Here is a 71,614-nt window from a genome sequence, read left to right as displayed (position 1 = left end):
GAGCTTAGATTTCCTAACCAAAATAAAGATTAAGGTTAGAGGCTGAGTAAAAGGTTATGAGAACTTAAAAAGAACAAATACAGAAATGAACTAGAGTTTTGGGTTACCTTGAAGACTTGTAAGACCAATCTACACCTCGAACCGAAATACTATGAAACCTTACTTCCCAAAGTGTTTGATAAGCTTATGGTGATCAAGCTTATGATTCCCCAACCCAGGTGTTTACACTCTCACACTCACTTAGCACTTGCAGCCTCTGAACTTAGAGCAAAAGATGAATAATGGCTGGGTACTAGGTCCTATTTATAGAGTTTAGGAATGAAAATATCTAAATTTTACTTGAATAAAAATAATAGCTTTTTAGGTGAAAATAATTTGAATAATCGTTCAGCAGAGGTTGAAGACTCGTTCAAAAAGATGCTGGACTTATCAAGAGGTTGAATGGCTGAAAGGAAAAAGATTCAAAAACTTTTGAAATATGCAGAAGGAGGCGATATATCGCCCCCTGTAGGCGATATATCGCCTGAGCCAGTATGCCCGAGGCAGTTGTGCATCGTCTCGTGTTTTCCGTATCTATGTGCTGCGATATATCGCTCCCTATAGCTGCGATATATCGGCACATGCTAATTAATTAAACACGAAATTACACATTTTTAGCTAAGTTTGAATGGAGTAAACAGCCTTGACTAAGCCCTCAACGTATTCAAAGCTGCTGACTGACCTTATAGCATTCAAACTTTACTCCTTATTAAATTTAATCCTCAAAATACTTAATCCTTAATCACCCATTCATAACATGTGCTTAAAATCCTATTGGTCCTCATCTAAACCTTATAGTATAATAAATATTATCCTTAATATCAGTCATATAATCAAACCTTAGGTTAAAATTAATATTCTTAAACTATAGGTTAAACTTATAAAATCTATAAGTACTACTATGAGTGTCCAAATAATTCCCGGTATGAACAAAAAATCCACAGTTACAAAGATAATACTATAAATACTATAACACTACTATCTAACTAGCTAAGTAAAGTTCTTGGACTCTACACGGAGTACCGTGATTCGTATATTCTGAAGATGATGAGCCTTCATGAGAAGAACATCTCCGAACATGACGCAGCAATAAGTGACGTAAGAAGTCCAAGCTTCTCCTTCGAAGACGATTCCGCCATCTCTGAGAATCACAAGAATCTTCCTAGCCGGTAGATCGTTACCACCGCTAGCACCGGCTAAAACTCTGTCACCGACAGAAATAGTCTCTCTCTACGGAAGAGGAAGTCGTCATATATTACTTCCTAGACTTTTCGGCAGAACGAAGCGATTGATGTCAGGGACCAATTCTCCAAACAGGAAAATCCTCCATTTCTGTAAACTGTAAATAGTAAGAAATTATCGTGAGATACAGAAAACCTAACTGATGAATGAAATAGAGAAATAGAAAACCAATCAAACCTAGAAAGTTCTAAAGAAAATATTGGAAGCTGAAAATGATATAGACTATTTATAATGGCGCCAATTTTTAATTTTCATGGTTCCTAATCGAGAAGAGAGAGATATATATATGTATGGGAGTAGGAATGAGAGAGATATGGGAATCGTAGAGAGAGCAACACTCTCTGTGTAGTCTTGTTTAATTTGAACGTAAGGATGAGGAACTCTTAATCAAGCTCTTCAATAATAATTTCTATCATTTCAAGAAATTCAATAGATCACATTTATAGGGATTTACATGCTCTCCTTGAGATGTTTCACCCGTTAAAAGAACGTTGTTATCACTATTGGAAGATCGACTGAGAACAGCATTACGTCTCCGACTTGGAAGCCACGATCTCGGTTGAACCGCATCTAGTTCTACACTTTCAGAAAAACTCCATCACGTCTAAAAAGCCAATTTCGTGTTGAGTAGAAATTGAAGGCCAGGATTATGATCGCTCAGTTCAATCTCAAATATATCACGCTGATTTGGAAAGGCCAATGGAAGCTTCTGTACAATTTCTTGAGGCAGCTTAACTTAACGTTAAACGTCATATCTAGTCAGATTTTTTGGTAAGACTGTTGTTGGTGTGGCTTTGCTTGTTGCAGGGGAGGAATCTCAATCTCGAGGTTTTCGCCCAATCGGAGTAGTGTGATTCGTATTTTCTGAAGATGATGAGCCTTTATGAGAAGAACATCTCCGAACATGATGTAGCGATCAGTGACGTAAGAAGTCCAAGCTTCTCCTTCGAAGACGATTCCACCATCTCTGAGAATCACAACAATCTGCCTAGCAGGTAGATACCACCGCTAGCACCGGCCAAAACTCAGTTACTGACAGAAATAGTCTCTCTCTACGAAAGAGGAAGTCGTCTTATATTACTACCGAGACTTATCGGCAGAACGAAGCGATTGATGTCTGATAGACCCAAAACGGGTATGTTTTAAATATTTATAACTCGCAAGCGCACGAATATATGGAATATAGTGTTTGTGTAAGCACGAGATCGAACCCAAAGGAGTTGTCTAAAATCGAAAAGAAAACTATTTTAAACCAAAATTAATAAATTCTAACCTAGTTCCAAAGATTGATGAGATTTTTGTATAATAAAAACAAAATAAAAGACAATAATATAGAAATTGAAGACAATATATATTTCTAAATTAATAATTGTAAACAAGATGGTAAAATAAGATTATTAAGGATTAGAATCCACAAAATATAAGTTCAATAATATTTAAAAGTATATTGATTCCCAAGTTTTAGGGATAGTTAAAATAAATCAAACTATCATTTTCTAAAGAGATTTATAATTTTAAGCACAAATTACTTCTAAAAAGATAAGATTTTTCTTCACTTTTCAAAATTATAATTTCAAAACATTTAGTGTAAATCAATCTAATGAAATAACAAATAAATCAATGAACATTATTTATAAGGCAAAACATAATATTTTTGTTCTAAGCATGGATGTGTATAATTTAATGACACATCTTACACAAAGAATATTATGTTTTTGCACTAATGAAGAACAAAGTGTAAATATGTGCTAACAATCCAAAATACATGATATTTAAGATGAAAGAAGATATTTGAAGAAGAAAATTCCATAAACTTTGTTGCACAAAATGGGAAATCAACATACAACATAAATATCTAGTTACAAATTGTTTCATCATCACCTTAATAATCTTAAAAATGTTAGAAACTCATAACTAGAATAGCAAATACAAACTAAAAATTACAAACATAAATAGGAAAATTTGGAGGAGAAACCCCCAAATTTTTCCTTTAAAAATACATAGAAAGTAACCAAAAAGAAGAAAAAGATGATGAGAATTGAGAGGTTTTGAATGTGTATAAATTATAGTATAGTAACCTCTCCTCTAATGGACACCAAACTCCCTTATTTATAGCCAAAAAATGATGATTAAAATAATCAATTTAAATTAATTAAATTGATTAAATTAATTTAATTAATTATAATATGACAAATAGGGATAAATTATAGGGTGTAATTATGATGTTTTTGGGTAAAATGTGTAGAAAGTGGGGTAAAAATTGACATTTTTGAATATAGGGGACAGGAGTACAAATTGTGGGCTCAAGGAAAAAATAGTATGCAAATGGGTGGTTGTTGGAGGCTCATGGCAGTGGGCGTGGGTGCATCAAGTGGCAGCTGGAATGGGCTTCGTGGGCCTTGGTGGTTTGATTGCTGAAGGTGGCTTGGCTGAAGCAAGCTGCTGGAACGGAGGCAAGAGATGCATCAGGCGTGGCTGGCAAATGAGATGCCTGCTGGGCCGAATTTGGAGAGAAAGCTGAAGGAGCTAGTGGGCTTCGCGTGATGGGCCTGTGGGCAATGCTGAAGAGATTGGGCCTTGTGCCAATTTTTTGTTACTTCCTCTTCAAAAATACCATTTTCCTTTCTTTCTCTTGCTTTTCAATAGCCCAAAAATACAAAATATTTCCTATAAAAAAACATAAATTAAATTATAACTAAATATTTTCAATAATCAAATATAACATAAGTTTTATGAAAATATTAATTAAAACTTAATTTATATTTAATATTTAAGTTCAATAATACAACATTTTTTTACCTTAAATTAAACAACAATAATTCAAATAATTAACTACAACATTTTACAACAAAATAATTATAAAAACACACAAAAGTATATAAAATCATGATAAGACTAATAAATTCAAAATTACTTTAAAACTTAATAAATTATTTAAAAACTCAAGAATTAAGCAACAATTAGCACATAAAAAGTGGTAAAATAACACTATTTTGTAGAGTTATCAATGTCAGGGACCAATTCTCCAAACAGGAAAATCCTCCATTTTTGTCAACTGTAAATAGTAAGAAATTATCGTGAGATACAGAAAACCTAACTGATGAATGAAAGAGAGAGATAGAAAACCACTCGAACCTAGAAAGTTCTAAAGGAAATATTGGAATCTGAAAAAGATATGGACTATTTATAATGGCGCCAATTTTTAATTTTCATGGTTCCTAATCGAGAAGAGAGAGATATATATGTATGGGAGTAGGAATGAGAGAGATAAGGGAATCGGAGAGAGAGAAACACTCTCTGTGTAGTCTTGGTTAATTTGAACGTAAGGATGAGGCACTCTTAATCAAGCTCTTCAATAATAATTTCTATCATTTCAAGAAATTCAATAGATCACATTACTAGGGATTTACATGCTCTCCTTGAGATGTTTCACCCGTTAAAAGAACGTTGTTATCACTATTGGAAGATCGACTGAGAACAGCATTACGTCTCCGACTTGGAAGCCACGATCTCGGTTGAACCGCATCTAGTTCTACACTTTCAGAAAAACTCCATCACGTCTAAAAAGCCAATTTCGTGTTGAGTAGAAATTGAAAGCCACAACTATGATCGCTCAGTTCAATCTCAAAGATATCACGCTGATTTGGAAAGGCCAATGGAAGCTTCTGTACAATTTCTTGAGGCAGCTTAACTGCTAAACGTCATATCTAGTCAGATTTTTTGGTAAGACTGTTGTTGGTGTGGCTTTGCTTGTTGCAGGGGAGGAATCTCAATCTCGAGGTTTTCGCCCAATCGGAGTACCGTGATTCGTATATTCTGAAGATGATGAGCCTTCATGAGAAGAACATCTCCGAACATGATGCAGCGATCAGTGACGTAAGAAGTCCAAGCTTCTCCTTCGAAGACGATTCCGCCATCTCTGAGAATCACAAGAATCTTCCTAGCAGGTAGATCGTTACCACCGCTAGCACCGGCCAAAACTCTGTCACTGACAGAAATAGTCTCTCTCTACGGAAGACGAAGTCGTCGTATATTACTGCCTAGACTTTTCGGCAGAACGAAGTGATTGATGTCAGGTTCCAATTCTCCAAACAGAAAATACTCCATTTCTGTAAACTATAATATGGTAAGAAATTATCGTGAGCTACAAAAAACCTAACTGATGAATGAAAGAGAGAAATAGAAAACCACTCGAACCTAGAAAGTTCTAAAGGAAATATTGGAAGGAAATATTGGAAAATGAAAAAGATATAGACTATAAATAATGGCGCCAATTTTTAATTTTCATGGTTCCTAATCGAGAAGAGAGAGATATATATGTATGGGAGTAGGAATGAGAGAGATATGGGAATCGTAGAGAGAGCAACACTCTCTGTGTAGTCTTGTTTAATTTGAACGTAAGGATGAGGCACTCTTAATCAAGCTCTTCAATAATAATATCTATCATTTCAAGAAATTCAATAGATCACATTTCTAGGGATTTACATGCTTTCCTTGAGATGTTTCACCCGTTAAAAGAACGTTGTTATCACAATTGGAAGATCAACTGAGAACAGCATTACGTCTCCGACTTGGAAGCCACGATCTCGGTTGAACCGCTTCTAGTTCTACACTTTCAGAAAAACTCCATCACGTCTAAAAGGCCAATTTCGTCTTGAGTAGAAATTGAAATCTAGGACTATGATCGCTCTGTTCAATCTCAAAGATAGCACACTGATTTGGAAAGGCCAATGGAAGCTTTTGTACAATTTCTTGAGGCAGCTTAACTTAACATTAAACGTCATATCTAGTCAGATTTTTTGGTAAGACTGTTGCTGGTGTGGCTTTGCTTGTTTCAGGGGAGGAATCTCAATCTCAAGGTTGTCACCCAATCGGAATACCGTGATTCGTATATTCTGAAGATGATGAGCCTTCATGAGAAGAACATCTCCGAACATGATGCAGCAATCAGTGACGTAAGAAGTCCAAGCTTCTCCTTTGAAGACGATTCCACCATCTCTGAGAATCACAAGAATCTCCCTAGCAGGTAGATCGTTACCACCGCTAGCACCGGCCAAAACTCTGTCACTGACAGAAATAGTCTCTCTCTACGGAAGAGGAAGTCGTCGTATATTACTACCGAGACTTCTCAACAGAACGAAGCGATTGATGTCAGGAACCAATTCTCCAAAGAATAAATCCTCCATTTCTGTATATTGTAAATAGTAAAAAATTATCGTGAGATACAGAATACCTAACTGATGAAAGAAAGAGTGAGAGAGAAAACCACTCGAACCTGGAAAGTTCTAAAGGAAATATTGGAATCTAAAAACATATATGGACTATTCATAATGGCGCCAATTTTCAATTTTCATGGTTACTCATCGATAAGAGATATATATATATATATGTATGGGAGTAGTAATGAGAGAGTTAAGGGAATAGGAGAGAGAGCAATACTCTTTGTGTAGTCTTGTTTAATTTGAATGTTAGGATGAGGCTCTCTTAATCAAGCTCTTCAAGAATAATTTCTATCATTTCAAGAAATGTAATAGATCACATTACTAGGGATTTACATGCTCTCCTTGAGATGTTTCACCCGTTAAAAGAGCGGTGTTATCACTATTGGAAGATCAATTGAGATCTGCATTACGTCTCCGACTTGGAAACCACGATCATGGTTGAAGCACTTCTAGTTCTACACTTTCAGAAAATCTCCATCACGTCTAAAAAGCCAATTTCATGTTGAGTAGAAATTGAAAGACAGGACTATGATCGCTCAGTTCAATCTCAAAGATATCACGCTGATTTGGAAAGGCCAATGGAAGCTTCTGTACAATTTCCTGTGGCAGCTTAATTTAACGTTAAACATCATATCTAGTCAGATTTTTTGGTAAGGCTGTTGCTGGTGTGGCTTTGCTTGTTGCAGGGGAGGAATTTCACTCTCGAGGTTGTCGCCCAATCGGAGTACCGTGATTCGTATATTCTTAAGATGATGAGCCTTCATGAGAAGAACATCTCCGAACATGATGCAACAATCAGTGAAGTAAGAAGTCCAAGCTTCTCCTTCGAAGACGATTCCGCCATCTCTGAGAATCACAAGAATCTTCCTAGCAGGTAGATCGTTACCACCGCTAGCACCGGCGAAAACTCTGTCACTGACAGAAATAGTCTTTCTCTATGGAAGAGGAAGTCGTCGTATATTACTGCCGAGACTTTTCGGTAGAACGAAGCGATTGATGTCAGGGACCAATTATCCAAACAGGAAATCCTCCATTTCTGTATACTATAAATAGTAAGAAATTATGGTGAGATACAGAAAACCTAACTGATGAATGAAAGAGAGAAATAGAAAACCACTCGAACCTAGAAAGTTCTAAAGGAAATATTGGAAGCTGAAAAAGATATAGACTATTTATAATGGCACCAATTTTTAATTTTCATGGTTCCTAATCGAGAAGAGAGAAATATATATGTATGGGAGTAGGAATGAGAGAGATATGGGAATCGGAGAGTGAGCAACACTCTCTGTGTAGTCTTGTTTAATTTGAACGTAAGGATGAGGCACTCTTAATCAAGCTCTTCAATAATAATTTCTATCATTTCAAGAAATTCAATAGATCACATTACTAGGGATTTACATGCTCTCCTTGAGATTTTTCACCCGTTGAAAGAACGTTGTTATCACTATTGGAAGATCAACTGAGAACAACATTACGTCTCTGACTTGGAAGCCACGATCTCGGTTAAAGCGCATCTAGTTCTACACTTTCAGAAAAACTTCATCACGTCTAAAAAGCCAATTTCGTGTTGAGTAGAAATTGAAAGCCAGGACTATTATCGCTCAATTCAATCTCAAAGATATCACGCTGATTTGGAAATGCCAATGGAAGCTTCTGTACAATTTCCTGAGGCAGCTTAATTTAACGCTAAACGTCATATCTAGTCAGATTTTTTGGTAAGGCTGTTGCTGGTGTGGCTTTGCTTGTTGCAGGGGAGGAATCTCAGTCTCGAGGTTGTCGCCCAATCGGAGTACCGTGATTCGTATATTCTGAAGATGATGAGCCTTCATGAGAAGAACATCTCCGAACATGATGCCGCGATCAGTGACGTAAGAAGTCCAAGCTTCTCCTTCAAAGACGACTTCACCATCTCTTAGGATCACCAGAATCTGCCTAGTAGGTAGATCATTACCACCGTCACCACCGGCCAAAATCTGTCACTGGCAGACGTAGTCTCTCTCTACAGAAGGGGAACTTGTCGTATATCACTACCGAGACTTATCGACAGAACGAAGCGATCGATGTCAGGGACCAATTTTCCAAAGAGGAAATCCTCCATTTCTATAAACTGTAAATAGTAAGAAATTATCGTGTGATACAGAAAACCTAGCTGATGAAAGAAAGAGAGAGAGAGAGAAAACCACTCGAACTTGGAAAGTTCTAAAGGAAATATTGGAAGCCAAAAAAAGATGTGGACTATTCATAATGGCGCCAATTTTCAATTTTCATGGTTCCTCATCGAGAAGAGAGAGATATATATGATAGTAGGAATGTGAGAGATATGGTAATAGGAGAGAGAGCAACACTCTCTGTGTAGTCTTGTTTAATTTGAACGTTAGGATGAGGCACTCTTAATCAAGCTCTTCAAGAATAATTTCTATGATTTCATGAAATGCAATAGAACACATTACTAGGGTTTACATGCTCTCATTGAGATGTATCACCCATTAAAATAGCGTTGTTATCACTATTGGAAGATCAACTGAGAACTGCATTATGTCTCCGACTTGGTAGCCACGATCTCGGTTGAACCCCATCTAGTTCTACACTTTCAGAAAGATTCCATCACGTCTAAAAAGCCAATTTCATGTTGAGTAGAAATTGAATGCCAAGACTATGATCGCTCAGTTCAAACTCAAAGATGTCACGCTGATTTAGAAAGGCCAATGGAAGCTTTTGTTCAATTTTTTTGAGGCAGCTTAATTTAACGCTAAACGTTATATCTAGTCAGCTTTTTTGGTAAGGCTGTTGTTGGTGTGGCTTTGCTTGTTTCAGGGGAGGAATCTCAATCTCGAGGTTGTCGCCCAATCGGAATACCGTGATTCGTATATTCTAAAGATGATGAGCCTTCATGAGAAGAACATCTCCGAACATGATGCAGCGATCAGTGACGTAAGAAGTCCAAGCTTCTCCTTCGAAGACGATTCCACCATCTCTCAGGATCACAAGAATCTGCCTAGCAGGTAGATCGTTACCACCGCCACCACCGGCCAAAATTCTGTCACTGACAGAAATATTCTCTCTCTACGAAAGAGGAAGTTATCGTATATTACTACCGAGACTTCTCGGCAGAACGAAGCGACCGATGTCAGGGACCAATTCTCCAAAGAGGAAATCCTTCATTTCTATAAACTATAAATAGTAAGAAATTATCGTGAGATACAGAAAACCTAACTGATGAAAGAATGAGGGAGAGAGAGAGAAAACCACTCGAACCTGGAAAGTTCTATAGGAAATATTGGAAGCCGAAAAAGATATGGACTATTTATAATGGCGCCAATAATGGCACAAAGTTATGCTTGTTCAAAGTTTTGAAAACCGCACTTTATTAAGGAAAAAAATCACGGAGAAAACTCAATTTTGTAGTCGTGTCAATGTGGTAAATATGTTTATGCCATGCAACACAAGGGAAACGTTACAGTTTAATAACTTTGTAAACATGAGTAATAAAAAGCACTCAAAAGCAGCATCAGTACTCAATACTCAATAAGCAGTTGGAGAGCACTAAAAGATCCATTTACAAGTAGAGTTACAATTAAAGCATAGCCAGTTGAAGAAGTTTACTCTGCTAAGCTCTTCAAACTGTATTTATCTCTCTATGTAGTCTTGTTGACTTTGAACATCAGGATGATGCACTCTTAATCAAGCTCTTCAAGAATAATTTCTATCATTTCAAGAAATACAATTTTACTAGGGCTTTACATGCCCTGCTTGAGATGTTTCACCCGTTAATCTAAAAGCCTCAACAACAACCATAACTTTGTTATGGAACTGAGTGAAGAAAATCACTTCCTTGTATCCCCAAAAGTAAACTCATTTGCAATATCACCTTCGGATATTGCACTTCTTGATAGTGCATGCATTTTGTAATTGATCAAAATAAACAAAAGAAAACAATAATTATGTTGTCATTTATCTTCGTAAGTTTATTCTTCTCATATTGTTCTTAATTTCAAGAACTAGTCTTTTTTCCACCTAATATGAATTTAGTTCTATTTCCTCAATTTGGTGGGAAAGACTTCCAACAAATATCTTATTCTTGTGGAAAATAACATTATTGTTGATATTGGTTTCCTCTTCTACATTCTATATAGAATAAAAAGCAATAAACAATTAACACAAATAAAAAATAAAAATAATAAAAGAATAATAATAATAATAATAATAAGTGGAATTAACCTGTGGATAGGGGGAGTAGTTTGTTGAGAATCAGTGGACTGTGGAACACTATTGGAAACAGTAGAACTATTGGATGACATCTTTACTCTCTTCCAAATCAATTAAATTTCAACACTTGTGTAAAGAAGAAGAAGAAGAGTACTTAGTTTTGGAAACCTGTGAGATATGATGACAACTTTAATATTTAGAGTTAACTTTCGGTACTTATAATCTAAATAGAAATAGGACCATGATCAAATATTTAAATTTAAAGTTAAAAAATTTGAATTTTTTTTAAGTATTCGAGATTATGTGTATTTAGCTAAGAGATAATAATAATAATAATAATAAATCTCACTAAATTTTAAGTTTAAAATTTATTTTCAGTTACAAATAAAGAAAAAAAAATCACCGATATAATAATAAGTTAGATAAAATTGTAAGATTTTTCTCAAATTTAACTACAAAATAAAAGATATAATAAAAAAATTAGAAAAATATTCTTTTTTTTTTTCAGCATATAATATCACTACTACAAATATAGGCTTTCTCTGTGCTTTTTTTTCAATTTTAAATAAAAAGTGTAGAGAAAAGGTCCATATGATTCTGAAATACCATTTTATTGCGATTTTTTCAAAAAGGCAGTCTGAAGTTCGAAGATTGGGGAGGTAGAGACTTTTCTCCTCGATTTTATAGAAAAAACTGCAGAGAAAAGTTGACTACTTTTCTCTGCGGTTTTTTCTATATAACCGCAGAGAAAAGTACCACTAGCCCTACAAAATGAACCCGAGCCTCATTTCCCTCTTCATTTTTAATTTCAGAGAGGCGAAGAAAGGAACGACGCAACCTTCGTCCCCGGCCACAGTAATGACCATTTTTACTATTTTTCATTGTTTTTTTTTTCTTTATTTTATTGCATATTAATGCTTTAAATCATGTAAATATACATAATATTGATTTATTTTGAAGTTTTAGGGCAAAAATAAAGAAATATTGAGTGGGTTTAATGATATTTTAATGTATGTTTTCAAGCTTTTCTATAACGTTTTTGAACGTTTGTGGAAGATTAGAAGATATTTTTATTGTTCAAAATAAGTATTGATCACTAAAACTTGATTCTTTTTAATATTTCAGATTTTGGGTATTTTTTATATTATTTACCTAATTTATTTGTATTTTAATAATGTTAATATTAATTATTTATATCTTTAAAATGTATTGTATTTTACTTAATTTTTTATATTATAATATTATTTTTTATATAATTTTTTTATTATTTACATAATTATTTTTTTAATTAGATAATAATTTATTAAATTAGGTTATTATTATATAATATTTAAAATATATATAATCAGAATTGAATAATTGAAAATAATTGTATATAATCGGAATTGAATTATTGAAAAAAATTATATATAATTAGAATTGAATTATTGAAAAAATATATAATTAGTAATTGATTTTTTAAAAAAAAAAGACTTTCTCTGTAGTTTTTTCAACACAACTATAGTGAAAGATGTGGCTTTTCTCCGCAGTTTTCGCAGCACTTTTTTCTGTGGTCGAATACACTGCGCTTTACACTACTCCAAAAAACCGCAGAGAAAAACCTTTTTTGTAGTAGTGTATCTTCTTATTTGAATATAAAAAATTACGTATGTATTTTTTCTTTATTATTTCTAATTTAAACTAGGTTATTAGAGAGTAAAGACTGTTATGGTCCGTAACCTATAAAACTGAATTATCATTTGTTTATCTTATCTGTATATGAACAATATGTTGCGTATGTTTATTTTGGTAGAAGAGAAGAATGGAGGTGGGAAAGTATTGAAAGTGTTGAAGAAATATATCAATGTCTCTGTTATACCCAAAAAATAGGAGAATGCATCCTAGGAGACTAAGGAGAATGCATTCTAGGAGAGCTAAGGGGAGTGGTCCTAGGAGACCCCAAGGAGAATGTGGTCCTAGGAGACCCCAAGAGAGTGATCCTAGGAGAACCCAAGGATGAGGTCCGAGGAGAACTCAAGAAAGTGGTCTTAGGAGACCCCAAGGAGGATGTGGTCCTAGGAGACCCCAAGGGTGTGTTTGAGGTAAGCCTCCCAAGGTTTCCTAAGTGTTGGCTTGAACGTGTCCAAGGTAAGTAGCTAAGGAGGAGGAGTCCCATGCAAGCCAAGAATGGAGACTTAGATTTTGCCAAGGAGAGCCTACACAATGTCCGATCGGACATAGTTGGGAGATGCTAAAGGGGAGTGCCTCAGGCTTGTCCAAGGTGAGATGTCAAGGAGGATGCCTCGGACCACCTTGGTCCGAGGAGAAGGCCACAAGGTCCGATCGGATATTGATTGGAGAAGGTATGCTCGGACTTGTCCGAGGTGAGAAACAAGGGTGTTGGCTCGGACCACCTTGGTCCGAGGAGAGCCAAGCATGCATGACCTTTGGTCCGAGGAGAGCCATGCATATATCACCTTGGTTCAAGGAAGGCTTGAAGGAGTGACCAACATGCATGTGAGACTACGTCAAAATCCCAGGAACAACTTCAACAACATATGCGAGAATCTCTCATTTCTCACTCAAATTGAGGAATCAGTTGTATTTTAAACATTTATTGTAATATAAATATAAGATGAATAATAAAATATCCCTATCGTAAGGGGATATCAGTTGAGGATCCCAGGCCTATAAATAGAGAGCTTATGGGATGAGAGAGGGGTTGTTCTGCTGCTTCTTTCTAGAGAGAGAAAATTGGGACTGTGTATTCTAGAGAGAGAAAATTGGGTCTGAGTATTCTAGAGAGATAAAGTGCTGATATTTGAGAGAACTCTTGTATTTGTGCAATCTGTACTGAAGAAACTCAGTTGGCTCAGTCCATCTGATCTTGAGTACAGATCTATAAATCACAACTCTAAGTGGATTAGGCTATTACCGACAATCGGGGCTGAACCACTATAAAATCTCTTGTGTTGTTTATCTTTCTGTTCATAAACTGTCTGTTGTTGTTTACATTCTCTTGAAGGTTTGTCGTATTTGACGTTCTCACGTCGTTGGCTAAAAACACAGTCAACAGTCTCATATATATTTTATGGCTACTATAAATTTTTATAGACATTAATATTTTGAATATATAGCATTTTTGCCCCCTAAATTATTAGCAGTGTCTAATTATGCCCCCCAAATTATTTTTGATGTTATAAATACCCCCTAAACTATGTTCGTTAGTGAAAATGAACCTTTTGTTACCTTCCGTCTATTCAAACAATGATATGGCAAGCATAATTGGATGCTAATGCTTATTTGGCAATGTAATGGTTGATTTGGCAATATAATAGTTGATGTAGCTTGACACGTCCTAATTTTAGGTTTATCAATAAATTAAAATAAAAAAAGACCATGTTTTTAGGAGGGAAAATAAGTGTTTGGTCATTAGTCGGTCAAATTGGTTTTGGGGTAAAGTTAGGTCATTTATTCCTATTGCACTTGAGGGGGATTTTCATAGCAGCCATTGTTGTGGTTCAAAGGTACTGTAATTAATTATAATGGGAAGGAAGAGAAAAAATTCATCAAAGAACAAAGGGCACCCAAAAGAGACAAATGAGAATGACATTCCTTTTAATGGTAAGCATTTACTTTCATTTTGGTTTTTTGCTTTCTATCTTTTTTTTTTTCTCTCTCTCTCTCTCTAATGTCGTATTGGGTTAGCTGTTGGATTTTAAAGGATTAAGAAATAGATAAAAGCTAAAGAGAAGGGTTATATACTTTATATCCAACTGAAGAGTGTTTTTTATTATTTTTTTTATGCTCAATTTGGTCATAAGAATCTTAGTAAGTACTAGAGTTGTCAGATGGCACATGTAGTATTGTAAAAGTTGTTTGGAGTTTTCACTAGTTATTTGTGTAGCCTATGGGTGTTGTGGGGTCTGTGGGGTGTATTTTATATTAATGTGTCTGTGTTTTTTACTTTTGTGGAATTCCATGTATTAAAGGAAGTATATTTTGGGACCACTAATTGATTAGTTTATCACAAATATATTAACACATTAAATGTTGTTTCTATATTTTGCATAATTGATTGTGTAGGAACTGATGAACCGTGGCATGATTCAGGTGAGGGAATTGTGACACAACTGGATAAGTTTATGCATGGTTTGGATGTGCATATTTTTGGTGATGAAAATGGGACAGAGCCTAGTTGTTATCGACCCATTTTGGATGGGTCAGATGGGACACAGATAAGTAAGGATGGGCTTGGTTTTGGTGAGGAAATGTTGAACCAAATTTTTGAGAGTGGGAATGTTTTGCATGACAGAACTGTGTCAAAATTCAGGCCTGTTTTGGAGGATGACTCATGTATACAAAATGATCCTAGATTGGGGGCTTGTTTTAGTGAGGGAAATTTGACAGAAAATTTGGAAATATCACCTGCTTTGTATGTTGCATTTGGGGTTGATGATCTGGTTGAAAATGAAGAATCCAATGAAGATAGTAGTGAAGATGTTGATTATGAGGTTGATCCAGACTATGCCCAAAGTGAAGATGATTTGAATGTCGGGGATGCAGCTGAAAAACACTTGAAAGGATTAGGGAAAAAACATTTAGACATTGACATAGGGGATGTGGCTGCTAATGATTATGACAGTGACTTTATTGTACAAGATAGTTCTAGTGAGGATGAAGATGAGATTGTTAATGATAGTATGCAAAAGTTTAATAAACAAAGCAAGAGGTTTAGTTTAGAAAAACTAAGCTACTTGAGTTACTGGAGTTTAGGGCTGTCGTTGATATGGCAAAACCAGTTTTTAAACTTGGTTTATCATTTCCAAGTGGAGGAGTTTTTAAGCAAGCAATTAGAGAGTATGCTATTCAAAATGGAAAGGATATTTGGTTTAAAAAGAATGACCCACATAGGATTAGAGCACAATGCAAGGGTGTGAACTGTCCTTGGGTGTGTTTTGCATCTAAGATTGATGTCAGTTTGACATTTGTCATCAAAACATATGTTGGTGAGCACAAGTGCAGTAGAAAGAACACAAATAGGTTTGCAACTTCTAAGTGGTTGGGTCAAAAGTATCTGAATGAGTTCAAGATGAATGACGAATGGGCTATTTCATCATTCATTCACAAGGTGAGTAAGGACCATGTAATTGATATCTCAAGAGATAAAGCATACAGAGCTCGGCTGAAGGCAATAAGAACAATTGAAGGGAGTTATGAAGAACAATATGATGCTCTCTGGGATTATGCTGAGGAGATTAAATGGACCAACAAAGGTTCAACTATAGAATTTATGACAGAACTTGGAGATACTGGGAAGCCATGTTTCAAGCAAATGTATATATGTTATGCTGGATTGAAACAAGGTTTCAATAATGGATGTAGACTAGTGATTGGTTTGGATGGTTGTCATATTAAAGGTGTACATCCAGGACAACTCCTAACGACAGTGGGAATAGATGCAAACAACCAAATATATCCTATTGCCTTCGCTGTTGTGGAAATAGAGAATAAAGACTCTTGGAGTTGGTTTGTGAACTTGTTAAAGGTGGATCTCAACATTGAAAACTCAAACCACTAGAGCTCTATTATAGATAAGCAAAAGGGTTTAGAACAAGCCTTAAAGGGTATGTGGGATGAGGGAATACCTGAGGCCGAGCATAGACATTGTGCTAGGCATTTGGAGAAGAATTTTAACAAGGTATTCAAGGATAAAATATTGAAAGATCTTTTATGGAAGGCTGCAAGAGAGGTAAATGTCAGGAGATTTGAAGCTGCCATGTTAGAGATTAAAATTGTGAATAAGGACGCCTTCAATTGGTTAATGGCTGCAGGTCCACATCACTGGAGTAGATCACACTTTAGGACATCACTTAAGTGTGATATACTTGTGAATAACATGTGTGAGGGATTTAATGGTACAAAGACAATATTGGCTGTTAGAGATAGACCAATATTGTCAATGCTTGAGCGTATTAGAATGTACATGATGCAAAGGCTGACTGGAAATAGGCAATCTGTAGTAATGTGGGAGTCTATAGCAGCAATTCTTGAGAAGAACAAAGTGGAAGCTGGTAGTCTCATTCCCACTAAATCAGATGAGTTTATGTACCAGGTCATGAATATGTATGGAGGCATGTATTCAGTAGATTTGCAACATTGGGTCTGTTCATGTAGGAGATGGGATTTGACTGATATTCCTTGTAGTCATGCTGTTACTGCAATTTGGCATAAAAGATAGGACCCAGTCCTTTATGTCAGTAAGTGGTACACCAAGGAATACTACATGAAAGCCTAATCTCAACAGATTTTTCCAATTAGGATTCAAGATGAGTGGCCTAGAACTGGGAATGTAGGAATGATTAAGCCAATTAGCAAAATACAACCTGGTAGGCCTAAGAAAAACAAGAGAGTGGAACTTGACAAATTTGCTCCACCAACAGGAAAGAAACTAAAAAGGAGATATGTGATGATTAGATGCTCTGGCTGTGGTGCAGTGATAAATGAGTTTTAGACTCATTTATCTATGTGTTTTTCAGGTAAAGTATTAGGTGTTTGTTTTGTTTTGTTCTATTTTACGCTGGTTTTTGTATGTTTTCAGGTGTCGAAGGGCTTAGGTGACTCAGGTGTGGAAACATGGTGGAAAAATCGATAAATTGACAAAAATTGGTGGAAAACGGTGTTTCGGAGCACTTCCTGCGACTGCAGGAAGTGTGTCTTGCGGCCGCAACTCCAGAGAAGTTTTTGCATTTCTAGAGCATTCCTGCGACCACAGGAATGACATCCTGCAACTGCAGGATATGTCTACAAATGAGAAAAACGCAGATTTTTAATTAAGGGTGTTTTGGTCCTTTCATGTTTAAAAAATCGCTAATTAGGTTTAAATTACGATTAAGGAGAGAAAATGAGGCACTTTTTGATATCTGGACTGGGAGAGGAGGCGAAGGAGTGCTTTGGATGAAGATTGGATTGATCATCTAGAGTTCTTTTCTTTTCTTTTCTTTTTCTTTTAGTTTATGTTAATTTCATGTTTATGGATTTCTTAATGATAAACATGAACTAAATTTCTGTTTAGGTTTTCTAATTGACTCTCTTGAAACTCTATTATGATTTAATGCATTTATCTATTTCTTCTTCATCTGAAATCTATTCAGCTTGTGTTTATTGTGTATGTAATTGATTGATCAACTTTTACATACGATTTATGAATTTGAATCAAAATCTGAAAAGTGGGATTTGAATATGCTAAAATTGAATAGACATAGATTTCAATTTAGAACGAGAGTATCAAATTGGTTTATGTGATTTATGGCTGTATTCATTGCTTCCTATTGTTTGAATTGACCATAGAAATATAGAGAATTCACATTAGGTAGAGTTTTCTATCTCTTAACTCGAATAGTTAACACTTTTGCATGCCTATCATTTCAGTGAGAAGAGTTTTAGCAGTAATTGAATTAAAGATTAATAGAGTGGATAGTAGAGAAGATTAAGATTCCTAATTGTTTTACAGTGAATTTAATCCTTGTGTTTTTGTTATTATTTGATTTCTGCAATTTTCATTTATTTATGTTTTCTTGTTTTCAAAATTCACAAAATCCAGTTTTCATTAGTCAAATAGAAACTAAAAATTGATTATTTGGTAATTGATAAATCAATCTCTGTGGGAACGATATCGGTCTTACCGAAATAAACTACAAAAGCGATTACGTATACTTGCGTAGCTTTAAATTTCGCAACATGCAGTGGGTCACAACTTCCGAACTTGTGCTAGAAACAATACAAATTCAGTAAGTTTGACTACTTTTTCATTTTCAGAATAACTGAAAATTACATAATTAATGATATGTGGTTGAAAATGTTTGTATTTACAGGCAAATAGAACTTTACCTAAGGATCCTGAAACTTATGACAGAAATAGTAGTCAAACACAAAATGCTTCACTCAATTCTTCAACTAATCAAGGTGTTCTACATGGAACAATTCGAACAACCAATCTATGAACAACATGGTCAGGAAGAGCAACCAAATTGTAGCTGGGAACAAAGAAGCATGATCTTTTGGAATCAGTTTTTTTTTTTGGCTAATGTGCTTTTGGTTTTATCAGTCTGGAACTGAATGTCAGGGTTGTAATGCCAATTTTTTGTCTGTTATCTTTTATCATTTTCATGCTCAATGAATAGATTTGGATAAGTTATTGGATCTTTTTTTGTATATTTCGCTACCTATGTATTTGGTTGTATTCGTTGTCTATGAGTTTGGATAACTTATTGTATCATTTTTTGTTTGTTTAACATTTCACTACAAATCATGATGATCGTAAATTTGCATTTAGATAAATTACTCTATCCTTGTTTTTTTTGTTGCCTATATATATACCTTTATCTTATGAAATTGTATTTCAGCAGCTGTCCTCTTTGGATTCTTGTAAACATATTATGGAAATGAATGAAGTTTTTAGTTCAATCTGAGAGATATGACAAAGAAGAAGAAGATGATTCAATTGAGATTGAATATGGAATTACAATTCCACCTCCACAATCTCAAAAATCAAAGCCGAAACCACAAGCTGGTGTTATATTTGTCCTTGAGAGAGCTACTTTGGAAGTTGGCAAAGTTGGAAAGGTCTCTCTACTTTTATTTAATTCATCTTTATCTATATATATGACCAAATAATATGTTAGCCATGTTTATTTATATACATATTTATTTGCTAAATTATGACTAACCACTAAAATTCCTTAGCCCAACAAATTTTATCTCTAAATAAAATAAGTTTTTGACTAAATGTTATTTCTTAATCACAATCAATTTTTTGTTGTAACTTATGACATTTAGTTAAAAAAAAAATTATGTTGTGAGTAAAAGGTGCTCACTAAATGATAGACTACATGTGGGTATATATAGGGTACCACTATACTATTAATTATTTTTAATCACTAATTATATGTATTTTTTAGTATTTTTGATACATAAATAAGTTGTAATTCTGATTTTTTTTATATGACAGGACTTCTTACAAATTAATAAGAAATTCAGAATAATTTAGGATGTCAAAATCAAGATTCAAACAATTAGTTGTGCGCGTACTTGTTTCAATATTTATACGTGCATGAATCCTGATTTCAACATCTGAAATTTCCTCAAAATTTATGAGAATAATTTAGAATGTCAAAATCAAGATTCAAACAATTTGTTATGTGCGTACTTGTTTCAATATTTATACGTGCATGAATCCTAATTTCAGCATCTGAAATTTCCTGAAAATTCCCATGTAACTACATTATACACACTTATAAAAAAATAGTGTTAATCCATGTACCGAAAATACTATAAATACTACCCAATAAATTTCCATATATATATATATATTTACCTACAAAGCTACCTTCCCTATATATTGTACTTGGTGTTCTTCTTTAATTTCATTGTGTGCATATACCTTTTTCTTATTTATTCTCTTGAATATATTTTTGTTTTTCTATCTTTTCACAACAGACTTATCAGCTTTTAAACTCCGACAATCACTCAAACTTTTTAAGGAACAATGGAAAAAACGAAAGTGATTATCAACTCGATATTGTCCATCAGGTTTCTCTTCTTCTTTCATTTTTTTAATTAATCAAAAGTGTGAATTTGACTTGATTATACTAATTAATTAACATTATTATAATTGTCAAAATGTGCAGACCCTTTTGGCCATCTTAGATAGTCCACTTAACAAAGCTGGAAGGTTAAAAGGATTGTACGTAAGAACTGAGAAAGGGGCTTTAATTGAAGTGAAACCTCGAACTCATTTGCCAAGAACATCTAAACGTTTTTATGGTCTCATGTGTAAGTACTCACTCAAGTTATCACAAACCATAGCTTATTTTAGTTTGTTTATTTGTTCACTATTATTTTCAATTACTTTGCAGCGCAATTGTTACAAAGGCTAAGTATAAAGAATGAAAAAACTCATGCAAAACTTCTGCGTGTAATCAAAAATCCTGTAACTCAGTATTTACCTATTAATTCTCATAAAATCGGTGAGCTTTTAACTCTTGCTTTTCTTTAGTAGGTGGTGTCATATATTTACATTCTATAACATTTATTAACTTATTAATATACATGTTTGAATGAAAGGATTTTCTTTTAGTTCGGAAAAGTTGATAAAAATGAAAGATTATGTCCTTAACTTTGACAGTGATAGAGACATCGTTTTTGTGGTACGTACAAAATGTATTATAACTTTTCTAGTGTAAATTTTCTAATAAATGTTATTTGACTCATATTATGCATGCATTTGGATCAGGTTGGTGCAATGGCTCATGGAAAGATTGAGCCGGACTATGTCGATGATTTTATAGCTGGTAAAAGTCTTTCTTCTTTTTGAGCACATTTTCTTATTTGTATTTTTTTTAATCTTTGAACATTGCTCTTTTTAACTTGTTATTTGTTGTAATTTTTTTGTTTGTTTGTAGTTTCTAATTATCCGTTGAGCGCTGCACGTTGTACCACAATGATTTGCCAGTCGCTTGAGGAAAAGTGGAACATAATTTGAAGTGAAATTCGTCTCTACTATTAAGATTAGCTATTAAAAAACTAAACTATTTATGATTGTGAGAGAATTTCATTTCTATGCCCTCATTTTTATTTTTTATTGGGAAATTTCTTGGAATAAATTTATTGATATATGCCAACATTATGGCTCATCCCAAAAATTGGCCATTTAGTAATAATTGGATCACTTTCACTCCAAGAATCATAATGGTAATGCCACCTGCAGATGAGTATGATTTGGAAATTAACTTTACTGTTGGGATTTTGATGATGCGAATTTAGCTTTTGCTTGATCTTAGTTTCTGGTTTGTACAGTTGTTACACTTTTTTTTGTCATATGTTATTGTTTAAATATTGACCTGTCACCATTGAAAAAAAAAAGCATTTTCGTGTCACTATACTTAGCATCGGCCAATGGCATTAATTCAAGTCCTTGCTTTGGAGAATAAGAAGAAAATTCTAACATATATCTTGATTTTTCCATTATCAACCTGAGTTTGTGATGAGTTTGGTAAGAAACATGAGCTAATACTATATTTCCAAAATCTAAAGCTACAAAAGATAACACTTATAACCGCGAGAAAACAAGTTTATTCACGTATAATAATCATTAAGATAAGTAGCATAGATTCCATCACAAACTCCATATGATTTTTTAGTCACATCTTATTCAAGATCCTTCCTAATCTTTTATTTCTAAACCTTTCGCTTCCGAGTAGAGCTTGGTTGACCAACATTTGGGTTTATATTATTGAAAGTTCCTGCTTTATATTGTGGCAAAGTAGCCATGGGATCCTTCTCTAAATGTATAGGCTCTGGCAGTACTGAAACTTCCATGGGAGCTGGAGTCTTCTTCGTCATCATCTTCTCAACATTTGGGTCTGTACTTTAATTATGTTGTCATTTATCTTTGAAATTATATATTCTTCTCATATTGTTCTTAATTTCAAGAACTAGTCTTTTTCCTCTTAATATTCATTAGGGTTTAGAAGAGACTACAGAGCATTTTCTTTGCAAAGTAAAAAAAAAAGGTCAACGTAATTTGTAGTTTTTTTTATGGTGTCTTTTCTTTATTAGATTCGAATAATGAGATATTAGGAAATTAATTTATTTTCTAATTAGGTAAATATCGTAAATTAAATCGATTGATAATAATGTTTAGGTAGTTACCAATTTTATTTATTTAGTTTATAACTGGATTGTTGACTAAGAAACTATTAAAAGAGGCCAAACAAAAACATATAGATTTTGCTTCAACAGAGAAAACTATAGATTTTGCATTGTTATATGTAATGTATTAAATTTTTATAAAAAAAAATTAATAGAAAAGAATTACAATGGTACGAACTTATGCTATCAAGGATATAATAAGATGAAGAAATCTTATGACAAAGAAGAAGAATAAGAAGATGATGATAGAATTCCACCTCAACAATCAAGGCTTAAACCACAGCCTGGTGTTATATTTATCTTTGAGAGAACTTCTTTGGAAGTTGGCAAAAAAGTTATTCTAAATATTATAGTAACTTATTTGGATTTTAGCACATATATATACACAACTAGCATAGATTACTAAAATCCTAATTAAATAAAAAATTTAATCTAATTGTGGCCTTGATAAAAAAACTTTTTATAGTCCATGTTCATCATGTACGTATGGAGGTGGATTGGGTATATAAGGTAGTATGGGGGCTGAGGATATGGGAATAAGTTAGTGGGGTACATGAAAGGAGTGGGGTTTATAGGCATAATTGGGTGTAGATTATAGATGGAATGCCTATAGTCGTAGCAGTACGTGATGTTGTTGTTGTTGTTGAATGTGTTGTAATAGTTGTTGTTGCTGCTACTATCGTTGTTGAATGTGGAGTAGTTGCTGTTGGTATAGGTTTTGGGTTGTGCAACACGTGTTTGCTCCACGACGGCCCTTTTAACCTCCACACGCTTGTTCTTGAGGTTATGAAATGTGGTTTTTAATACATTTTCCACAACTTCTTCCTCATGAAAGGTAATGAATCCGAAACCCCTGCCTCTTCCGCTTAATACATCACGCATAATTTTGGTGTGCATCACTTTACCATATGTGCTAAAATATGATTTTAGTTCTATTTCCTCAATTTGGTGGGGAAGACCTCCAACAAAAATCTTATTCTTGTGGAAAATAACATTGTTGCTGATATTGGTTTCCTCTTCCGCATTCTGCATAGAATAAAAAGCAATAAACAATTAGCACAAATAAAAAATAAGAAAAAGAATAATAATAATAATAATAATAATATAATTACTAACCTGTGGATTACGAGTGGAATTAACCTGGAGATCAGGGGGAGTAGTTTGTTGAGAATCAATGAATTGAGGAACAGTATTGGAAACAATAGAACTATTGGATGACATCTTTATTCTCTTCCAAATCAATTGAATTTCAACACTTGTGTAAAGAAGAAGAAGAGTACATAGTTTTGGAAAACTTGTGAGATATGATGACAACTTTTATATAACTTTCGGTACTTATAATCCAAATAGGAATAGGACCATGATCAAATATTTAAATTTAAAGTAAATTTTTTTGATTTTTTTTAAGTATTTGAGATTATGTGTATTTAGCTAAGAGATAATAATAATAATAAATATCACTAAATTTTGAGAGTTTAAAGTTTCTTTTCACACTTTTTAAATTTGTATTTGTTACAAATAAAGAAAATAAAAAAAATCACCGATATAATATTAAGTTAGATAAAATCACAAGATTTTTCTCAAATTTAACTACAAAATAAAAGATATAATTAAAAAAATTAGAAAAATCTTCTTTTTTTCAGCATATAATATCTTTCTATTTAAATATAAAAAATTACGTATGTATTTTTACTTTATTATTCAAAATTCAATCTAAGTAGAGACTTTTATGGTAACCTATAAATCTTATCTGTATATATATGAACATATTGCCTAAGTTTATTTTGGTAGAAGAGAAGAATGGAGTTGGGAAAGTGAATAAAGTGTTGAAGAAATATATCAATGTCTGATATATTTATTATGGCTACTATAAATTTTTATATATATTAATTTTTTTTTCCGTTGTCGTCTAGTGTAAAATGAAAACTAACATTCCTTAAAAATATGAAAAGGAAAAAATATTTATAATTATATTCGGTTAATGCAATTTAATTTATTATTATTATTATTATAGTAATAAACAAAACGTGATCATAAGTAATAAAGAAATGCTAAAATTTAAAAAGAGAAAATTAGATAACGAGTTGATCATATATAATTAATTGAACCTCTTAATTAAATTTTCTAACAAAAATAAAAAATTACGAACCCAATTACCACCAGCAAGCGCAGTGGCTTGTGCCTAACCATAAGAATCAAGTGTACCCCCAGCAATTCCTGCATTATTTATCTGCATACAATAATAAAGGTTATTATATATTGACATCCAAATATTTTATTTTATAAAAGCACCTAGTTTTGTATTTTAAAAAATAATACAACATAATACTTTTTAAAATTACGAACTATTTTTTTTCCATTTTTAAATATTTTTAAGTAATATACGTATATGGATTAAAGCTTATTGCAATTATATAAACATGTGTTTCATATTATCTTGATATTTAAATATCAAAACGTACCAAAATGTCAAGCTTCCCGAACTGGGTTTTGATGAAATCTGCCAAAGAAGCAATGCTATCAGGGTCAACGACATCAAGCCTGTGAAAAACGACATGGTCTTCTTCACGAGTGAAATTTGATTCTTTGATCAGTTTCTCAACAGCTTCAAGACCCCTCTTTTCATCTCTGGCAGTTAAAACAACCTTGATGCCATTTGAAGCTAATTGTCTGCATATTTCAATCCCAATCCCCTTGTTTCCACCTGTAACAACAGCATAACTGAACATCAAAAGTAAATACAAAAATTATCAAAGGCCAAATTTTAGAATTTTTTTTTTTTTTTTAATGAAAAACATTCCTTAAAAATATGAAAAGGAAAAGATATTTTATAATTATATTCGGTCAATGTAATTGAATTTATTATTATTATTATTAAATTAGCTAGATTGTTTCCATTATTATATATTTTTTATGACTACTATAATTAATTTTGTTTCCTGTTGTCGTCTAGTAGTATTAGGTAAAATGAAAACTAACATTCCTTAAAAATATGAAAAGGAAAAGATATTTTATAATTATATTCAGTCAATGCAATTTACTTTATTATTATTATTATTATTATTATTATTAAATTAGCTAAATTGTTTCCATTATTGTATTATTGACTCTATAAATATCTAAACAAATTATAATCTCATAACCTAAAAAGAACTCTAATTGACATTTGTTTTCGAAAATCCACCACGTTCTTCCTCAGCGGCACCTTGCGCAGGCCACAATCTCTCTCGGGAGTCTCACAGCAACCGTGGATCGGCCTCTCTCTGGTAATACATTGTCCAAATGATTTTTCTTTCCAATAAATTAGTATTGATCTTATATACAGAGAAAAAATCTACAACATAAAATAAAGCAACTTTTCGGATTATTCTTGGTATATCATGATAGTGATAGCTAGCCAATATTGATTCTTAGTTACGATTACGAATATTAATTAATTTTAAATATTTAAAATCATCCTAGGAGAGCGACTATAGGGTTTTTTTTAAGTTATTATGATGATTTGAGCAAAGTGAAATAGGTAAACAATTCCTTTGATTGATTTGGCTTTATATTTGTGAGATTTTTGTTTTGTTTAGTTTGGGGATATATAATTTTTCTTTTTTATGGTGGGTCTGTTAATTTGTTAGTTTTTTATGCGATTACAGTAGTGAGAATCTCCTCAAATAAATATTTACTTATTTGATTTATTTATTTTATATTTGACTTGTTCTCTAAGAAACTATCAACTTGTTTTTTCATTGTTATGTGTAACTGTTATTTATAGATATATTCCTCTAATTTTATTATTTTCTTTTTATTAACAGAATTAGCATTACAATGGTACCACCTTATGGTATTAAGGGTAATAAGATGAAGAAATCTGAGAGATATGATAAAGAAAAAGAAGAAGATGGTTCATTTGAGATTGAATATGGAATTCCAAATCCACCTCAACAATCTCAACAATCAAAGCCCAAACCACAAGCTGGTGTTATATTTGTCCTTGAGAGAGCTTCTTTGGAAGTTGGCAAAGTTGGAAAGGTCTCTCTCTACTTTATATTTAATTCATCTTATCTATATATATATATATATATATGACCAAAAATTATGTTAGGCCGGCCGGCATGTTTAATGATATATATATACCTATTTATTTGCTAAATTACTAGCTAACCACTAAAATTCGTTAGCCCAACAAATTTGATCTCTACATAAAATAAGTCTTAAGTTTTTGACTAAATGCTATTTCTTAATCACGACCAAATTTTTGTTGTAACTTATGACATTTATTTAAAAAAAATGTTGTGATTAAATGGTGGTCACTAAATGATAGACTATATGTGGGTATATATAGGGTACCACTATAGTATTGATTATTTTTAATCACAACCTAGATGTATTTTTTAGTATTTTCGATACATAAATAAGTTAATTCTAATTTTTTTACATAACGGAACCTCTTATAATTCTTTAAGAAATTCAAAATAATTTAGGATATTAAAATTAAGATTCAAACAATTTGTTGTACGCGTATGAATCCTAATTTCGACATCTGAAATTTCTTGAAAAATTGTGGGAATTTACTTGTAACTACATTATAAACAATCATAATAGAGTTAATCCATGTACCGAAAATACTATAAATACTACCAAAGTAATTTTCGCATATATATATATATATGTATTTACCTACAAAGCTACCTTCCCATTATATATTGTACTTGGTATTCTTCTTTAATTTCATTGTGTGCATATACCTTTTTCTTATTTTTTCTCTTGATTATATTTTTGTTTTTCTATCTTTTCACATCAGACTTATCAGCTTTTAAACTCTGACAATCACTCAAACTTTTTAAGGAACAATGGCAAAAACGAAAGTGATTACCGACCTGATATTGTCCATCAGGTTTCTCTTCTTCTTTCATTTTTTTTAATTAACCAAAAGTGTGAATTTGACTTGATTATACTAATTAATTAAGATTATTATAATTGTCAAAATGTGCAGGCCCTTTTGGCCATCTTAGATAGTCCACTTAACAAAGCTGGAAGGTTAAAAGGATTGTACGTAAGAACTGAGAAAGGGGTTTTAATTGAAGTGAAACCTCGAACTCATTTGCCAAGAACATTGAAACGTTTTTATGGTCTCATGTGTAAGTACTCACTCAAGTTATCACAAAACATAGCGTATTTTAGTATGTTTGTTTGTTCACTATTATTTTCATCTAAACGTTGCAGCGCAACTGTTACAAAGGCTAAGTATAAAGAATGAAAAAACTCATGCAAAACTTCTGCGTGTAATCAAAAATCCTGTAACTCAGTATTTACCTATCAATTCTCATAAAATCGGTGAGCTTTTAACTCTTGCTTCTCTTTAATGAATATTGATATTTGACACCTCATAATTGGTTAGCGATACCCTATAATATTTATTAAATTCAAATATGTGATACCTAATATTGAATTGCACCAATAGCGATACGTCAACTCTTTGTAGTGTTGGACACCACTGGTGCCCTTAGCAATTCTGTATCATATATTTACATTTTATAACATTTATATTAACGAACTTAATATATATGTTTGAATGAAAGGGTTCTCTTTTAGCTCGGAAAAGTTGATAAAAATGAAAGATTACGTCCATAACTTTGAAAGTGATAGAGACATCGTTTTTGTGGTACGTACAAAAATGTATTATAACTTTTCTAGTGTGAATTTTCTAATAAATGTTATGTGACTCATATTATGCATGCATTTGGATCAGGTTGGTGCAATGGCTCATGGAAAGATTGAGCCGGACTATGCCGATGATTTTATAGCTGGTAAAAGTCTTTCTTCTATTTGAGCACATTTTCTTATTTGTATTGTTGTTTTTTTTTTTTTTATCTTTGAACATTGCTCTTTTTAACTTGTTATTTGTTGTAATTTTGTTTGTTTGTTTGTAGTTTCTAATTATCCGCTGAGCGCTGCACGTTGTACCACAATGATTTGTCAGTCGCTAGAGGAAAAGTGGAACATAATTTGAAGAGAAATTCGTCTCTACTGTTAGGATTAGCTATTAAAAACTAAACTATTTATAATTGTGAGAGAATTTCATTTCTAGTCCCTCGTTTTTGTTTTTGATTTCCAAGTTCAGATTTATGGAATTTAAATAAAACATTTTTTTTAACAACAATTTAAATAAAACATTATCTACTTTTGTGAAACCCAATTTTTTTCCAATCACTAGAATGCAAGCAATTAAAACAAGAATCCTTGACAAGAAAAGTATAACTACTACATATAATACAAACGCTAGACTTTTTTGCCATCAAAATAATAGCTTTAACGACATTTGTCAACGCAATTTGGAGCATTATTGTGACAGGAAATAATTCATTTCACCAAAACCACTTACAAAAGGTCAATTTACACAAAACAATAATAAAAAATAATGTAGGTCATTTGTATCTTTAAGTAATTTACTAAACGGCATAGTATAAACAAAAGTGTTTATCCTAAATAAAAACTACAATGAATATTTGTGTTTACTATGTTTGCATAAAAATAAACTTAAATGTATATTGTTGAAAACAAGTTGCAAATTATGACAATGGTGTTTGTCCCATACCAAGATCAACTAATTAGTTGACTTCAATTTGAGGAATAATCATATCATAAAAAAAATTAAAAATAACAACAACTAAGTTTACTTATAGCTCAGCGAAACACAATAAATCAAAATATTAAACTTTTTTATAACATCTTAAATAAAAAAAATGAACAAAACTTTATGGAACAATATATGGACCATAAAAATTGATAGAAACAACAACAAAAAAATAATGCAGTATTTTACCGTGCATAGCAAATGCGACAACAAACCTACAAAAACAGCCTGTTTTCGTTTCGTATTAGAAAAATGTCACTCAAAATTTTCCATCTAACTAAAAGCATTGCTGTATCCTTAAAGATAAAATGTGGATTTGAACCACTTTTCTGTGCACCATAATTTGTGTTAAGAAATTAGCAACTTAATTTTCTTGTAAATAGATTAGTGAAAGCAAAATATATGCGGAATAATAAGACAGACAATTCACATGGTTCACCAAATTATGACTACATTCACGACGAACTGCTGCATGTCTTTCACTATAAATAGAAATATTACAAAAATGTTTACAAATGCTCATAGGTCACAATCCCGACCTCAATTATACCCAAGAATTTTTTTCTCACCAATGACAGATTAAGATTATACAGTAAATTGGAAAGTACCTTAATGAAATCATCCAACATCAGATGAGATTGCCTTGTGTAACCTACCTGTCTCTTGCAAAACTGGGATCAAGACTTTCTGCAAGTTTGAACAACATAGTTTAAGTGAACTAAACCTTATCCTCGTATGTTTGTTTCTAAGTTTTTCACGATTAATTTTTGCAAGGGCGTGTGTGTGTTGGGTTGGGGTTCGAACCCCAAGTGTAACAACTAAAAAAAAGTGTAAGGGCTAGTAAATTTTTAGTGACAGAGCTAGTAAATGTTTAGTTACATCGACTTCTCTTAGTGCTCAGCATAAGAACATAGCCATATAAGATGCAAAATATTCAAGGAAATACGGAAAGCGTCAAATTTTAATAAACTACAGAAATGGCAAAAAGTTGGTAAATTTTGTCTCAGGTCTATCTACTCATTTAAACCACTTCAGAATTCAAAACCAGATAGGAATGCGTCCTATTAAAAAGACAGTAAGGCCTATCTTTGAAAGGCTAGCTGAGGATGTCACACAGAAGAGACCATGATAACGCTGATGTCGTTCAAGAAAATGACAATTTTTTATTTATTTATTTATAAATATACGGAAGCTCATGCATTTTAGTCAAGGCACAAAGGTCACTAGGGGCACTTGAAATTCAATACTCAATATTAAATTTAAAATAAACCTATATATATTCAAAGTTTAAGCTCATTTTGACTAAACAGAGTAATCACAAAACAAAGCTTGGTATCATTTGCTCTAACCCCAACAATATGTTTCCGGAAATAATCACAGCAGCTCTATAACATACTACTTACCAATTTGTTCAAAAAATTTATGAAAACTGATGTCAAAAGTCCAGTCAATTATGAGACGTAATGAGAATTCAATATTAAAATTTAAAAATATTAAAAGTAAAAGGAATACAACAAGTAGACAAATAAACAAAATTCAATAATCAGCAATAACAAGAAATGAGAATAATCTACAAATGAGAATACTTGTGAATTTGGACCTCAAGTGTTTACATTACCGTCTTATGCTAGCCATCATAACTGAAATTTCCCTGGTTTTACAATTGCAGTCATTTATCCTAACTTTTCTTGCGGAGTGGGGTGATCGAAGCCAGATAGCAACAATTGCAGTAAGAGAAAAAGATTAACGGCAGTTTTATATCACACATGCTCTTTTGATTTTGGTTTTAATGTTAGTCATTTGTATCTTGTAGTTGGCTACACACAAAAATGCAATCGGAGTAGCTATAGGAGCAACATTAGGACACACCATCTGCACATCAGTTGCTGTGGTTGGTGGGAGCATGTTGGCGTCGAAAATCTCCCAAGGCACAGTCGCTACCGTTGGAGGCTTGCTCTTCCTCGGCTTTTCCTTGTCCTCGTATTTCTATCCTCCTCTGTGAGTGAGATGTTGTAGGCTAACCTGATTCTTTTGTAGCATCAATGCTCTCCACTTCAGCATTTTACCTTTTTTTTCCCTTTCCTCCTGGTAATTTTTGTTCCCCCTCCGTACAAATCCTTCATAGAAAAACTTGGTATTAGCTGGATATTACCAGCTTTTTATATTCGTTCCTTGTAAAATCTTAGCAATATAGATACACGTTAATAGCTTTCCTCTACCATAATGGTGCATTTTATTTATATGAAGTTGATCAAGGAATTCCAAATTGAAAGAAAAAGAAAGATATCATAATTTTTTTTGCTGTGGTATGCATTGTTATTTTGACTTATTTATCTTTCTCGACCTATTTTTTTCTAATATAAATGGAACGGGAAGGAAAGGTGGAAAAGTAGCTCGAAATAACTATACCCCATTAGCTTTGGGAGATTGTCGTACCATAGATTGACAAGTTCTTCAAAATCTTTTAATATACAATATGCAATAACGAGGAAAAAGAAGCAAAAAGAAAAGAAAACAACAAACAAATTCTAGCATAGGCAGTTCATTATCATGCATAATGCTCTGTTTTCCCACATTTTCTTTTTCTCTGTTTTATTGTTCTTTACTTTCCCCTCAGTTCTGACAAACTCTACATGCACATACACACGAGTTGGTCTACTCACGAATAAGTATGCCTTATTTGTGCCAAGTACTGATGCTAGCAAAGATAGAAGTTCGAAATTAGCAACCCGAGACATATACTTATCATGTTCATGTTCATCCAAGGAGGATGAATGATTTCAATTTCTCTTAGGCTGGGGTTCCTCCTCTTCCTTGTCTCCCTCGTCGGAGAAAACGACAGTTCCAATGGGTTCGAAAGCTTGGTGGGGTCTCTTACTTGTACTACTTTCTCCCACTGTTAGCTTTCCAACATCTTCATCCATAACAATTGTTGAATCTTGACCTTGAGCATATATTAGACAGACTCCACACTTTTTCACGTAGCAAGACTCCACAGTTTTATTGAAAAGATCCACGGGGTTGAACTCAAATGAGACCTCGGTCGCACTCTGCAAGTTAGTGTACCAATTTTCTCTTTCATTGATATTCAAACTATGGTCATACCACAAGAACAAGTGATCTGCATTCACTAATCTAACCAGAGTGGCAGAACCCCAGTCCTCAAACTCATTTCCTACCCAACCTATCAACTTGGTATCAAACTTGTAGCTCTCACCACTGCGGGTTGTGAATTCGGACTGAGTTTGAAAAATCAAGGTACTGTCATCCTCGTAGTTGTTGAATGCAACAGCAACACATAGAGAGAAACCCAAGAAGTTGGTTGTAAGCCATTGTAAAGGAAGCTTGATACTTATGGAAGACCCTTCAGATTGGTAGCTAAACCAGCTCGGAATCTTGTTTCCTGGACAACAAACGAAAAGTAGAGACTGTACCTGCATCACCAGAAGAATGACAGTGTTATCAAGTAAGCTCTAAAATGCCTCTTTGAGTAATTTTATGTTAACAAAGTGATTAAGGAGACTTACTTCTTCATCATCAGGTATTGGCCTCAGTGCTGCTGCTGCAGTTGCCATGCGCCAAACTCTAAGTTGTGCGCATTCCATAAGGTTGTCGAGTGCATTCTCATCCAGTTGTAGACAGTTCATAAAAGAGAGAATTTTAATATCAGGCTTATAATCTTCATTACAAGCTTGTGTGAGAGGCATCATTCTTTTTGGCACTTTCTTAAGCCTTCTGCAGTCTCCCAAATCTAGCATTTGGAGACTGGAGAGATCCTCAATTTGTGATGGAACTTGTTCTATTGCTGTTTCACTTAAATTTAAATATCTTATTTCCATGGGAAGGTCTGGAAAGTTGTCAAGAGAAGAGCAACCATACAGGTTAAGATGATCCAGGGACTTCAGTTTATGCATGCTGCCGGGGAGCTTCTTAAGGCCTTTACAATTGCTGAGAATCAATGAAAAAAGTTCGTCAAGAGATCCAAATGAGGAAGGCAATTCTTCTATGCCTGTGCCTTCTAAGTCTAAGTACGTAAGTCTTTGTGGTATGGCTGTAAGATTTTTCAAGTTCGAATTGCCGCTGAGATTGAGAACTGTTAGCTTGTCAAAGTACTCAAGATATGAAGGAACTTGCAGCAAATTTGTATGGCCTCCCATATTCACACTCTCAAGGCATGGAGCTTGAGAGAGATCTGGGAATTGAGTCAAATTGTCAGAGTAACTCAGATCAATCTTTCTTAACTTCTCAAGGTACTGTAGAAAACAATAGGGAAAGGCACATGAATCATGATTTCTAATGCTGATAATCATTTTCAGTCCAACCACTAAATCTATTACAAATAGAAGTTGAACATACCTGATTTTCGCTCCAAAGTTGCTCGATATGGCTGTGAGTCATTTCAAGTACAACAAGATTTTCTGGATTGAAATTGGATGGTAAAGATTTTAAAGGGTATCCATACCAATGAAGGTATCTAAGAGCATCAGGGAGACACTGAAGACCTCTAGTGAAATGCAATTTGCACCCCTTGATCAAATTGTTAGAATTGTAAATTTTGAGCAGTCTTAAATTGTACATGTTTACAAACACTTCAGGATTCAAGTCTACATCTCTCATCTTAGACATGTCAAGAAATATGCCTTCAATTGTTGCAGTTCCCTGAAAAAAAATGACCATAGATAGTACATACCATGAGCAATGTGCATAGAAATTCAACTTTTTATTGGAAAAGGATTCTGCTTTTGAGAAATCAGCAGGGTCTTACAGTATTTGTTTTCAACACTCGATAGACGTCGTCTGCAATCCACAATCTACTACGCTTTCCAAGCTCTTTAGATTCTTGGCGAACGATTTCCCAACCCATTTCTTGTAGCAAATCATGCATCCAAACTCTGTTCTCCATCATAGTTATTAGGGACTTGTTGATGAGATCTGTTATTCCTATTTCAGCAAATAAATCACAACCATCCAGTACTTTTTCTACTAAACTTCTCTCTTCACCCTTAAAGAAACACACAATATCCAGAAATATATCCTTTTCTTTATCATCTAATCCATCATAACTTATTCTCAAAACACTATGAATTTTCATATTGGGCATTTTTTTCAATTTATTCAAGGCACTTTCCCATTCCCTTTGGCTTCTTGAATGAAGGTAAGAACCCAAAACTTTAAGAGCCAATGGAACACCTTTAGCATAATCTACAACTCTTTCTGACAAATCTATATAATCTGTTGAAGGAGGAGAGCTATTCTTGAAAGCATTCAATTGAAAGAGCTGAAGAGCTTCATGAAAATCTAGCTCCTTAACCTCATAAACTTCATCAGCTACTTTTCTAAGCACTTGAATATCTCTTGTTGTTACAATGATTCTACTTCCAAGGCCAAACCATTGTTCATGGTCTCCAACTAAAAGTTCTAAATGTTCTGAATCGTTCACATCATCAAGAACAATAAGCACTTTTTTTCTTCGAAGCCTACTCTTGACAAAAGTTGATCCCACAACCATGTTGCTCGTGCTTGAAGTTTCTTCCTCTAATAAAGTAGACATCAGTTTAGTCCTCAAGTGATTTAGCCCATGTTTCTGTGCTTCTTCTCTAACATTTGGAAGAAAACAACCACCTTCGAATTGAGAAAAGAGTCTTGTGAATATGACACTAGCTAGAGTTGTCTTGCCTATACCACCTATTCCCCATATCCCTACCACTCGATTATCATACGAGTCTATGTTTATCAATGACATTACTTGCTCAATACGTTTACTAATTCCAACCAAACCCTTGGAATCATCATCACTTGATGGTGGTGCACAGACACTGTTCAATTTGTTTATGATGTCTTCAACAATTGCTTCGACCAGTTTGGACTCAGGCCTAGCATATGTGTATGTAAGCAAATATCAATACCAAATACAATGAAACAAAAAGATATTATGAAAGATATATTTTGGTTGTCTTTGGCAAAAAATTTAGGATGACAACAATATTAATTATTACTTTCTGGTTATATTTAGATATTGAGATTGGATATGATTTGATTAGTTAAAAAAAGAAGAAGAGAAAAGACACACAACAATGAATAATGAGGTGATTATTTGGCAACAATAAAAAAACAAGTTGGAAAACTATAATTACTATTGAAAACATGAAAATACAGATTGAATATGATAAAATTATGGAAGTTTTACAATGGGACTAAGTATAGGAGAATTATCTAGGTTGTTGGATTAATTTTTTCAATATTCTCATTAATATTATTGTAACAAAATCACATGATACAAAACGATTCAATTCTATCAAATCTGGTTTTATTGTCTAAATGTGAGCTCTTTGTAACGAGTCTATCTTAGACCAAGTGACTTTTTTTTGGGGGGTCATATACTCAAAAGGAGATTACACATTTATTTTCTGGGCACGACCCAATAAAAAAAAAGTCACCTGATCCGAGATAAGCTCATTTATAGGTGAAAAGTAGCATAGTAACAAACATTGAATGATATGTTGTTATCTCAGTTTTTTATCTGACATAATAGAATTTCCTGCAAATAATAATCTCTATATTATACACGGTGAGCTTTTCAATTATCAAAACAAAAATCATCAAGAAATGAAATTAAAAACATTACTTGGTGTTTAGTGAATCCCATCCAGACAAATTGGCAGCTGATTCCAGAGCAGACCTCCAGTCCTGGACTTTGCTGGTGTCAAAGCGTTGCTGAAGTTGAGCAAAGGCAACTTCATAGCTGCCCTTCTGTTTTCTGACATGGGATGGGTCGATGCCATGAAAAACAGGCACAACAAGCTGTCCATTTCTGTGTTTGCAGTCGAGTATATGAACAAGCTCATCTAAGCACCAAGAAGAAGAAGCATAGTTTTCAGAGAATATAACAAGTGAAAGCTTTGACTCCTCTATTGCTTTGAGAAGAGCTGGTGAGATCTCATGGCCTCTCTCAAGCTTGTAATCTATGTAGGTTTCAACCTTCTTTCGGCATAAGGCTGAGTAGATATGGCTGGTGAAGCTGTCTCGAGTGTCCACTCCTCTGAAACTTATGAACACATCGTATTTTACTTGATCATAATGGGCAGCCATTGAAGAAGAAGAAGAAGAAGAAGCCATTGATATTCCTAGAGAGATTGATAACCAAAACTATGTATGGTTGCACCTCACCCTCAAATTATTAAAGTCATTATTTTGTATACATGAACATTATCAATGAGACAAAAGTGAATATATAAATATATATATATTATTAACGAAGCTTCCACCAATATTATTTTCATGTATGAACACGATGTTATGACTCATGAGTTGTCAATGTGTACTCTGTTATTGATTATTTTTGGGATTTTTTTTTATTTTACGGAGAAGGAAAAAATCTCTTTGGAGTAAAATAAAAATTGTGTGAAAAAAAAACCATGAATTTATATTCTTGGACTTGTTTAGTATGTGAGTAAAAATTAAATAAATGTACATACCAAACATTTGTGTGTTAAAATAGAATTTAGAAGCTATTATTTAGTCAAGAGCATCTGTATCTATCTGTTAATCTGATTATATAATATATATATATATATCATTATCCAGACCCCTATCAATGACACAAGAGTGCTTTATATTTAAAAGTATGTAACACACTAATTAAGAAATTTATATCTACTAAATCATTAGTTTTTTTTTAACAATATTTTAAAATTCAAGGTTTTTATACATTATCACCCTACTTTTATATTGGTTGATTGATTGCACGTATTGTGGTGATAAATAAGCAAAAATATTCCAGCCCCCAAAAAAATGTCCCTGCCACGATTGAGTGCTTTTAACTGTTGATTTGAAATAAAATTCCAAATAAGTGTCTCACAGCCATTATAAGACTTTTGTTGGTGCAGCGCATTTTAGGGTAAAAAAAGTATAGATTCTTTAATTGTACATATGATTAAGTTTTTTTTTACGTGTAAAAAATATAATGTTTGAACTCTAACTTTCGCATTATATATTATTTAGAATTTTTTAAAAATTAATGAAATACATTCTATAACTCTGACCCTATGATAGTGATAATTTCTATGCTCCTCCTGTAAAATTATACGATGATATATATCTTTATTTTTATCATGTATAAATATGTCTAGTCATTTTCTACAACTTGTATTTTGTGGAGTAGAGCATATGATTCCACTAATGCAAAATATGTTGAGTTAAAGATTATTTGAATTTTGTCAAATAATTAAAATTATGATTAATTTGCAGTAGTGATCTCAATTTTTTTTTTCGGTGTGTGCGAATATTAGGTAATTATAATGATTGTATATGAAAGAAATAAAAGTTGTTTCTATTCTTGAATGGTAAAAGCAGAACAATACAACTTATATGGACATCTGTCCAGTAGCTAAGACAACCATAATATAAACCAATAAAACAGTAATTAGAGCTAATTATCCATAACTAAACAGAAGCATTTATGCTTTAACAAATGAGAAGTCAAAATATAAAAATTATGTATAAGAACTTAATTAATTTTTTTAATAGAGATAATAATAAAAATTTCTAAAAAAAATGGATTACATATAAATAAAATACATAAACATTTAATAGCCCTTATTGCCAATGTAATTATATGATCATATCATCATCATCATCATCATCTATTCTAATTAACTACGATTCAATTTCTTCATCACATCTTCAACAATTGCCTCGACTAACTTGGACTCTGGCCTGGAGACAAAACTACTAACATGTAACATTAGCAAGAAATCAAAGTTAAATGATCGATATATATATATATATATATAAGATTTTTTAATGGTTATTACACACATATAGTTATTAAAAATTATGATGATGTGGCAACATAATGACTTGGCAGGGCCGGCCCTGAAAAAAATGAACCCTTTTATATATGTAAATTTTTTTTTTCTTGAACACCAGCTGGGAAGGAGAAAGGCTGCTGGGCGGGCCTTATTTAAATTTTTTTTTCTTTGAACACACTTAAGAGTTTACTTTACATGATATTTTTGGGCCCTGGGTAGGGGTGGGCTCTAGGCACGGGCCTAGCCCACCTATGCCCAGGGCCGACCCTGTGACTTGGTATAACAAATCACCAACAGCTAAAATTTTTTTTCTACATTAATTTCGAATTTTTATATATAATGTTTAAATAAGATTTTTTTAATTCTTTAATTTAATAAATACGTGAACACCATGTAATCAAATAATCTTTCAAAAAATTAAAAAAAAAATCAAAATTTATTTTAAAAAATATTAATTAACAACTATAAATATGGACCATTGATCTTAATCTAATAGTTAATATTAAAGTAAGCTTCTATGAGTAGATCAAGTTCGAGAGTATTTATAACATGAATATTGAACTAAAAAGTGGGTATCTTTTGTTTAAAAAAATAAACAAGAGGTATTCTTCAACTAAAAGCTCAGAAAAATGGTATAAAATGTAATTTCCACAAATAATACTATTTTTATAGTGATTTTCATATCATAATAAATATAATTAATGTAAAAAAAAAAAGACAAAATATACCTAATATTTTGTGAACCCCATCCTGAAATATTTGCAGCATGATTCAAAGCCTCTCTCCAAGCACGTCTCTTAGCCTTGGAGCCTTTAGATGAGAATACAAACTTGGTATGTTGACTTCGTAGTCGAGAAGGATCGACACCATAGAAGACTGGTATAATAACTCTATGTTTGTTATTTTTTTTCTTGCATTTGAGTATTTGTACCAGCTCATCTAAGCACCAAGAGGAAGAAGCATAATTTTCCGAGAAAATAATAATCGAAACCCTTGATTTCTTGATTGCTTTGAGAAGAGCGGTTGAGATTTCATCTCCTCTCTCGAGCATGTCATCTACATAGATTTTGATCTTTTTCTGGCTCAAAGCTTTACATAAATGACTTGTGAAATTATCTCGAGTATCCTCACCTCTAAAACTTAAAAATACATCATATTTATTCTTGTTTGATGAACAACAACAACCCATTTTTATTAATTACGACTTCATGAAACTAATGTTTGATGAAGTTGTTCCCCAAAATATATTCTTTAATTACATGCAATACATAGATATGAACTTATTAGTTACAAGTCAATCAAGTCGATTCAATACATGACTATTTGTTTACAATATTAATTGTGGTACTTGATATTAATTTATTCATTAATAGGTTTAGAAATATATATTTTCTTGACAACATAGGTTTAGAAATATTAAATACAAATAAACTAAATATTATAATTATTAAGTGAAATGTCATGTATTGTTGACTCATTATTAGCTATTTAATTTTACTCGATCAACGTTCTCAATAAAAATGAAGAGATGACTTGACTTTTGGTATGTGCGCATGTATTCATACTAACTAGGGTGTAGTATCTATCCATTTTTTTGTGTCCTCTCATCTTTGTATAAACATTATAAAATGTTAAAATAATTGCAGTTGATCTTCTCACACTTTTTAAAATACATTTTTATTTATTATAAAAAAGGTACACCTTAATTAAAAAAATTGAAACCATTTATTTCCCCACCTTATATTTTTTTATTCATTACTTATATAATATATATATATATATTCTCAATTAAAACAGTTATAATACGTATATGGTATATGGCATGGAGAGAAACAAAAATATTTTTCTGGTAAACCTAAACCTAACTTTTTTTTCTTTTATATCTTTATACAATGTATTTTTGCTAAAAAAATTATTGTAAATATATGTAAAAATGCATACTAGCCCCCATAAAATTAAAAAAAAAAATTATATATATAACGAAGATATTATATACAAATGTATGTATATCTCCCTGCATTTGCCTTAGTGAGATTAGAAACTAAAAAGCTTAATGTGGTGCCTTTTCATCTATTTTCAATATTGTTAAGATCTTATTTAGTGTACATTTCAGGAACTTTCAACAGGACTGGGCAGGATTGTTCCAAACTTGATATCAAGAAAGCACACAAATAGTGCAGCTACAGGTATCTACTTGCATCTGTTTTGAAAAAGTCCCAAGCATTTTATGTTGGACGCCACAACACGTGAAAACATAATTACTTTATTGATACAGAAGTAATTACACCAAGACTTGATTACAATTCTTGACCACACACACTAAACACTCTAGCTTACACTCTTTGGAACACTTTTAGATGCACTTTGTGTACTCACTCTTTTTCACCCTTCCAATGGACCTAAGGTCCCTATTTATACTACTCAACTTTAATATGCTAGAGAACTCTAGAAACTACTTGATAGTGGGCTTGGCCCAAAAACTAGAAAAATCTAGCAAATCACCTTTCTTCTAAACACTACAAACTTCTAGAATATTCTATGACTTTTATGAAACTTAATTATATAATTCTATATAATTCTAGATAATTCTATAGTATTAGTAATGATAGAAATTTCTAGAGCAATCTATAAGCTTAGAGGTGGTGGTGACTTTTCAATACTCCCCCTCAACACCGACTCTTCATATTGAGATGTTCTCTGAGCTTTTGAGATCTTGTTGTGTTGAGTCCTTTAGTAAATAAGTCTGCTATCTGGTCTTCACTCTTTATTTGGTGCATCTCTAACTCTTCTCGTAAAACTTTCTCTCTGAGAAAATGGTAATGCACCTCCACATGTTTTGTTCGAGCATGGAACACAGGATTTTCTGCTAGACGAATAGCAGACTGATTATCACAATGAAGTGGCACTGCATAGTCTGTAAATTGATGTATATCCTTCATTAGTTGCATCAACCATGTACTTTCCTGAGCTGCCATTGCTGCTGCTCTATATTCTGCTTCAGTGGTTGACAAGGACACTGTTGGTTGCCTTTTGCTACACCAAGATACAACTCCAGATCCAAGCATGAATACATATCCAGTTGTTGAGCGACGAGTATCGTGATCTCCAGTATCATCAGCATCGCAATATCCAACTATCTTAATCTCGTCACCTTTCTTATATAAGAGGCCATAGTTAATGGTATCTGTGACATACCCTAGCATTCGTCACACTGCTTCTAGATGAGGCTTCTTCGGTTGTTGCATATATCAACTTGCTACTCCAACTGCATATGAAATATCTGGTCTAGTTAATGAAAGGTAGATTAAACTACCTACAAGTTGTCGTTACATTGCTCCATCTTGCAAGTCCTTCCCTTCATGAGCACATAACTTGGCATTAGCTTCCATAGGTGTTGAGATGGGCTTGCATTCGAGCATTCCAAACTTTTGCGACAATTCTTTAGCATACTTTTGCTGACAGAGAAATAAACCTTCCTCAGTTCGGTCGACTTCTAATCCAAGAAAGTGTTTCAATTCTCCAAGATCCTTCATTTGAAAGCGAACTGACAAGTTCTCTTTTGTTTGACGAATCTCTGCTTCATCATCACCAGTAATGATGAGATCATCGACATATACTAGGACAACTGCGATCTTTGCATCCCTTACTTTGACGAATAAGCTTGAATCTGCATGTGCCATGGTATAACCGCTCTTTACTAAGAACTCAGCAATCTTGCCATACCATGCTCGTGGAGCTTGCTTCAAGCCATAGAGTGCCTTTTTCAGTTTGCAGACATAGTCCGGATGAGCTCTATCTTCGAATCCTTTTGGTTGAACCATGTATATTTCTTGATCTAATTCTCCATGTAGAAAGGAGTTCTTTACATCCATCTGCCATAGCCTCCAGTCTTTACTAGCTACAAGTGCTAGTAGAACCCGTACTATTGTAATCTTAGCGACTAGGCTAAATGTCTCGTCATAATCTAGCCCATATTTTTGAGAGAATCCTCGAGCTACTAACCGAGCCTTGTATCTTTCAATTGAATTGTCAGGACGAGTTTTTACCTTATAGACCCATTTGCACGAAATGGGTTTTGCTTCCTTCGGCTTTGGCACCAGCTCCCAAGTCTAATTCTTCACTAAAGCAGTTATCTCTTCTTTCATTGCTTCAAGCCACTTGGAGTTCTGGTATGCTTCTTCAAATGACTCCGGCTCTCTGAACTTCTCTTCTTCAGCTACAACAGCATTGGCATATTTGGGATTTGGCTTCCGTGCTCTTGTTGATCTCCGAAGTTCTGGTTGGCCATTATTTGCATCATCTTCTGATCTTTGATGCACTCTTGTTTGCCATGGACTCTGTGTTGTGTCTTCGTTGTCTTCTTCACTTTGTTCTTCTTCATCTGTTTTTGGAGTTGAAGGTAACTCAACAATTTGCTCCCCCATCTTCTTCTGCAAATTGTCTTCTATTTCCTTAGAATCTGGTAACTCTTCCTTTTACAGTGACAACCATGAAGAAGCTTCATTGAACACCACATTTCTCGACGTATAGCATTTTCCTGTTGTTGGGTCGCAACATTTCCACCCTTTTCTTTGGCTGTCGTATCCAATGAAGATACACCGTATTGCCTTCTTATCAAATTTTCTACGTAGATAACTTGGCACAAACACGTAGCACACACAGCCAAACACTCGAAAGTGACTTACTGTAGGTTTATAGCCCCACAGTTTCTCAAAGGGTGAGACGAACCCTAACTTTGCTTGAGGAAGTCTATTGATCACATGAGCTGCTGTTTTCATATCTTCTGCCCAAAATCTCCCTGGAACATTCTTTGAATGTAGCATGCTTCGACATGTCTCTGCAAGATGGCGATTCTTCCTCTCTGCTACTCCATTCTGTTGTGGCGTATTTGCACATGTGAATTGATGGCGTATGCGGCGTTCTCAAAGATACTCAGAAAATTCATCTGAGGTATATTCACCACCGTTGTCTGTTCAGAGGCATTGGATTTTCTTACCGACTTCTCCTTCCACTATTTCTTTGAATTCTTTAAATTTTGAAAAAGTTTCAAATTTTTCTTTCATAAAGAAAATCCACACATACCTTGAGAAGTCGTCAATGAATGTAACCATGTACCGCATGCCGCTGATTGATGATTGTTTGACTCGTCCGAATACTTCAGAATGAACTAGCTCCAATGATGCTTTGGCTTTGAACTTTGAATCTTCATACGGTAATTGATGCAATTACCGTATTGGCAGCCGGCACATATGGTCTCTGTTCTGACCTCGAGTTGAGGAAGACCCTTCAGCATAGACTTCTTCATCATTACCTTGAGTTTGTGGTAGCTGACATGTCCTAGCCTTGCATGCCATAAATTTGTTGTTTCATTCTTTCGAGTCTTGTCTACATAAGTCGATTCTGCTGACATTACATAGACAGACTCTAAATGTTGTCCTCTCATCATCGGTGTTCCAGAGATTTCAAGATCTTGGTAGATCTTGACGTCTTGAGGACCGAATACGACATGGTGGCCCGACGCCGTAAGTTGCGCTACTGACAATAAATTTTTCTTCATCCCAGATACATGGTAGACATCCTGGAGTGAAACTTCTTTTGAGCTGAATCTCGGCGTGATTGTTGTTTTACCGATGTGAGCAATCGGTAATCTTGAGTTGTTGACTGTTACCACTACACGACCACCTTTATATTCTGCAGCTTCTCTTCGTCTCCTGTCATATGATTTGAACAGCCAGAGTCGACTATCCAATCATTATTGTAGTCGATCTTTCCTGGAACAGTAGCTGCTAGAGCTAATTCTTCTTCCTCCACGGCGAAAGATGCTTCTGCGTCCCATTCTTCATCGCTTGTCTTTTCTGCATTTGACGTGGCTGCATTACCTTCTGCAGTTTTCTTCTTGAACCAGCAACTTTTAGCCATGTGGCCATACTTTCCACAGTTGTAGCATTTCTCATCAAATTTATTGTTATTCTTTGACTGGACATGCCGGTTGTCTTTCTTTTGAGCTCCCCCTATTTGGGAGCTTCCATGATGACTATCCTTGTCATCATTTTTCTTAAAATTTTTGCTAGCATTTGGTCGAGATCGACCTTTCTTATCACCACTAAAGAGTGCTTCTTCGTCACTCTTTAATGAGATTCCAGATGTTTGCTTAGCTAACGCTTCTTGGTTAGCTAGCAAGTTTTCCAATTCAACAAGAGAAGGTTGGGTTGGCCAACCTTGTATTGCAGCAATAAAAGTTCTAAATTCTGGCCTTAATCCATGAATAATAATTCTTCTAATTCTAGCATCTGACATGCCAGCAGCAGAGTCTAATGCAGAGATTTCGCGACAAAGAGATTTTACCTTGGTGAAGTATTGGTTGATCGTCATGTCGCGCTGTCTGATTGAGAGAAGCTCATTCTCCAAAAGCTGCAATCTCGTATCATTCTTCTTGGTGAACAGTGATGCGAAAGTATCCCACGCTGCCTTCGGTGTCTTCGCTGGCCTGATGTGCTCCAACATTTCATCTTCAACTGTGGTCTGAATCGCAAACATGGCTTTGCCCGCTTTAATCTTCCATTTCTTCAAAGCGGTTGCATCCTCCGGTTGTGTGACTTCATTGCCACCAACGATCTCCCACAAGTCTTGGCCTTGGAGATATGCCTCCATGTGCATCGACCACGTGTTGTAATTTTGGTTGTTAAGTTTCTTAATTCCACCGACCACTTGAAGGTCACCCATCGTGCAAACTCTGTAGTACTAAACCACACACGATCACTCTAAGAAACTCAACAAAGGACTCTTTCGGTACGACCCTGATTCGGCTCTGATACCACTTGTTGGACGCTACAACACGTGAAAACGTAATTACTTTATTGATACAGAAGTAATTACACCAAGACTTGATTACAATTCTTGACCACACACACTAAACACTCTAGCTTACACTCTTTGGAACACTTTTAGATGCACTTTGTGTACTCACTCTTTTTCACCCTTCCAAGGGACCTAGGGTCCCTATTTATACTACTCAACTTGAATATGCTAGAGAACTCTAGAAACTACTTGATAGTGGGCTTGGCCCAAAAACTAGAAAAATCTAGCAAATCACCTTTCTTCTAAACACAACAAACTTCTAGAATGTTCTATAACTTTTATGAAACTTAATTATATAATTCTAGATAATTCTATAGTATTAGCAATGATTGAAATTTCTAGAGCAATCTATCTAGAAGCTTAGAGGTGGTGGTGACTTTTCAATATTTTATTCTTGCTTCTTTGATTGCACAAGTTTCGTTTGTTCTTTAAGTTGCACTGGTTCATGCTTTGCTCGACTATCCATTGTTATTATATCATCATATTAATCTGGACTGTGCCTTATTTTCTTTGATGTGCAGTTCTTTATGCATTTTTTGGTTTACGGTTGCTTTACATTGCTTGGAGATCGGTTTCAAAATCTTCCCAGAAAAAAGAAATGGAAGAGGTGGGTTCTATACTCAAATCTCTGTTGCAACTGTTTCTAAATCAATTGACATTCCTGTAATGTTAGCGTTGGACAAATATGTTTGCCATTGTGATGTTATTTTAGTGTGTGTGTGGGTGTAACTAAAATGGGTTTTTCACTTTGCTAAGTTTATCTTTCCTGGATTTTAGGTAGAGGAGAAACTCGAATCTGGTCAAGGGAAGACATCCTATCGGCGGTTCTTTTCCAGATTTTGTACACCTATATTTTTGGAGGTATTTTTGTTGTATGGATACTCATTTTTGCACTTGTAGATTCCTTCTTTTTTGGGTCTGAATAATCTACAAATGAGAATACTTGTTAATAGCTTTCCTCTACCATAATGATGCATTTTATTTATATGAAGTTGATAAAGGAATTCCAAATTGAAAGAAAAAGAAAGATATCTTAATTTTTTTTGCTGTGGTATGCATTGTTATTTTTGTTAGAGTTATTATTTGAGGGTATTTTAGTCTTTTCTTAATTATTGTTATTTTATATCTTTTGCCTTATATAAAAGGCTTGGCTTATAAGTTTTGTAACCTAGAATACATTCTCTCTATTTTTGCAATACACTCTAGCCTCCCTTTTCTCTCTTCATCTTTTTGCTATCTCTCATTTGGGTTTTATGGATTGTGTCTTTGCATAGTTATCATGGTATCAGAGAAGGGTTTATGGAATTGAATTTCTTAAGCGTAACCATAGCTTTTGCGGATCCAACTTGGGTCTCCTTCGTATTGCAGCAAATTGGGTCGAAGCATCTTTGCAGTAACTCGGTATGTGATTTTCGTGTTCATTATGAAATTTTAGGGTTTCGTCATATTGCAGAATTTGGGAACTTTTGTCTGAGATAGCATTTGGAAATTTGTTTCTGAAATGGCAAGTAATAGAGATGATTCCCTTCAATCCATTAGTGTGAGGTTAGATGGAAAAAATTATTCTTATTGGAACTATGTGATGAAAATTTTTTTGAAAGGGAAAAAGATGTGGGGTTATGTTTCTGGAACTTTGGTTAAACCAACAAATGACAAAGCGGATTATGCAACTTTGCTAGAAAATTGGGAAGTGGATAATTCAAAAATTATTACTTGGATAAACAACTCTGTAGAACACTCCATAGGTACCCAACCAGCCAAGTATGAAACAGCGAAGGAAGTTTGGGACCATCTTGCAAGGCTGTGTACTCAGTCTAACTTTGCAAAGCAATATCAATTAGAATCAGATATTAGAGCTCTTGAACAAAAATATATGAGTATTCAAGAGTTCTATTCAGTTATGACAGATCTATGGGATCAATTGGCCCTTACTGAATCTGCAGAATTACGAGCTTTTGCACCATATATTGCTCGTAGGGAGGAACAACGATTGGTTCAGTTTTTGATGGCACTTCGTGATGACTTTGAGGGACTCCGTGGCTCTATTTTGCATCGTTCTCCACTTCCTTCGGTTGATTCAGTAGTTAGTGAACTATTGGCAGATGAAATTCGTCTTAAGTCTCAAGCAGGAAAAGGCATCCTCCCAGCACCCAGTCCCTCTGTTTTGGTAGTTCTTCCTCGACACTTTACTCACCATGAGAATAAACCTCACACAAAGGTTGGAGTTGATGAATGCAGCTTTTGCAAACAAAAAGGTCACTGGAAGGCTCAGTGTCCTAAATTAGTAAATCGTGCACCTCAGCAACAAAGACATCAACTCAGACCTCCTCAATTCGGTAATCAACCGCCTCATTATGGTAGCCAACCACAGTTTGGCAACCACTCATAACCTCGACCATACCGTCCTCCGCAATTTAATGCCGCTGCTACTGTACCTCCATCTGACTCGTATGGTTTTGGGGCCTCATCTTCCAATCCTGCTCTTGCTGCCCTCTCAGAACAGTTTCAGAAGTTTCTTACCATGCAGCCACATGCCATGTCCGCCTCTTCTTCGGTAGGTCAGCCCCCTACTAGCTCTTCAGGTATGACATCCTCTACATGGATTTTAGATTCTGGAGCCTCGCACCATATGTCTCCACATTCGAAATCTTTTGTTTCCTTGTGTCCTGCATCATCTGTGCCTGTCATGACTGCTGATGGTACTCCTATGCCATTAGCAGGTGTTGGTTCTGTTGTCAGTCATCATTTATCGCTTCCTAATGTTTACCATATTCCTAAGCTTTCACTAAACCTTGTATCTGTTGGTCAATTGTGTGATTCTGGTTACTCAGTGTCTTTTTCTTCTACTTCTTGTCATGTGCAGGATCCGCAGTCTCAGAAGCTGATTGGGACCGGCCGTAGGCGGGGGGGTTTATATGTTTTGGATGAGCTGAAATTATCAGTATTTGCAGCTCCTAGTGTTGATCTGTCTTCCTTTCGATTGTCTCCATCATCGTCTAGTTTTTATTTATGGCACTCTCGCCTTGGTCATGTTTCAGCTTCCCGTTTAAGATTCTTAGCTTCTACAGGAACCTTAGGAGATTTGCAAGTTCATGATATTTCTGATTGTAGTGGTTGTAAACTTGCAAAATTTTCTGCTTTACCTTTCAGTAAAAGTACTTCATGTTCTGTTGCACCTTTTGACTTAGTTCATTCTGATGTGTGGGGACCCTCTCCTATTGCTACAAAATGAGGGTCTAGATATTATGTCTCTTTTGTTGATGATCACACTCGATTTTGTTGGGTTTTTCTAATGAAATGCCGTTCTGATTTCTATGATATTTATGATCGTTTTCGAGCTTATGTAAAAACTCAACATGCTTATGTTATTAAATGTTTTAGATGTGATCAAGGTGGTGAATATACTTCAAATAAATTATGTAATTTGCTTGCTTTAGATGGAACTGTGTATCAAACTTCTTGTACAGATACCCCTGAACAAAATGGTGTTGCTGAAAGAAAGCATAGACACATTATTGAAACTGCTCGTTCTCTTTTGTTGTCCTCATCTGTGCCTAGTCAGTTTTGGGGAGAAGCAGTTCTCACTGCAGTCAATCTTATTAATAAGATTCCATCTTCAATCACTTCAGGTTTGTCCCCTTTTGAAAAACTATATGGACATATTCCTGATTATTCTTCTTTGAGAGTCTTTGGTTCTACTTGCTTTGTTCTTCGTCCTAGTGTAGAGCGTACAAAACTGTCATCACGCTCTGCACTTTGTGTGTTCCTTGGTTATGGTGATGGCCAAAAAGGATATCGTTGTTTTGATCCAACTTCTCAAAAATTATATGTATCTCGCCATGTTGTTTTTCTTGAGCATATACCCTTCTTTTCTATTCCTGGCACTACTCACAACTTGACCAAATCAGATCTTATTCATATTGATCCTTTTTGCGAGCATACAAGTACCTCTTCTCCTCAAGTTCCTCAAATTGTAGAGTCTGAATCTTCTCCTGCTCCTATAGTCCCTTTTCCACGTCATTACTCTCGCAGGTCTCGAGCTATTGATACTGGTATTTCGCAGGCTGACATTTCTGAAACACCTCCGCCTACAGCTGTTCTAGATCCTTCTGATACTGTAGATCCTCCTTGCTATCCTCAGCGCACTCGTAAGTCTACTAAACTACCACATTTTGTTTATTCGTCTTATTCTATCCCTTTCACTTCGTTTTTAGCGTCTATTCATTGTCTCTCTGAGCCTTTATCCTATAAAGAAGCAGTTACTGACCCTCTTTGGCAGCATGCTATGAATGAGGAACTTTCAGCTTTGCACAAGACAGATACTTGGGATTTGGTATCTTTACCTCCTGGTAAACATACAATTGGTTCTCGTTGGGTTTATAAAATCAAGACCAAGTCTGATGGGTCTGTTGAATGCTACAAAGCTAGATTAGTAGCTAAGGGATTTTCTCAACAGTATGGTATGGATTTTGAGGAAACTTTTGCTCCTGTTGCAAAAATGACTACTGTCCGTGCTCTTATAGTAGTTGCATCTGCTCGTCAGTGGAATATATCTCAGTTGGATGTTAAGAATGCTTTCTTGAATGGCGATTTACATGAAGAGGTCTACATGGTTCCTCCTCCTGGGGTCCCTCACAATCATGGAGAAGTTTGTAAGCTTAAGAAAGCTCTGTATGGTCTCAAACAGGCTCCTCGAGCATGATTTGAGAAGTTCTCCAATGTTGTTACTTCTCTTGGGTTTCTCTCAAGTAATCATGACTCAGCACTATTTGTTAAGTGTACTAATGCAGGTCGTATTCTCCTTTCCTTATATGTTGATGATATGATCATTACTGGTGATGATTTAGATGGAATTGCAGTGTTAAAGTCTCAATTAGCTTCTCAGTTTGAGATGAAGGATTTGGGGCCTCTTCGGTATTTTCTGGGTATTGAAGTTGCCTTCTCCCCAAAAGGCTATCTTCTTTCTCAGTCAAAATACACTTCTGACATTATTGACCGTGCTCGTCTTACAGATACAAAAGTAGTTGCCACTCCTTTTGAGCTCAATGTTCAGTATTCTCCTTCTGATGGCACTCCCTTGCATGATCCTACTTTGTATCGCACTATTGTTGGCAGTTTGGTTTATCTCACTATCACTCGCCCCGACATTGCATATGCTGTTCACATTGTTAGTCAATTTGTTGCCTCTCCTACTACTGTTCACTGGGCAGCTGTTCTTCGCATTTTGAGGTATCTTCGGGGTACTATCTTTCAAAGCCTTTTGTTTCCCTCCACTTCTTCCTTGGAGCTGCGTGCATACTCTGATGCTGATCATGGTCGTGATCCCACGGATCGGAAGTCTGTTACTGGTTTCTGTATCTTTTTGGGTGATTCTCTTATTTCTTGGAAAAGTAAGAAACAAACTGTTGTCTCCCAATCTTCCACTGAAGCAGAGTACCGCGCTATGTCATCTACTACCAAAGAAATTGTTTGGTTAAGATGGCTGCTTGTAGATATGGGTGTATGTCATTCTCAACCCACTCCTATGTATTGTGACAATCAGAGTGCCATCCAGATTGCTCACAACTCATTTTTTCATGAACGTACCAAGCACATTGAGATTGATTGTCACTTCACTCGTCACCACTCGAAGCTTGGCACTATCACTTTGCCTTTTGTTCCTTCTTCTTTACAGATTGCTGACTTTTTTACTAAGTCTCATTCTATTTCTCGTTTTCAATTTCTAGTTGGCAAACTCTCGATGCTTATTGTTGCTGCATCGTGAGTTTGAGGGGGTGTTAGAGTTATTATTTGAGGGTATTTTAGTCTTTCCTTAATTATTGTTATTTTATATCTTTTGCCTTATATAAAAGGCTTGGCTTATAAGTTTTGTAACCTAGAATACATTCTCTCTATTTTTGCAATACACTCTAGCCTCTCTTTTCTCTCTTCATCTTTTTGCTATCTCTCATTTGGGTTTTATGGATTGTGTCTTTGCATAATTATCAATTTTAACTTATTTATCCTTCTCGACCTAGTGAAATATGGTTGTCTCTCAATTTTTTTTCTAATATAGATAATGGAATGGGAAAGAAAGGTAGAAAAGTAGCTCGAAATAACTATACCCCATTAGCTTTTGGAGATTGTCGTACCATAGATTAACAAGTTCTTCAAAAAAATTTAATATACAATATGAAATGACGAGGAAAAAGAAGCATAAAGAAAAGAAAACAACAAACAAATTCTAACATAGGCAGTTCATTATCATGCGTAATGCTCTGTTTTGCCACATTTTCGTTTTCTCTGTTTTATTGTTCTATACTTATCCCTCTGTCCTGACAAACTCTACATGTACATACACATGAGTTGGTCTACTCACGAATAAGTATGCCTTATTTGTGCCAAGTACTGATGCTAACAAAGATAGAAGTTCGAAATTAGCAACCCGAGAAATATACTTATCATGTTCATCCAAGGAGGATGAATGATTTCAATTTCTCTTAGGCTGGGGTTCCTCCTCTTCATTGTCTCCCTCGTCGGAGAAAACGACAGTTCCAATGGGTTCGAAAGCTTGGTGGGGTCTCTTACTTTTACTACTTTCTCCCACTGTTAGCTTTCCAACATCTTCATCCATAACAATTGTTGAATCATGACCTTGAGCATATATTAGACAGACTCCACACTTTTTCACGTAGCAAGACTCCACAGTTTTATTGAAAAGATCCACGGGGTTGAACTCAAATGAGACCTCGGTCGCACTCTGCAAGTTAGTGTACCAATTTTCTCTTTCATTGATATTCAAACTATGGTCATACCACAAGAACAAGTGATCTGCATTCACTAATCTAACCAGAGTGGCAGAACCCCAGTCCTCAAACTCATTTCCTACCCAACCTATCAACTTGGTATCAAACTTGTAGCTCTCACCACTGCGGGTTGTGAATTCGGACTGAGTTTGAAAAATCAAGGTACTGTCATCCTCGTAGTTGTTGAATGCAACAGCAACACATAGAGAGAAACCCAAGAAGTTGGTTGTAAGCCATTGTAAAGGAAGCTTGATACTTATGGAAGACCCTTCAGATTGGTAGCTAAACCAGCTCGGAATCTTGTTTCCTGGACAACAAACGAAAAGTAGAGACTGTACCTGCATCACCAGAAGAATGACAGTGTTATCAAGTAAGCTCTAAAATGCCTCTTTGAGTAATTTTATGTTAACAAAGTGATTAAGGAGACTTACTTCTTCATCATCAGGTATTGGCCTCAGTGCTGCTGCTGCAGTTGCCATGCGCCAAACTCTAAGTTGTGCGCATTCCATAAGGTTGTCGAGTGCATTCTCATCCAGTTGTAGACAGTTCATAAAAGAGAGAATGTTAATATCAGGCTTATAATCTTCATTACAAGCTTGTGTGAGAGGCATAATTCTTTTTGGCACTGTCTTAAGCCTTCTGCAGTCTCCCAAATCTAGCATTTGGAGACTGGAGAGATCCTCAATTTGTGATGGAACTTGTTCTATTGCTGTTTCACTTAAATTTAAATATGTTATTTCCATGGGAAGGTCTGGAAAGTTGTCAAGAGAAGAGCAACCATACAGGTTAAGATGAACCAGGGACTTCAGTTTATGCATGCTGCCGGGGAGCTTCTTAAGGCCTTTACAATTTCTGAGAATCAATGAAAAAAGTTCGTCAAGAGATCCAAATGAGGAAGGCAATTCTTCTATGCCTGTGCCTTCTAAGTCTAAGTACGTAAGTCTTTGTGGTATGGCTGTGAGATTTTTCAGGTTCGAATTGCCGCTGAGTTCGAGAATTGTTAGCTTGTCAAAGTACTCAAGATATGAAGGAACTTGCAGCAAATTTGTATGGCCTCCCAGATTCATATTCTCAAGGCATGGAGCTTGAGAGAGATCTGGGAATTGAGTCAAATTGTCAGAGTAACTCAGATCAATCTTTCTTAACTTCTCAAGGTACTGTAGAAAACAATAGAGAAAGGCACATGAATCATGATTTCTAATGCTGATAATCATTTTCAGTCCAACCACTAAATCTATTACAAATAGAAGTTGAACATACCTGATTTTCGCTCCAAAGTTGCTCGATATGGCTGTGAGTCATTTCAAGTACAACAAGATTTTCTGGATTGAAATTGGATGGTAAAGATTTTAAAGGGTATCCATACCAATGAAGGTATCTAAGGGCATCAGGGAGACACTGAAGACCTCTAGTGAAATGCAATTTGCACCCCTTGATCAAATTGTTAGAATTGTAAATTTTGAGCAGTCTTAAATTGTACATGTTTACAAACACTTCAGGATTCAAGTCTACATCTCTCATCTTAGACATGTCAAGAAATATGCCTTCAATTGTTGCAGTTCCCTGAAAAAAAAAAAATGACCATAGATAGTACATACCATGAGCAATGTGCATAGAAATTCAACTTTTTATTGGAAAGGATTCTGCTTTTGAGAAATCAGCAGGGTCTTACAGTATTTGTTTTCAACACTCGATAGACGTCGTCTGCAATCCACAATCTACTACGCTTTCCGAGCTCTTTAGATTCTTGGCGAACAATTTCCCAACCCATTTCTTGTAGCAAATCATGCATCCAAACTCTGTTCTCCATCATAGTTATTAGGGACTTGTTGATGAGATCTGTTATTCCTATTTCAGCAAATAAATCACAACCATCCAGTACTTTTTCTACTAAACTTCTCTCTTCACCCTTAAAGAAACACACAATATCCAGAAATATATCCTTTTCTTTATCATCTAATCCATCATAACTTATTCTCAAAACACTATGAATTTTCATATTGGGCATTTTTTTCAATTTATTCAAGGCACTTTCCCATTCCTTTTGGCTTCTTGAATGAAGGTAAGAACCCAAAACTTTAAGAGCCAGTGGAACACCTTTAGCATAATCTACCACTCTTTTTGACAACTCTATATAATCTCTTGAAGGAGGAGAGCTATTCTTGAAAGCATTCAATAGAAAGAGCTGAAGAGCTTCATGAAAATCTAGCTCCTTAACCTCATAAACTTCATCATCAGCTCCTTTTCTAAGCACTTGAATATCTCTTGTTGTTACAATGATTCTACTTCCAAGGCCAAACCATTGTTCATGGTCTCCAACTAACTGTTCTAAATGTTCTGAATCGTTCACATCATCAAGAACAATAAGCACTTTTTTTCTTCGAAGCCTACTCTTGGCAAAATTTGATCCCACAACCATGTTGCTCGTGCTTGAAGTTTCTTCCTCTAATAAAGCAGACAACAGTTTAGTCCTCAAGTGATTTAGCCCATGTTTCTGTGCTTCTTCTCTAACATTTGGAAGAAAACAACCACCTTCGAATTGAGGAAAGAGTCTTGTGAATGTGACACTAGCTAGAGTTGTCTTGCCTATACCACCTATTCCCCATATCCCTACTACTCGATTATCATACGAGTCTAGGTTTATCAATGACATTACTTGCTCAATACGTTTACTAATTCCAACCAAACCCTTCGAATCATCAGCACTTGATGATGGTGCACATACACTATTCAATTTGTTTATGATGTCTTCAACAATTGCTTCGACCAGTTTGGACTCAGGCCTAGCATTTATGTATGTAAGCAAATATCAATACCTAATCGGTAAATTAATATAAAAACTAATCACAATGAAACAAAAAGATATATTTTGGTTGTCTTTGGCAAAAAATGTAGGATGACAACAATATTAATTATTACTTTATGGTTATATTTAGATATTGAGATTGGATATGATTTGATTAGTTAAAAAACAAAAAAAAGAGAAAAGACACAACAATGAATAATGAGGTGATTATTTGCCAACAATAAAAAAACAAGTTGGAAAACTATAATTGCTATTGAAAACATGAAAATACAGATTGAATATGATAAAATTGGAGAATTCTTCTATAGGTATAGGTGCTTCACTTTAAGCTCTATTAGTGAGGCTCTTCAGTGTTCTCGACTCGTGAACAGTTTTCGATGCGATTTTTATTTTATGATCGTGCATATTGTAGTTGTTTAGAGCATCCTGTAAATTTTCAGAAAATTCTGAATAGTTTACAGTACCGAAAACTAGGTTCAAACATGTTGCTTTCCATGCGCATAAAAAAAATTAGTCACGGGTGCAACAATATGTTTGAACTTAGTTTTTAGTATTGTAAACTATTCTGAATTTTCTAGAAAATTTGCAGGAAACTCTAAATAGCTACAATATACACAGTCATAAAAAAAATTACGCCAAAAATTGTTCATGAGTCGAGAATACTGAGAGCCCCACCGGTAGGGCTTAAAGTGAAACTTCTATAGGAGAATTCCCCTGATAAAATTATGGAAGTTTTACAATGGGACTAAGTATAGGAGAAATATCTAGGTTGTTGGATTAATTTTTTCAATATTCTCATTAATATTGTAACAAAATCACATGATACAAACGATTCAATTCTATCAAATCTGGTTTTATTATCTAAGTGTGAGCTCTTTGTAACGAGTCTATCTTAGACCAAGTGACTTTTTTTTGGGGGGGTCATATACTCAAAAGGAGATTACACATTTATTTTCTGGGCACGACCCAATAAAAAAAAAGTCACCTGATCCGAAATAGGCTCACTTATATGTGAAAAGTAGCATAGTAACAAAAATTGAATGATATGTTGTTATCTCAGTTTTTATCTGACATAATAGAATGTCCTGCATATAATAATCTCTATATTATACACGGTGAGCTTTTCAATTATCAAAACAATAATCATCAAGAAATGAAATTAAAAACATTACTTGGTGTTTAGTGAATCCCATCCAGACAAATTGGCAGCTGATTCCAGAGCAGATCTCCAGTCCTGGACTTTGCTGGTGTCAAACCGTTGCTGAAGTTGAGCAAGGGCAACTTCATAGCTGCCCTTCTGTTTTCTGACATGGGATGGGTCGATGCCATGAAAAACAGGCACAACAAGCTGTCCATTTCTGTGTTTGCAGTCGAGTATATGAACAAGCTCATCTAAGCACCAAGAAGAAGAAGCATAGTTTTCAGAGAATATAACAAGTGAAAGCTTTGACTCCTCTATTGCTTTGAGAAGAGCTGGTGAGATCTCATGGCCTCTCTCAAGCTTGTAATCTATGTAGGTTTCAACCTTCTTTCGGCATAAGGCTGAGTAGATATGGCTGGTGAAGCTGTCTCGAGTGTCCACTCCTCTGAAACTTATGAACACATCGTATTTTACTTGATCATAATGGACAGCCATTGAAGAAGAAGAAGAAGAAGAAGAAGAAGCCATTGATATTCCTAGAGAGATTGATAACTATATGTATACAATGATAATTTAACCAAAACTATGTATGGTAAATTATTAAAGTCATTGTTTTGTATACATGAACATTATCAATGAGACAAAAGTGAATATATAAATATATATATATATATATATTATTAGCGAAGCTTCTACCAATATTATTTTAATGTATGAACACGATGTCTTGACTCATGAGTTGTCAATGTGTACTCTGTTATTGATTATTTTTGGGATTTTTTTTTTATTTTACGGAGAAGGAAAAAATCTCTTTGGATTTAAAAAACATTGTGTGAAAAAAAACCATGAATTTATATTCTTGGACTTGTTTAGTATGTGAGTAAAAATTAAATAAATGTACATACCAAATATTTGTGTGTTAAAATAGAATTTAGAAGCTATTATTTTGTCAAGAGCATCTGTATCTATCTGTTAATCTGATAATATAATATATATATATATATCATTATCCACACCCCTATCAATGACACAAGAGTGCTTTATATTTAAAAGTATGTAACACACTAATTAAGAAATTTATATCTGCTAAATTATTAGTTTTTTTTAACAATATTTTAAAATTCAAGATTTTTATACATTATCACCCTACTTTTATATTGGTTGATTGATTGCACGTATTGTGGTTATAAATAGGCAAAAATATTCAAGCCCCAAAAAAAATGTCCTTGTCACGATTGAGTAAATAAGTGTCTCACAGCCATTATAAGACTTTTGTAGGTGTAGGCCTTTTAGGTAAGAAAAGATCAGATTCTTCAATAAAATAACTGCTATGTCTATAATATTCACTATCATAAAAGATAATTAATACCAGAAATACCAAAATAAAAAATAATCCTATAGTAGTAACAATTTTTATGCTTCTCCTGTAGAATCATCCGATGATATATATTTATTTTTTATAATGTATAAATATGTTTAGTCATTTTCTACAACTTGTATTTTGTGGAGTAGAGCATATGATTCCACTAATGCAAAATATGTCGAGTTAAAGATTATTTGAATTTTGTCAAATAATTAAAATTATGATTAATATGCAGTAGCGATCTCTATTTTTTTTTTTCAGTGTGTGCGAATATTAGGTATTTATAATGATTGTATATGAAAGAAATAATGTCATAAATATATAAATGATGTCAGAAGGAATTGCAAAAGTTGTTTCTATTCCTTGAATGGTAAAAGGAGAACAATACAACTTATATGGAAATCTGTCCAGTAGTTAATACAACCATAATAGAAGCCAATAAAACAGTAATTAGAGCTAATTAACCATAACTAAACAGAACCATTTATGCTTTAACAAATGAGAAGTCAAAATATAAAAATTATGCATAAGAACTTAATTATTGTAAACTTATTTAGATTTTAGTACATATATATACACAAGCACAGATTATTTACTATATATCAAATTTATCTTCTCTGTATATGAACAATACGTATGTTTATTTTGGTAGAAGAGAAGAATAGCGGAGGTTGGAAAGTAAGGAAAGTGTTGAAGAAATATATCAATGTCTGATATATTTTTTATGACTACTATAAATTTTTATAGACATTAATTTTGTTTTCCGTTCTCGTCTAGTAGTATTAGGTAAAATGAAAACTAACATTCCTTAAAAATATGAAAAGGAAAAGATATTTTATAATTATATTCAGTTAATGCAATTTAATTTATTATTATTATTATTATTATTATTATTATAAGTAATAAACAAAACGTGATCATAAGTAATAAAGAAATGCTAAAATTTAAAAAGAGAAAATTAGATAACGAGTTGATCATATATAATTAATTGAACCTCTTAATTAAATTTTCTAACAAAAATAAAAAATTACGAACCCAATTACCACCAGCAAGCGCAGTGGCTTGTGCCTAACCATAAGAATCAAGTGTACCCCCAGCAATTCCTGCATTATTTATCTGCATACAATAATAAAGGTTATTATATATTGACATCCAAATATTTTATTTTATAAAAGCACCTAGTTTTGTATTTTAAAAAATAATACAACATAATACTTTTTAAAATTACGAATTATTATTTTTTCCATTTTTAAATATTTTAAAGTAATATACGTATATGGATTAAAGCTTATTGCAATTATATAAACATGTGTTTCATATTATCTTGATATTTAAATATCAAAACGTACCAAAATGTCAAGCTTCCCGAACTGGGTTTCGATGAAATCTGCCAAAGAAGCAATGCGATCAGGGTCAACGACATCAAGCCTGTGAAAAACGACATGGTCTTCTTCACGAGTGAAATTTGATTCTTTGATCAGTTTCTCAACAGCTTCAAGACCCCTCTTTTCATCTCTGGCAGTTAAAACAACCTTGATGCCATTTGAAGCTAATTGTCTGCATATTTCAATCCCAATCCCCTTGTTTCCACCTGTAACAACAGCATACCTGAATTTAAATACAAAAATTATCAAAGGCAAAATTTTAGAATTTGTTTTTTTTTTAATGAAAAACATTCCTTAAAAATATTAAAAGGAAAAGATATTTTATAATTTTATTCGGTCAATGTAATTGAATTTATTATTATTATTATTATTAAATTAGCTAAATTGTTTCCATTATTATATATTTTTTATGACTACTATAATTAATTTTGTTTCCCGTTGTCGTCTAGTCTAGTAGTATTAGGTAAAATGAAAACTAACATTCCTTAAAAATATGAAAAGGAAAAGATATTTTATAATTATATTCAGTCAATGCAATTTACTTTATTATTATTATTATTATTAAATTAGCTAAATTGTTTCCATTATTGTATTATTGACTCTATAAATATCTAAACAAATTATAATCTCATAACCTAAAAAGAACTCTAATTGAAATTTGTTTTCGAAAATTCACCAAGTTCTTCCTCAGCAGGTCTCTCTCGGCTCTCTCTTGTAATACATTGTCTAAATGATTTTTCTTTTTTTCTCTCCAATAAATTAGTATTGATCTTATATACAGAGAAAAAATCTACAACATAAAATAAAGCAACTTTTCGGATTATTCTTAGTATATCATATGATAGTGATAGCTAGCCAATATTGATTATTCTTAGTTACGATTACGAATATTAATTAATTTTAAATATTTAAAATCATCCTAGGAGAGCGACTATAGGGTTTTTTTTAAGTTATTATGATGATTTGAGTAAAGTGAAATAGGTAAACAATTCCTTTGATTGATTTGGCTTTTTATTTGTGAGATTTTTGTTTGTTTAGTTTGATGATATATAATTTTTCATTTTTATGGTGGGTTTGTTAATTTGTTAGTTTTTTATGCGATTACAGTAGTGAGAATCTTATCAAATAAATATTTACTTATTTGATTTATTTATTTTATATTTGACTTGTTCTCTAAGAAACTATCAACTTATTTTTTCATTGTTATGTGTAACTGTTATTTATAGATATATTCCTCTAATTTTATTATTTTCTTTTTATTAACAGAATTAGTTTGATAATAAGATGAAGAAATGTGAGAGATATGACAAAGAAGAAGCAGAAGAAGAAGATGGTTCATTTGAGATTGAATATGGAATTCCAAATCCACCTCAACAATCTCAACAATCAAAGCCCAAACCACAAGCTGGTGTTATATTTGTCCTTGAGAGAGCTTCTTTGGAAGTTGGCAAAGTTGGAAAGGTCTCTCTCTCCTTTATATTTAATTCATCTTATCTATATATATATATATATATATATATATATATGACCAAAAATTATGTTAGGCCGGCCGGCATGTTTAATTATATATATATATACCTATTTATTTGCTAAATTACTAGCTAACCACTAAAATTCGTTAGCCCAACAAATTTGATCTCTACATAAAATAAGTTTTGACTAAATGCTATTTCTTAATCACGACCAAATTTTTGTTGTAACTTATGACATTTATTTAAAAAAAATGTTGTGATTAAATGGTGGTCACTAAATGATAGACTATATGTGGGTATATATATGGTACCACTATAGTATTGATTATTTTCAATCACAACCTAGATGTATTTTTTAGTATTTTCGATACATAAATAAGTTAATTCTAATTTTTTTACATAACGAAACCTCTTATAATTCTTTAAGAAATTCAAAATAATTTAGGATATTAAAATTAAGATTCAAACAATTTGTTGTGTGCGCGTATGAATCCTAATTTCGACATCTGAAATTTCTTGAAAAATTGTGAGAATTTACTTGTAACTACATTATAAACCATCATAATAGAGTTAATCCATATACCGAAAATACTATAAATATTACCAAAGTAATTTTCGCATATATATATATATTTACCTACAAAGCTACCTTCCCATTATATATTGTACTTGGTATTCTTCTTTAATTTCATTGTGTGCATATACCTTTTTCTTATTTTTTCTCTTAATTATATTTTTGTTTTTCTATCTTTTCACATCAGACTTATCAGCTTTTAAACTCTGACAATCACTCAAACTTTTTAAGGAACAATGGCAAGAACGAAAGTGATTACCGACCTGATATTGTCCATCAGGTTTCTCTTCTTCTTTCATTTTTTTAATTAACCAAAAGTGTAAATTTGACTTGATTATACTAATTAATTAAGATTATTATAATTGTCAAAATGTGCAGGCCCTTTTGGCCATCTTAGATAGTCCACTTAACAAAGCTGGAAGGTTAAAAGGATTGTACGTAAGAACTGAGAAAGGGGTTTTAATTGAAGTGAAACCTCGAACTCATTTGCCAAGAACATCGAAACGTTTTTATGGTCTCATGTGTAAGTACTCACTCAAGTTATCACAAAACATAGCTTATTTTAGTATGTTTGTTTGTTCACTATTATTTTCATCTAAACTTTGCAGCGCAACTGTTACAAATGCTAAGTATAAAGAATGAAAAAACTCATGCAAAACTTCTGCGTGTAATCAAAAATCCTGTAACTTAGTATTTACTTATCAATTCTCATAAAATCGGTGAGCTTTTAACTCTTGCTTCTCTTTAATGAATATTGATATTTGACACCTCATAATTGGTTTGCGATACCCTATAATATTTATTAAATTCAAATATGTGAGATCTAATATTGAATTGCACTAATAGCGATACGTCAACTCTTTGTAGTGTTGGACACCACTGGTGCCCTTAGCAATTCTGTATCATATATTTACATTTTATAACATTTATATTAACTAACTTAATATATATGTTTGAATGAAAGGATTCTCTTTTAGCTCGGAAAAGTTGATAAAAATGAAAGATTATGTCCATAACTTTGAAAATGATAGAGACATCGTTTTTGTGGTACGTACAAAAATGTATTATAACTTTTCTAGTGTGAATTTTCTAATAAATGTTATGTGACTCATATTATGCATGCATTTGGATCAGGTTGGTGCAATGGCTCATGGAAAGATTGAGCCGGACTATGTCGATGATTTTATAGCTGGTAAAAGTCTTTCTTCTATTTGAGCACATTTTCTTATTTGTATTGTTGTTTTTTTTTATCTTTGAACATTGCTCTTTTTAACTTGTTATTTGTTGTAATTTTTTTTGTTTGTTTGTAGTTTCTAATTATCTGCTCAGCGCTGCACGTTGTACCACAATGATTTGTCAGTCGCTAGAGGAAAAGTGGAACATAATTTGAAGTGAAATTCGTCTCTACTGTTAGGATTAGCTATTAAAAAACTAAACTATATATGATTGTGAGAGAATTTCATTTCTAGTCCCTCGTTTTTTTTTTTTGATTTCCAAGTTCAGATTTATGGAGTTTAAATAAAACATTTTTTTTAACAACAATTTAAATAAAACATTATCTACTTTTGTGAAACCCAATTTTTTTCCAATCACTAGAATGCAAGCAATTAAAACAAGAATCCTTGGCAAGAAAAGTATAACTACTACATATAATACAAACGCTAGACTTTTTTGACATCAAAATAATAGCTTTAACGACTTTTGTCATCGCAATTTGGAGCATTATTGTGACAGGAAATAATTCATTTCACCAAAACCACCTTACAAAAGAATTGGTCAATTTACACAAAACAATAATAAAAAAAAATGTCGGTCATTTGTATCTTTAAGTAATTTACTGTAATTTACTAAACGACATAGTATAAAAAAAAGTGTTTATCCTAAATAAAAACTACAATGAATATTTGTGTTTACTATGTTTGCATAAAAATAAACTTAAATGCATATTGTTGAAAACAAGTTGCAAATTATGACAATGGTGTTTGTCCCATACCAAGATCAACTAATTAGTTGACTTCAATTTGAGGAATAATCATATCATAAAAAAAAATTAAAAAAACAACTAAGTTTACTTATAGCTCAGCGAAACACAATATATCAAAATATTAAACTTTTTTATAACATCTTAAATCAAAAAATGAACAAAAACTTTTATGGAACAATATATGGACCATAAAAATTGATAGAAACAACAAAAAAATAATGCAGTATTTAACAGTGCATAGCAAATGCGACAACAAACCAACAAAAACAGCTTGTTTTCGTTTCATATAAGAAAAATGTCACTCAAAATTTTCCATCTAACTAAAAGCATTGCTGTATCCTTAAATATAAAATGTGGATTTGAACCACTTTTCTGTGCACCATAATTAAAGTTAAGAAATTAGCAACTTAATTTTCTTGTAAATAGATTAGTGAAAGCAAAATATATGCGGAATAATAAGACATACAATTCATGTGGTCCACCAAATTATGACTACATTCACGATGAGCTGCTGCATATCTTTCACTATAAATAGAAATATTACAAAAACTCAGGTCACAATCCCGACCTCAATTATACCCAACAATTTTTCTCTCACCAATGACAGATTAAGATTATACAGTAAATTGGAAAGTACCTTAATGAAATCACCCAACATCAGATGAGATTGCCTTGTGTAACCTACCTGTCTCTTGCAAAACTGGGATCAAGACTTTCTGCAAGTTTGAACAACATAGTTTAAGTGAACTAAACCTTATCCTCGTATATTTGTTTCTAAGTTTTTCACGATTAATATTTGCAAGGGTGTGTGTTGGGTTGGGGTTCGAACCCCAAGTGTAACAACTAAAAAAAAGTGTAAGGGCTAGTAAATGTTTAGTGACAGAGCTAGTAAATGGTTAGCATAAGTTACATCGACTTCTCTTAGTACTCAGCATAAGAACATAGCCATATAAGATGCAAAATATAGAAGGAAATACAGAAAGCCTCAAATTTTAATAAACTACAGAAATGGCTAAAAGTTGGTAAGTTTTGTCTAAGGTCTATCTACTCATTTAAACCACTTCAGAATTCAAAACCAGATACGAATGCCATCTATTAAAAAGACAGTAAGGCCTATCTTTGCAAGGCTAGCTGGGGTTGTTACAGAGAAGAGACCATGATAACGCTGATGTCGTTCAAGATAATGACAATTTTTTATTTATTTATAAATATACGGTTATGCTCATGCATTTTAGTCAAGGCACAAAGGTCACTAGGGGTACTTGAAATTCAATACTCAATATTAAATTTAAAATAAACCTATATATATATTCAAAGTTTAAGCTCATTTTGACTAAAAAGAGTAATCACAAAACATAGCTTGGTATCATTTGCTCTAACCCCAACAATATGTTTCCGGAAATAATCATAGCAGCTCTATAACCTACTACTTACCAATTTGTTCAAAAAATTTAAGAAAAGTGATGTCAACAGTCCAGTCAATTATGAGACGTAATGAGAATTCAATATTAAAATTTAAAAATATTAAAAGTAAAAGGACTACAGCAAATAGACAAATAAAAAAAATTCAATAATCAGCAATAACAAGAAAGCTACATAAGCAATTTGTGAACTTTATGTGACTTCAAAATATTGAACAAGTCTTACTGTCTTTCTTGACTAAATAAAGATAAAAAAAAAAGTGAACAGAAACAACAATGATAGACGTCTCAGTTTAAGACAGAACACTAATCATCCAAAGCCAAATATGCAGCAGATCCTAGATCCTAACTTACATGAATACCCAATTATATAATGGTATTGAAAAAAACAATTGTTAAATTGGAAAAAAATGGTCATGAAGCAGCAAGGAAACAACGACTTTGGTAAGAAATTAACTGTCAAAAAGACTAAAGGAAATATGTTCAATAACAACACAATACAAATTGAAGAGTCATACCTGAAACTTATATAAGGAGGTAGTAATTTTCTATATACTTCTCATATGCACTTCTCTTCAAATAGATGAGCATAGCCTTCTTCCAAGGCTATCCATTAACAAGAAGGCACACACAATTATGGAGACAATTAGAACAAATCTCGAAAAGTACCAGCTACAATATTTCATCTTAACATTATGATAAAAAACCATAAAGCATAAGCTATTGCAGCAGTTCGCTTGTGCTATGCCTTTACAAAACCATCACTGAGTCATTATATGGACATAGATAGATAGACCATCAGGAAACTTTACTTCAATTATGGCAAGATCTTGTTTGCAAAATGAAGAATCATGATATCAAAACACTTGTCTAACTAAACAGGACATTTCAATACCTACCGATTTATAAAAAGGAGCTATATATATATATGTATATATAACTTCATTCTTCATATATTATGTTATGTAGCATTTATATAACTTCATATATCTATAGCATGAAGACAAAAGCATCTTGAATAAAATCTTAAAAAAAAACATTTTATTCAATCGATATCAAATCATCAATCAATCGATGATTTCCCCTAATTTCCCCCATGATCAATCGATAAATCAACATCAAAATCACACAAAAGCCATAAGGACAATAAGTTATGAACAAGTCGGAGCAACTCACCTGAGCACCACGCAGCACGTCGATGAAGCAGAGTCGCTGGAGCCAGTCACCTGAGCACATTCACAGTGCAAGCCGCCATTGCAGACATTTGAGCTCGTCTGAGAAAATGGAATAAATCTAAGGGACCAGAGAGAGAAGGAATTTAATTTAGAGAAATAGGCAATTAGTGATTGGGCCTACTGTTATTCTATCTATCAAAAGACTGGGCTTTCTTTTAATTTAAAGCCCGTTTTTCAAAAATAACATAACTTTATAAACTTATTATAATATTTGTTATAAAAACGTATAATAATTCTGGTAAGAAAACAAGCTTATAAACCAACCAAGAAAAGAAACTCAACATAACTGTTTCTAACGTATAAGAAAAGTAGAACCAATTAGGTCATGCTTCAAATTTAATAATGGATACATTTGGATCTAAAACTACTCATACGATACGAGTACATATGGCACGGATTATTTATCACTTAGTTACAAATTTATAACCACCACGGATTTAGAATTTTGTTTAAAAGTCAATGTGTTTCTAATTTACATTTTTCATATAAGTTTCTTAATTTGGATTTTCTAAATGATAAGAAAATCTAATATGTGTGAAAGACAAAAAGTAGAAAGAATAAACATGATATATATTTTTATTTGTATTCACCTCAATATAATTCAAGAAATAAATTTTAAATGATTTAACTGATTAGGTTCAAATGAAGGAATTTTTTGCTTTTTTTTTTTTACAAAATACAAAGTGAAAAAGGAAAAATTAAATAATATGGATGATTAAAGCTGAACGAATATTTTGAGAATTAAGCAACTCATTATGGTCCTTTGGTTTGGATTATCCAGTTTTACCATTTGCAGAAAAATAAAGGGGCAGAAAAACATGACAGGATGTGCACTAATGATTGTTCAAACTTCAATTAGCCTCTTATTATACAAAAGTAATAGACTAATTTGTCTTTGCTAAAGAAACAAATATGTATGTAAGAAGAGAGGCCCAAAACAAAGAGCCCAAAACAAAGATCAGGTCCAAAACGCCCTCAGGATAGACCAGCCCAAAAAAACACATGGAAAACACTAACAATTTTAAAAAATTTGAAGGAGAAGACGATCGTAGCAGAACGGAGCAGAGAGGAGAATAGAACAGAGCATGAGATCAGTACATGTCAACGTGATCAGCAGGAATCACAAAATCTGCCTCTTCATCAGCTCTATAGAGTGTTGTTATGACTACTGGAAGATCCACTGAGAAGAGCATTATGTCTCCGACTTGGAGGCCACGATCTCCGTTGAACCATTTCCAGTTCTGCCCTTTGAGATAGACTCCATCACGTCTGAAAGCCAATTGCGTGCTGAGTAGAAATTGTAAGCCAGGACTATGATCGCCCAGTTCAATCTCAAAGTTATCATGCTGATTTGGAAACGCCAATGGAAGCATCTGTACAATTTGCTCGGGCAGCTTCAATTGACTTTCAACGTCATATTTGGTTAGCTTTTTCACACAAATGAAAGGTTGGTGAACATGCTCATGCTGTTGTTGGTGAGGCTGTTGCTGTTGCTGGTGTGGCTGTGGCAGGGGAGGAATCACAATCTGGAGGTTGTCGCCCAATCGGAGCACTGCGATTCTTATAGTCTGGAGGTCACGAGCCTTGATGAGAAGAACATCTCCAATCACGATGCCGCGATCAGTGACGTAAGAAGTCCAAGCTTCTCCTTCGAAGACGACTCTACCATCTCTGAGGATCACTGGAATCAGCCTAGCAGGTACATCGTCACCACCGCCACCACCGGCAAAAGCTCTGTCAATGACAGAAATAGCCTCTCTCTGCGGAAGAGGGAGTCGTCGTATGGCAGTTCCAAGGGTTCTCGGCAGAAAGAAGCAGTCGGTGTTAAGGATCAATTCTCCAAAGAGAAAATCCTCCATTTCTGAAAATAAAAATTCAAAAACGAGTAAGAAATTAGAGAGAAACAGAAAACCTGATGAAACGTGATGAAAAGGGAGAGAGAAAACCACTCAACCGGGAAAGGTCTGATGGAAAACATGAGAAGGAAAAAGAAATGTAGTATTTATAATGGCGCCAATTTTCAAATTTGTTTATTCGGTGCGGTCGTACGGATCAACCGCAACGGTGCAGACGTTTTATTTAGCGTTGGTATTGTAATCGATGACCCAAATTTCACGGGCACATAGTTGCTACGGTGTGCCTATTGTTAACAGATAATTTCTTAAATTGATAAAGAAATGGGATGGGTATGATAGAGGGATTTTGTACGTTGCTTAACTGATCGAAGAAATCTTGAACGGAAGAGGAGATACGAGTATTTTCTTCCATTGCGCTCTCTAAGCCAGGTTTTTTCATTGTTATGTTTAACTGTTGTTTATAGATATATTCTTTTAATTTTATTATTTTCTTTTTATTAACAGAATTAGTTTGATAATAAGATGAAAAAATCTCAAAGATATGACAAAGAAGAAGAAGAAGAAGGCTCATTTGAGATTGAATATGCAATTTCAAATCCACCTCAACAATCTCAACAATCAAAGCCCAAACCACAAGCTGGTATTATATTTGTCCTTGAGAGAGTTTCTTTGGAAATTGGCAATACTTTATATTTATTAATTCATCTATTTTTTATTTATATATATATGACCAAATAATATGTTAGGCATGTTTAATTATTTATATACCTATTTATTTGCTAAATTACTAGCTAACCACTAAAATTCGTTAGCCCAACAAATTTGATTTCTACATAAAATAAGTTTTGACTGACGACCAATTTTTTGTTAAAAAAAAATTATGTTGTGATTAAAAGGTTGTCACTAAATGATAGACTATATGTGGGTATATATAGGGTACCAATATAGTATTGATTATTTTTAATTACTACCTATATCTATTTTTTTAGTATTTTTTATACATAAATAAGTTATAACTCTAATTTTTTTTATATAACGGGACCTCTTACACATTTTTAAGAAATTCAGAATAATTTAGGATGTCAAAATTGAGATTCAAACAATTTGTTGTGTGCGTACTTATTTCAATATTTATACGTGATTTCGACATCTGAAATTTCTTGAAAATTTGTGAGAATTTCCCAGTAAATACTACACCCATGTATCGAAAATACTAAAAATACTACCCAATAAATTTCCATATATATATATATATTTAACTACAACGACACCTTCTCACTGTATATTGTACTTGGTGTTCTTCTTTAAATTCATTGTGTGCATATACCTTTCTCTTATTTATTCTCTTGAATATATTTTTGTTTTTCTATCTTTTCACAACAGACTTATCAGCTTTTAAACTCTGACAATCACTCAAAATTTTTAAGGAACAATGGCAAAAACGAAAGTGATTACCGACCCGATATTGTCCATCAGGTTTCTCTTCTTCTTTGGTTTTTTTTAGTTAACCAAAAGTGTGAATTTGATATGATTGTACTAATTAATTAACATTATTATAATTGTCAAAATGTGTTGGCCCTTTTGGCCATCTTAGATAGTCCACTTAACAAAGCTGGAAGGTTAAAATGATTGTACGTAAGGACTGAGAAAGGGGTTTTAATTGAAGTGAAACCTCGAACTCATTTGCAAGAACATCCAAACGTTTTTATGGTCTCATGTGTAAGTACTCACTCAATAGTTATCGCAAAACATAGCTTATTTTAGTTTGTTTGTTTGTTTGTTCACTATTATTTTCCATTACTTTGCAGCGCAATTGTTACAAAGGCTAAGTATAAAGAATGAAAAAAATCATGCAGAACTTCTGCGTGTAATCAAAATCCTGTAACTCAGTATTTACTTATCAATTCTCATAAAATCGGTGAGCTTTTAACTCTTGCTTTTCTTTAATGAGTGTTGTTATTTGGTACCTTATGGTGCCCAACACCACACGAGGTGGCACCTCATAATTGGTTAGCGATACCTCATAATACTTATTAAATTCAAATATGTGAGACCTGATATTGAATTGCACCAATAGCGATACGCCAACTCTTTGTAGTGTTGGACACCACTGGTACCCTTAGCAATTCTCTTCTTTGGTATCATATATTTACATTTTATAACATTTATATTAACTAATTAATATATCTGTTTGAATGAAAGGATTCTCTTTTAGCTCGGAAAAGTTGATAAAATTGAAAGATTATGTCATAACTTTGAAAGTGATAGAGACATGGTTTTTGTGGTACGTACAAAAATGTATTATAACTTTTGTAGTGTAAATTTTCTAATAAATGTTATTTGACTCATATTATGGATGCATTTGGATCAGGTTGGTGCAATGACTCATGGAAAGATTGAACCGGACTATGTCGATGATTTTATAGCTGGTAAAAGTCTTTCTTCTTTTTGAGCACATTTTCTTATTTGTATTTTTTTTTTGTCTTTGAACATTGTTCTTTTTAAATTGTTATTTGTTGTAATTTTTTTTTTAGTTTCTAATTATCCGTTGAGTACTGCACGTGTACCACAATAATTTGCCAATCGCTAGAGGAAAAGTGGAACATAATTTGAAGTGAAATTCGTCTCTACTGTTAGGATTAGCCATTAAAAAACTAAACTATTTATGATTGTGAGAGAATTTCATTTCTATTCCCTCATTTTTATTTTTGATTGGGAAATTTCTTGGAATAAATTTATTGATATATGCCAACATTATGGCTCATCCCAAAAATAGGCCATTTAGTAAAAATTGGATCACTTTCACTCCAAGAATCATAATGGTAATGCTGCCACCTGCAGATGAGTATGATTTGGAAATTAGCTTTACTGTTGGGATTTTGATGATGCGAATTTAGCTTTACTGGTTTGTACAGTTGTTATAATTACACTTTTTTTTGTCATATGTTATTGTTTAAATATTGACCTGTCACCACTGAAAAAAAAAAGCATTTTCGTGTCACTATATTTGGAGAATAAGAAGAAAATTCTAACATATATCTTGATTTTACTATTATCAATATGAGTTTGTGATGAGTTTGGTAAGAAACATTTAGCATATTTTGTAGTAGAGTATTATCCAAGAGTGCATGCATGGAGCTAATTCTATAATTCTATAACCGCGAGAAAACAATTTTATTCACGTATAATAATCATTAAGGTAAGTAGCATAGATTCCATCACAAACTCCATATGATATTTTAGTCACACTCACGCATACATCTTATTCAAGATCCTTCCTAATCTTTTATTTTCTTAACCTTTAGCTTTCGAGAAATAGAGCTTGGTTGACCAACATTTGGGTTTGCATTATTCAAAGCTCCTGCTTTATCTTGTGGCAAAGTAACCATGGGATCCTTCTCTAAATGTATAGGCTTTGACTGTGAAACTTCCATGGGAGCTGGAGTCTTCTTCGTCATCATCTTCTCAACATTTGGGTCTGTACTAATGAAAGTTCCTGCTTTATCTTGTGGCAAAGAAGCCATGGGATTCTTATCTAAATGTATAGGTTCTGAAAGTGAAACTTCTATGGGAATTGGAATCATTTTCATCTTCATCATCTTAAAATGTCTCTCTATGCTAGAAGGCGTTGCTTCCACTACTCTCAAAGAATCCATAGAATCGTTGTCCACATTTACAAAGGAGAAAGGAGGCTCTGGCTCTGAGTGTGAGGTTTGGAACTTAAAACTTTTTGGTGTTAACATGGCTCCTACAAATTCTGATGAAACACCTTCTCTGGGCACTTGTAAAGCTTGGGCAGCTGAACAAAGAGAAAATAAATGAGCAGAGAAGAAAATGAGATAAATACAAGGCAAAATGGAATGCCTATAGTCGTAGCAGTACGTGCTGATGTTGTTGTTGAATGTGTTGTAGTAGTTGTTGTTGCTATAGATTTTGGGTTGTGCAACATGTGTTTGCTCGGCGGCCCTTTTAACCTCCACACGCTTGTTCTTGAGGTTATGAAATGTGGTTTTTAATACATTTTCCACTGCTTCTTCCTCATGAAAGGTAATAAATCTAAAATCCCTGGCTCTTCTGCTTGATACATCACGCATAATTTTGGTGTGCATCACTTCACCCTATGTGCTAAAATATGATTTTAGTTTTATTTCCTCAATTTGGTGGGGAAGACCTCCAATAAAGATCTTATTCCTGTGGAAAATAACATTATTGTTGATATTGGTTTCTCTTCCGCATTCTATATAGAATAAAAAGCAATAAACAATTAACACAAAAAAATATAATAATAATAATAATTACTAACTTGTGGATTACCAGTGGAATTAACCTGTGGATCAGGGGGAGTAGTTTGTTGAGAATCAGTGGACTATGGAACACTATTGGAAACAGTAAAACTATTGGATGACATCTTTACTCTCTTCCAAATCAATTGAATTTCAACACTTGTGTAAAGAAGAAGAAGAAGAAGAAGAAGAAATTACGTAGTTTTGGAAACTTGTGAGATATGATGTCAACTTTTATATTTAGAGTTAACTTTCGGTACATAGAATCCAAATAGGAATAGGACTATGATCAAATATTTAAATTTAAAGTAAATTTTTTTGAAGTTTTTTTAAGTATTTGAGATTATGTGTATTTAGCTAAGAGATAATAATAATAATAATAATAATAATAATAATAATAATAATAATAATAATAATAATAATAATAATAAATCTCACTAAATTTTGAGAGTTTAAAATTTATTTTCACACCTTTTCAATTTGTATTTATTACAAAGAAAATAAAAAAAATTACCGATATAATAATAAGATAGATAAAATTGTAAGATTAATTTTTACTTTATTATTTAAAATTTAAATTAGGTTATTAGAGTAGAGACTTTTATGGTCCTTA

General features: G+C 33.4%; 7 protein-coding genes, 1 long non-coding RNA gene and 2 pseudogenes across 8 annotated transcripts; 5 read left to right on the top strand and 5 right to left on the bottom strand.

Annotated features, from left to right (window-relative positions):
* Positions 1-21,926: 21,926 nt before the first annotated feature.
* On the bottom strand, positions 21,927-23,621 carry LOC133791305 (uncharacterized). The gene is made up of 3 exons (XM_062229231.1): positions 23,517-23,621; positions 23,026-23,426; positions 21,927-22,116 (listed from the first exon to the last, which is right to left on the bottom strand). Exons 1-3 carry the CDS (start codon positions 23,619-23,621, stop codon positions 21,927-21,929), a joined length of 696 nt encoding a protein of 231 aa, XP_062085215.1.
* A 2,598-nt stretch (positions 23,622-26,219) lies between these two features.
* LOC133789403 (uncharacterized) lies at positions 26,220-28,590 on the top strand. The gene is made up of 7 exons (XM_062227243.1): positions 26,220-26,423; positions 27,196-27,288; positions 27,388-27,532; positions 27,618-27,728; positions 27,974-28,056; positions 28,144-28,201; positions 28,325-28,590. Exons 1-7 carry the CDS (start codon positions 26,220-26,222, stop codon positions 28,402-28,404), a joined length of 774 nt encoding a protein of 257 aa, XP_062083227.1. The 3' UTR covers positions 28,405-28,590.
* A 2,055-nt stretch (positions 28,591-30,645) lies between these two features.
* Positions 30,646-31,246, top strand: LOC133789402 (GDT1-like protein 4). Its single transcript, XM_062227242.1, has 2 exons — positions 30,646-30,757; positions 30,842-31,246. The coding sequence occupies exons 1-2, from the start codon at positions 30,653-30,655 to the stop codon at positions 31,028-31,030; spliced, it is 294 nt and encodes a 97-aa protein (XP_062083226.1). The 5' UTR covers positions 30,646-30,652; the 3' UTR covers positions 31,031-31,246.
* A 172-nt stretch (positions 31,247-31,418) lies between these two features.
* Positions 31,419-36,260, bottom strand: LOC133790524 (disease resistance protein RPV1-like). Its single transcript, XM_062228187.1, has 5 exons — positions 35,654-36,260; positions 33,794-34,901; positions 33,385-33,687; positions 32,556-33,281; positions 31,419-32,462 (listed from the first exon to the last, which is right to left on the bottom strand). The coding sequence occupies exons 1-5, from the start codon at positions 36,142-36,144 to the stop codon at positions 31,809-31,811; spliced, it is 3,282 nt and encodes a 1,093-aa protein (XP_062084171.1). The 5' UTR covers positions 36,145-36,260; the 3' UTR covers positions 31,419-31,808.
* A 1,311-nt stretch (positions 36,261-37,571) lies between these two features.
* LOC133790525 (putative disease resistance protein At4g11170) lies at positions 37,572-39,055 on the bottom strand. Its single transcript, XM_062228188.1, has 2 exons — positions 38,567-39,055; positions 37,572-37,743 (listed from the first exon to the last, which is right to left on the bottom strand). The coding sequence occupies exons 1-2, from the start codon at positions 39,025-39,027 to the stop codon at positions 37,680-37,682; spliced, it is 525 nt and encodes a 174-aa protein (XP_062084172.1). The 5' UTR covers positions 39,028-39,055; the 3' UTR covers positions 37,572-37,679.
* A 7,142-nt stretch (positions 39,056-46,197) lies between these two features.
* On the top strand, positions 46,198-47,085 carry LOC133791304 (uncharacterized). Its single transcript, XM_062229229.1, has one exon. It carries the CDS (start codon positions 46,198-46,200, stop codon positions 47,083-47,085), a length of 888 nt encoding a protein of 295 aa, XP_062085213.1.
* Positions 47,086-50,915: 3,830 nt separating this feature from the next.
* On the bottom strand, positions 50,916-56,016 carry LOC133790523 (disease resistance protein RPV1-like). The gene is made up of 5 exons (XM_062228186.1): positions 55,460-56,016; positions 53,154-54,264; positions 52,742-53,044; positions 51,913-52,638; positions 50,916-51,819 (listed from the first exon to the last, which is right to left on the bottom strand). The coding sequence occupies exons 1-5, from the start codon at positions 55,954-55,956 to the stop codon at positions 51,166-51,168; spliced, it is 3,291 nt and encodes a 1,096-aa protein (XP_062084170.1). The 5' UTR covers positions 55,957-56,016; the 3' UTR covers positions 50,916-51,165.
* Positions 56,017-59,460: 3,444 nt separating this feature from the next.
* LOC133791303 (uncharacterized) lies at positions 59,461-61,687 on the top strand (annotated as a pseudogene).
* A 1,103-nt stretch (positions 61,688-62,790) lies between these two features.
* LOC133789401 (uncharacterized) lies at positions 62,791-64,945 on the bottom strand. The gene is made up of 3 exons (XR_009873552.1): positions 64,804-64,945; positions 64,146-64,233; positions 62,791-62,922 (listed from the first exon to the last, which is right to left on the bottom strand). It is a non-coding gene; the product is annotated as an uncharacterized LOC133789401 (long non-coding RNA).
* A 2,295-nt stretch (positions 64,946-67,240) lies between these two features.
* Positions 67,241-69,293, top strand: LOC133791302 (uncharacterized; annotated as a pseudogene).
* Positions 69,294-71,614: the final 2,321 nt, after the last annotated feature.

This window comes from Humulus lupulus, chromosome 7 (assembly GCF_963169125.1).
Source record: "Humulus lupulus chromosome 7, drHumLupu1.1, whole genome shotgun sequence".
Classification (NCBI taxonomy): domain Eukaryota; kingdom Viridiplantae; phylum Streptophyta; class Magnoliopsida; order Rosales; family Cannabaceae; genus Humulus; species Humulus lupulus.
The sequence above is the reverse complement of the archived record's forward strand: the minus strand, read 5'-3'. Positions and strand labels throughout refer to the sequence as shown.

Excerpts from the sequence above, each read along its gene's own strand:
- LOC133791304 (XM_062229229.1), top strand. The coding sequence starts at position 46,198 with ATGGCAAGTAATAGAGATGATTCCCTTCAATCCATTAGTGTGAGGTTA.
- LOC133789403 (XM_062227243.1), top strand. The coding sequence starts at position 26,220 with ATGGTACCACCTTATGGTATTAAGGGTAATAAGATGAAGAAATCTGAG. Across the intron at positions 26,424-27,195 it reads AAGTTGGCAAAGTTGGAAAG|ACTTATCAGCTTTTAAACTC; the intron begins GTCTCTCTCTAC and ends TTTTCACATCAG. Across the intron at positions 28,202-28,324 it reads TGCCGATGATTTTATAGCTG|TTTCTAATTATCCGCTGAGC; the intron begins GTAAAAGTCTTT and ends GTTTGTTTGTAG.
- LOC133790524 (XM_062228187.1), bottom strand. The coding sequence starts at position 36,144 with ATGGCTTCTTCTTCTTCTTCTTCTTCAATGGCTGCCCATTATGATCAA. Across the intron at positions 34,902-35,653 it reads TGGGATTCACTAAACACCAA|GCCTGAGTCCAAACTGGTCG; the intron begins GTAATGTTTTTA and ends CACATATGCTAG. Across the intron at positions 33,282-33,384 it reads AACTTTGGAGCGAAAATCAG|TACCTTGAGAAGTTAAGAAA; the intron begins GTATGTTCAACT and ends TGTTTTCTACAG.
- LOC133790525 (XM_062228188.1), bottom strand. The coding sequence starts at position 39,027 with ATGGGTTGTTGTTGTTCATCAAACAAGAATAAATATGATGTATTTTTA. Across the intron at positions 37,744-38,566 it reads TGGGGTTCACAAAATATTAG|GCCAGAGTCCAAGTTAGTCG; the intron begins GTATATTTTGTC and ends TTTTGTCTCCAG.
- LOC133790523 (XM_062228186.1), bottom strand. The coding sequence starts at position 55,956 with ATGGCTTCTTCTTCTTCTTCTTCTTCTTCTTCAATGGCTGTCCATTAT. Across the intron at positions 54,265-55,459 it reads TGGGATTCACTAAACACCAA|GCCTGAGTCCAAACTGGTCG; the intron begins GTAATGTTTTTA and ends CATAAATGCTAG. Across the intron at positions 51,820-51,912 it reads CAATACCTGATGATGAAGAA|GTACAGTCTCTACTTTTCGT; the intron begins GTAAGTCTCCTT and ends CTGGTGATGCAG.
- LOC133791305 (XM_062229231.1), bottom strand. The coding sequence starts at position 23,621 with ATGTCATCCAATAGTTCTATTGTTTCCAATACTGTTCCTCAATTCATT. Across the intron at positions 23,427-23,516 it reads ATTCCACTCGTAATCCACAG|AATGCGGAAGAGGAAACCAA; the intron begins GTTAGTAATTAT and ends TATTCTATGCAG. Across the intron at positions 22,117-23,025 it reads AACAACAACAACAACATCAC|TACAGACCCAAATGTTGAGA; the intron begins GTACTGCTACGA and ends ACATAATTAAAG.
- LOC133789402 (XM_062227242.1), top strand. The coding sequence starts at position 30,653 with ATGCTAGCCATCATAACTGAAATTTCCCTGGTTTTACAATTGCAGTCA. Across the intron at positions 30,758-30,841 it reads GCCAGATAGCAACAATTGCA|TTGGCTACACACAAAAATGC; the intron begins GTAAGAGAAAAA and ends TGTATCTTGTAG.